Here is a 72,089-nt window from a genome sequence, read left to right as displayed (position 1 = left end):
GGATTCAACACGAAAGCCAACTTTAAGATTTCCATCATCCTGTGCTTATCTATTGTGTATGATGATACCCAAAATGAAGGATTTTGGAGGTCCCAGCAAACTGGGCCCTGGAAACCCAGTAACCCAATTCCTTGAACTATCTCTGCTTCCATAGGATGAAGTCAGCCTCCAACTAAGCTGTCTTTTGCTTTTACCTCTCCCACTCTGTCCTGTAGGAAGAATCCCAACACATCCCACACCCATTCACTCTACAACTTTAGAGGCCCAGCTCCAACGCAGACTGGTTATTTCCATGTAGAGAATAAAGCACATGGATTGATCAATTCATTATCACACCCGACTAAAGTGGATAAACATACACACACACACAAACACAAAGACACACTCACACACACACAGACACAGAGTCACACATCCTTCAGAATGTTTATTTTTCATTCCATACAATCCAAATTTACCCCCTCTTCCTGATTTTTGGTGACTCGATCTCCTTTTCCTTTAGTTCCTGTGCATAAGACCATGCTGAGTACTGCCATCCTGCATACTGTTGTAACTCTTTAGGAGTTCTGCTGTATTAGGTAAAATCTGATGCTCCATCATATTCAACTCAACAACTGGGAGTCCCCTAGAGAAACACAAACTCATGTTAAAAAGCATTTTCTCTGAGCCATACTTTGAAAGGTTTCAATTGTGGGGCCCGCTGAGAAAAGGATATCCCTTCCCCATTTGTGATCCCCTAAACTTCCTCCTACCACGTGTTACAAACTGTTCTGCGCAATCCCTGCCCCATTCCCAGTATTGTCTGTGAGGGGAGTCAGCTAACAAGATGCACTGTACCCTAAAAGCACACAGAAGTCTGATGGGGCAACAGCTTAAGGAAATCCATCAATCTAAACAGTCCTTTGTGGTTTGGGGCAAGGATGATCAGGACGCACATTCAGGGAGCCCAATCTTATGGGGTTGGTAGGATGACTGCCGAAGGGGTTCACAGCCATGGAATCAAGTGCCACAGACTGAACTGAATGATTTTCAGCTTTACTCCTCATTGATTCTGGAAATGGACGATTCTTCACTGGGCTTAAGACTCCACAGCTATGACCCGCTTTGCGTGCAGTCTCTAATGTGCCTTTTCAGCCCAATGCCATGAACGTCCTGGATTCTGTCACTCTCTGTCTTCCTCTCAAGGAATTTCTACATGTACCAAAGGAGCCTCAATTTCTACATTTCTGAAATGAGCACTCAGGCTCCCTGAATAAGCAGGTGCGTCAACCCCCTTATACTGGGCATCAAACAGCTCCAGTTCCAACTAACGGCTCACCTGACGTCTCTGTTCCCTCTTCAGGTGGCTTCATCCTCTTGTAGTATTGCAGGGGATTGCGCCACAGGTCCTTACATAGGATCTGTCAGGGGACTCAATCGGGAAAGGCCTCATCAGGGATCAGAAAGGTGACCCAAGCAGCTGGGAACACACGGGGTCATTTCTCATGTTTCCCAGTGAGGACTCACCTCAGCAATCTTGTTAGATCCTGCGAAGTTGTGGTCAGAGAACCAGTTGAAGAAGTTAAGGCTGCTGCTGTGGTGTCTGCGGCGATAGGCCTCCACTTCATAATACGGATACCACTCAATTGGAGTGGAATGAGAAGCCCTGTATTCTACAGAGACAGGAATTTTTGTGGGAAGGGGGCTGGATCACGTTGGCAATGATCCACCCGCCATCTTCCTTCCACTACCCATCCTGGGAGCCACCTGTCACCTGTGATGTTCACCAGATATTCCTTGGTAATCACTTCATTCTGGAAGTAGGGGTTACTCCGAAAGAACAACATGATCTTGCAGAGATGAACAGGATGCTTCTCTTCTTCCACCTGTCAGGACAAGGTGGAGAAAGCTTAAATACGTTTCGGGTAAGGTGCTCACACTTGCTTACAGGAATGAATTATTTCCCTTACCCTCCCCCGCTAAACCCTCTAGCCTCAGTCTACCCGGCCTCACCTCCAGGCTGACCATGTAGCTCAGCATGTCTTCATCTTCGTCAGTGATCAGGGCTGACATCTGGGGGTGGTTTGCAATCTGATTTAGGTCAAAGAGACTTTATACACGATGGAAGGGAAAGCGACGAGCAACAGGGAAGAAGGCCTAAGAGCGCCCAGAGGCTGGGGTAGGGGATTTCTCAGATCTGCTTCCATGTATGATCTCCTTTCACCTCCCCCTCCCCGTAAACTAAGGCCTCCTGTGTTCACAGAGGGTGTATGATTCTGAGGCTGACTGCACTGACATGGGGAGGCGCGATTCGCAGAGACTTGCTGGTGTCTGAGGAGTGGCAGAATCTGCTTAGAGCCGAAGACGCCCAGTCCCAGATTGGACTAGCAAGGGGCAGCAATCACACTCCCTTAAAAATAGCTTGCTTCACCGAAAAACCTCTTCTGGTCTGAACTCGCTTCTGCTCTTCAAAAAGATGCCCCAAACGTCTGCTGCTCGGCATCACCAAGGGTTTCTCTGCCGCTTGCAGGACAATAGTACCCACGCCTGCTGTGGCTTTCCGCAGCCACATTTGTCCGTGACAACTCCCCTTTGTTCCCCAAAGAGTCACATCGACGCTGAGCTGCCCATCGGTCACTTACACTTCCCCGAGAGCACCTCTCCACTAGAAAGGCCGAAGAAACACTGAGAAGGATACAACATGGCCCAGAAGCCAGGGACGCTCTGGATGACGGCGCCTCTGCGGTCTAGGTGGGGCTTGCGCCTCCGCTCCATCTTTTCCCGCTGCCGAGAAAAGGCCTTCCTGGCTTGGGCATTAACCGGCTCCAGCTCCACCTGAACGGCCAGCAGCTCCTCCAGTGCAGACTCTGGGGTCATGGGCCCAGGGCCAGGCTGTGCCTGCTGGGCCTCCTCCTGCCGCTCCACGAGGCCCTCCTCCTCCGCCACCACCTCCACCTCCGTCATTATGTCATCCAACAGCAGCACCGCCTCCTCCCCCAAAGCCGCCTGCTCACTCTCCACCCCGGCCGCCCCCTCCTGTACAGCCTCCATCCTGAAGGCGGTGCCCTCCTCGGCACTCGCACGCACCAAGGCCTGTGCTGCCCAACCCACGCCACAGGAACCCTGCCGCAGCCTCTATGGTACCCGGTAGCTCAGCGACCCCTCAGGGCGCATCCGCTGGGCTTCCAGGCGCCCCCTAAGGGACTGCGCGCGAAAGGCCGAGAGGCGGCACGCAGGCCGACTTCCTCCCGTCGTGGCCAATCAATGGGAGGGCGGTGGGCGTCTCCCTGGGCGGCACAGCCACTGGCGGGCCTGCATCTCCAGCCCCCCACCCCCCGCCTTCCCTGCCAAAGCCTCCACCGAGAAGCCCTCGGAGCTTGGGCGGGGTAGCTAGGCATCCAGGTACACGCAGACTGCGTGGCCTTTGGAATTGTGGGCATGGCAGCCCTGTGCCCTGACATCCTCAGGGTGGCAAGCCATGAACATCTCTATGTGTCACGAACACAGGAAACGTCTCTCTTCGTTAGGCAGGCCAGGTAGATGGTACGGAAGTAATACTGCAGATCCAGAGATAACTCTCTGGTTGCTGGGGCTAGGGCGGCAGGGGTGTCCTGGGGGAAGTGATCGGGGCGGGCACGTGGGAGGAAAGTCGCCTGCCTGTGCTGAGGTGGAATTGATCTGCTGTAGAGGCCAGAGCCCCGGCACACACTCTCACAGGTCGAGGCAAATAGAGGCTCCGAGTACCATGCTTCCTCCCTGAGGATGCTGTACTCCAAGGAGCATTCCAAAGGCCCTCTTGTCCTATGCCCTGGGCACACCAGAGGCCAGCCGCCAGGGTTGGCCATTGTCGGCCTGCGCGCACGCTGTTGTGCACTGCCTTGACGACCCAGAGGCTCCCGCACCCGCAGCAGCGGCTGCGGTGCCTGTTGGTGGGGCTCTGCAAGCCCAGGGCCGGGGCCTCTGGCTCCCGAGCTCCTGTGCGCAGTTGAGCCTGCTGGGGACCGGAGCCCTTTGGCCAGTGCGGGATCTGCGGGTCCAGCGGAGCTCCTCAGGAAACCTGGGTCCACATAGGTGTGGGACTAGGTTCTCAGCAGGGCGACGCCCGTGGGTCTTTCAGGGAGCGGGTCTGCTGGGGAGCGGGCCCCCAGAGCCTACGGGTGCGGGGCATGGGCTGGGCTGGGCTGCGCAGGCCCGGGGTCTGTGGGAGCACCCAGGAGAAAACCGTGTTGAAGCTGGAGGCAATGCTGGAGAGGACGGCTGGAGTACAGAGCAAGGAGGCAGCCTTGGAAGAGGAGGCGGTGCTGAAGGTGGAAGACATCATGGCTGAGGTGGAGGTGGTGGTTGAGCTGGAGCCCGACGTGGGGTGGCAGAAGGAGTGCCAGCGGGCACAGCCTGGCCCTGGACCGAGCACACCGGGGCCGTCAATGGACTCGCTGGAGGTCCTTCACTTGGAGCTGGGCTCCGTGAATGCCCCAGGCCACAGAGCATCTCCGCCTTGTGGGCCAGAGCCATATCCTTGCGGCTGCCGATTGGGGATGGCTGGCAGCAGGGGATAGTCATCGGGCTTCGGAGGGTATGGGGGCTGTTTGGGGGGAGGAGCCAGGTGGGAGGCCCGTGGGGTCAGCCAGGAGGCAGGGGATGGGGGACAGGGTGGGAGCCGAGGCCACGTTCCTGCAGCTGTGAGGGCAGCTTGCTTGTAGCAGCCCTGGGAGCACGTGGTAGGGAAGGGGAGCCAAGGCCAGCACTGACAAGGGAGAATCGCGGCGCCAAGGTCCCTTTGCGCACAGCCCAAATTCGAAGGACACGTTTCCCTGGGAACGTGCCTGGAGGACGGGGAATCTGTATGCCATTACCAGCCATTGAACCACCCCTGCTCTCGGTGCCTGTTTCCAGCAGGCTCACCCCAGAAACACAAGGTGCTTAAGACGGGTTCGCGGCGCATGGGGCTGCCGACCACCTCACGGCAGGAACCAGCTCCGCAGATACGCATTCTTCCACCTGCAGGTGCTGCACTCAAAGGGGTGTTGGCCCTGAGCCTATATAACTTCCTTTGGACCCACGCAATTCCCTTGGAGAGCGCCAGGCACGACCCTGCTGTCGCTTCTAAGTACAAGGCTTCCCTCAAGTGGACATGCCCACCCCTCAGGGAGACTAGGTTAAGAGGACACCACACACCCGGACATCAGCGGAGCATGTCCAGCACTCAGCACACAAAAGCCTCCTGCATCTCAGAAACCCAGAGAAGCAGCCGCCTCACACCACCCCCCGCCCCTCCCGTCCCTCAGCTGCAACCACCTGCCCACTTTTTCTGCCTCCCGTCTCTGGTCAGCCCAGGCCTTCTTGGCCGGGGTCCACCCACTCCAAAAACCAACACAGTTGTGGCGTTGCCTCCTCGCCAGACAGAGATAGAGGGCCAACAATGAAGGGTGACTGGCCAAATGTCTGGGAGATGGCGCTGTTCCACATTGTCTGTGTTCTTGCGAAATTGCAAGGCGTCACGAGGCTTGCCCACCCAACTCTCTGGAGAGTTCTTGCGCAGAGGTAGATTGTTTGGCACAGGAGATGTTGGCGTGGTTCAGATAGCATGCGGAAGTCCTGCTTTGCTACATGATGGATTTGCAGGTCAGGCTGGGGAGCCTGGGTCTGTGGGAGGAGTCCAGTGTCTGAGTCAGTTTGAGGTCCCCCTGGGGACCAGCGTTGTCTCAGTGGGAGAGCTGGGAAGGGAAACTCATGGTTCACTACAGCTAGTAGGCCATCTCAGCCCAGCTAGTTGACATGGTCCCATTGAATCCATCCTCTTGCTCCTTGATCCGGCTGGTGGAGGAACTCAACCATCCCGGTTACCGGTGGCAGGATGATTTCCTTTCATCCCAACCTTTATTTCCACTGTGAAATCATCATGAAGGAGCACTTTGTTGGCATCCTCAGTAAGGAATGCCTCCCAGCATGGTAGGGGAGCTGGTGTGTGGGAGGCTGGGACTGGCATGAACCTTCCTGACTCCTCTCCCTGCAGGCTACAGGGTGTCTCATTCCACTGCAGTCCAGCGGTTCTGGGATCACGAAGGTCAAGCCTCCATCTGCAGGCAGTACACCTCCTACCTGAGCTTATTCAGCTGTTTGGCTGAACATGACTGCCTGGGTTTTGGCAGGATTGCTGAGGTGGGCTTCGCGGTGAGGCATCATGGGAAAGGACCTAGCTGGTCATTCCTTGGTCTCTGGGGAATTGGCTTTAAACTGTCACCTGAACTGTCCTGGACCCACTTCTGCAGTCCCCTAGATCATCAGCCAGGGCCTGTGGCTCAATCTATTGCAGTTCTATCCCACGGAGAGAGGGTCAGCCTTAGAGGCGGAACAGAGAGGGGGCCAGGCGAGCAGCCTAGGGCTGGGAAGGACTGGGAACTGAGAGGCCGTTTGACCTGGATCTGGGCCCCACATGGAGAACCCAAGGATCCTGGAGGAGACTGCAGTGGGCAATCCCAGGCAATCCATGGGTTGGGGGAGAGAGACCCATCAGGGACATGTAACACCCACATTTCAGGATTGGGGCACCTTAAGCCACTATGATGCATATATGGCTAAAGTCAGCGGGTGACAAGCAGGGCTAAAGGGATAGCTGTCTCATCATCACTCGCCAGCTCCCTGCCCTGCGGTAAGACCTGCTGCCACCTGGGGCTCATTTTGAGATCAACCAGAGCCCCCGTTTTCTCCAGAAGGATGGCCACCTGAGGCCCACCTAGGTCTATGTCCTTTCACAGTGTTTCTCCCAGGCCACTCATGTTTTGTTTCCATGAACCCGGCTGCCGTGACATGTGTTATCCTCTCTGCCATCCTCACTCCCACTGCCCTGCCTTCCCACATATGTTTGTCCACCTCCCACGGAATCTGGAGGACCACACTGGGCTCCAGTGTGAGGCAACGTTTTATTTTCTTCACGTACATGTATTTTAGGGCTACCTCCCGGGCTGGGAATGTGAAGAGATTGCCAAATGGCTGGGGACCTTCAGTGTGTGTCCAGGGAGGGAACCTCGCTGGGAATAAAGGCCCACCTGAGTAATGGTGTGGACATCCAGTGCCAGTTGTCTTGATAAAGACCTGCTTTCTTACATCACCTACTATTAACATAAAAGTTAATTCCTTAGAATATTGAAAAAACAAATTTAAATATGAAGAAATATAATTAGTTCATAACTGTATGGAAAACACTGCCGACTGATCCATTTTCCATTACAATTCTTATGGGAGACTTGATGTTTTTAGCAAGTTTTAAGATGCATTTTTATTCTTCTACTCCTGCCAGTTTTTATGATCATTTTTGTAATACAAGGACATGGCCTCTGGAAAGTTTTGAGGGACTTTCAGCTTCTTTTAGGGTAGATAGTTGTAAATTTTGAATTGTTTCCCCCTGCAGTTCTTTTGAGGTTACTCTTTGTACTTTCTATGGGGGGTGTTAAATTTGTTTTCTTGTTTCGCCCTTGTGGAACTTTTGTTTTCAAGGAATTGTGTGTGTGTGTGTGTGTGGGTGTGGGTGTGTGTGTGGGTGTGTGTGTTAGATATGGGAGTTAGCTTGTTAGCATGTTTTCGAATACGGATTTTTTTTTATTTATCAATTTTTGGGATGTATGTGTGTGTGTGTGTGTGTGTGTTTGTTTTCAGTTGGAGTCTCACTGTGTCATCTAGGCTGCAGTGAAGGGGCAAACTCTCAGATCACTGCAACCTCTCCCTCCAACTTCAAAGGATTCCCGTGCCGGCTGGTGCTGTTTTTCCCCCACATGAGGAGAACATGCAGACAGTTATAAAAAATTCTGTGCCTGGGCAGGTATGAAAATAAAATTTCAATGAATGGTAAATTTCACAAATACAGTTTCACATTTGTATTTTGCATCATTTTGAAAATTTTAATTGCTGACATATGAAATTCTCTATTGACTTTCATGTTAAATGTACACATTTGAATGAATTTCCACAATGAAAACTAGCGAAGGCCAAGCGTTAGTTCAGGAAGTTGAAAGCAGTCGTTCTGTAAAATAAAAACATATTTATTGAAGATATATTTAGAGAGATTTTAGAAGGCTTCAGTCAATATTTTTGTTTCTGTTGCTCTGGTGTTTTATCATACAGGGACAAGACTGTAGCATCAGTAGCTATAGTTACAAGGCTACCAAAGACTCAGTGCTATAGAAATTATTATTGTGGAAATTGGCAGCTTGGCTGTCTGTTTGAGGAGACTAGAGGACTTAGGAGTTTCCACCCAAAGTACAAGGGCCTGGTTTAGTGGGTGGCCTTGTTTTGCTGAAGTAGATAAGATCCAGCAGAAGGGTGGATTCACTGTAGTAGCCAGGGTTTTGAGACTGGTAAAGCTTATTTGTCCCCTAGTGCCATTCCCAGATATTGGTCTGTGCATAAAGGCACTTCCTGGACTCGCTGACTCCTGTAAATTCAAATGTAGAACTTAGATTTAAATCCCTATTCCAACTTCTTAAACTTAGATCTAATAGGTGGGTAATAAAATATGATTCAGAAGAAAGGGAGAAGTCAGATAGCTATATAAGCAAATCATCCTGGTCAAATATCTTCAAAAATATTACTACAAAAAATTACTGAAAATTCAACCTTAAAAAGGTTATTATAATTGGAGAAACAGAAAAAGGTTGGAGTCATTTTAAACCCTGAGGTGTAAAGGTACTGTTATTAGATTCCAGGAATTATATACAATGAATAATTTGTTGGAAGAGCAGCATACTATCTCTTGAGTATGGCTAGAGATTCATAAGCCATGTAAGAAAACTCAGAGATTGAGAAGAAAATGTTTTCAGGGATTTTGTTCTGTTATGAAAGACTTTTAAAATGGATTCCTACTGATCAATGATTCACTTATATTTATCATTGAGGCATATGCTGTGTACCCTTTTATATAGAGATGAAGTTATAGTTTCTATCATGTAGATACAAAAACATGTGACTCTGTACCACATTTGCATCAGAGCCTTTGGCGTGATTAATGAAGCAAACAGTGGAACTGTCTATGTCAGGTTACAGGTGGGCACAGCTGGAAGCTTCTGTCACTTGCACTTTAACATTTCTGCATTCTCATCTGTCTCTCCTGGAAAGAAAATGGACTGTAACTATCCTAAGGGACATATGTTACATGAAGACACTAAGTATTCAGATAAGACCATGAGTTGTCTTATCAATGTCTTGTCATTACATTTATATGTATAACTTATACAAAAAATCCAGTTTATTTTATCACAATTACATATTACATCCCACATTTATGTATTTTATTATATTTCCAGTGCCTGTTTTGTTTTGTTTTATTTTGTTTTGAAATCTCGTTCCACTCTGTCACTCAGTCTGGAATGCAGTGGCCTGATCTCAGCTCACTGCAACCTCTGTCTCTTCGGTTGAAGGATTTTAAAAACTAGTAAAGAATTTTCAATTGAGTTAGCAGAAGTAAAAATAAAATTAAGTGGAAATAGAACAACAAAATTATAAACACTATTTCTCAGCAATGCATAGATTATCATACTAGGAATTGAAATGTACTTAGAACTTAATGATACCGCCAATATTAAAGATTAAATTTGTGAGTAGCAAGAAAAGTGATATTACAATAGGAGTTTACAGAAAAAGATTTCTCTAATAACTTGAAAATTAATGTACTAGATATTTCAATAAAGAATGAGAAAAGAAACAACAGAATCAATTCTGAAAAACTAAAGTGTGGGAATAATGATGTAGACAAAATTAGTAAAACATACAAAGCTAACCTTTGGTTGTTGGAGAAATATAATAAATGATGCAACCGTCAGTCAAGTTTAGAAAAAAAGGCAGAAAACATTGATAAAACTAAGAATTTAAAAGGTACACAACCATAGATACAGCATAGATTAAGAAGCTAATAAGGAAATATCCTTAACACCTTAACCTACAAATTTCAAAACTGAAATCAAATTGACAGATATTTATAATCTGTCTATATATATATAGACATATATATAGCTCTCTATATATATTTTCATATTTATATATAATTTTTATATTTGTATCTTACATTTATACATATATAAATATAAGCTATGTATATAGCTTCATAAAATTGATACAAGAAGACATATATAATCTGAATAGTCTCGTAAATGTTCAAGGAAATAAAGGATTGTTCCTAGAGATAAAACACTAGGCTCGGACTTTTTCCCCAGGCAGAGCATTTCAATATACATGAAGAATTCTATAGAATAAAAAAGGGAAAATCCTAAACTCATTGTGTGAGGCAAGCAGAACTTTGATGCCAACAAGACATAAACTGAGTGTAGAAAAAGATATGAAAATTAAGGCCATTCTCATTCATGAAGCAAATGGTAAAATCCCATATGTAACAAGATTTCTGTGGATTCTTTGAGGGTTAGAAGGAAATTTCCTTCTGCCAGATCCTGCTACTCTGGGACAACCCACACACAAATTTCTGTTTTGAGATTTTCTGTAATACCCATGCAATATGGAACAGGCTTGACAATCTGTGTGATAGCCAGCCTGTGGCCATGACTTCTCAGGGACACAAATTTCTTCTGTTTGCCTCCTTGTTCTGCTCAGCTCCAAGAGAACTTTGACCAAAGTTCCTTGAGCTTGGAAATAGGAATGGGTTTGCTTCTGTTTCACCCTCACTGTGAAGATACAGTCCGGTGGAATCCAGATCCACTGCGAGAGAGTCGGCTATTAAACTCTTTTCATGAGTAGTCCCTAGGCCTTGACTAGAGTCTTTCTTGAGATATGAGGCTAATAGTTCCTTCTTGGTCCACCACTTTTTGATATAATTAATGCTTCTTCTATTGGGAATTTTTAATTGTTTGGGAAGTGACATGGTTTGGTGTGTCTCCATTCAAATCTCAGCTTCAATTCTATCTCCCAGAATTCTCTCGTGTTGTGGGTGGGACCCAGGGGGGGGTAATTGAATCACGGGGGTTGGTCTTTCTCATGCTATTCTTGTGACAGTGAAGAAGTCTCACGAGATCTGATGGGTTTTTCAGGGGTTTCCGCTTTAAGTTCTCATTCTCTCTTGGCATTGCCATGTAAGAAGTGCCTTTATTCGTATACCATGATTCTGAGGCTTCCACAGCCATGTGGAACTGGAAGTCCAATTAAACCTCCTTTTATTCCCAGTTTCAGGTATGTCTTCTTCAGCAGCATGGAAATGAACTAAGACAGGAGGTTTGGTCCAAATAACCTTGGCTTCCATGATAGAAGATAGAAGTTGGTGAAATGTTTAATCTTTTCTGTGGCAAACTTTTGCAGTGGGTATTATTTTTCTAATTTTTTTTCTTGTTCTCTTCACCTTTGTTTGTCACAGGGTACTCTCGCTCTGTAGACCAGGAGGGAGTGCAGTGGCAGGATCTCAGCTCAACACATCCTCCGCCTCCCAGGCTCAGCCTCTGCAGTAGCTGGGATGACAAGCATGCATCACCACGCTCAGGTAATGTTTTGTATTTTTAGTAGAAGCCAGGCTTCACCATGTTGGCCAGGCTGCTCTCCTACTACAGATCTCAGGTGACCCGCCCGACTCAGCTTCCCAAAATCCAAAGTGCTGGGAATACAGGTGTGAGCCACCGAGCCCAGCCAACTCCAGTATTTTTTACCTAAGCCAGTGGATGAGTGGAGTTGCCTTTATTTTTTTTCTTTTTTCAGTCATGATCTCGCTGTGACATCCAGGATGGAATGCAGTAGTCTGATCTTGGCTTACTATACAATCTCTGCCACCCATATTCAGGCGGTTCTCCTACCTCAGCCTCCCAAGTAGTTGGGAGACCTAGTAGTTGCCACTAGGTCTGGCTAATTTTTGTATTTTTGGTAGAGACAGGTTTTTGCCATGTTGCCCATGCTGGTCTCGAACTCCTGACCTCAAGTGACCCACCAACCTCGGCCTCCCAAAATGTAGAAATTACAACAAGAGCCACGAAGCCTGGCCTGGAATTGTGGCTTTTTGACATAAGAAATCTGTGGAGGGAAAAGCTTGGTTTGTGGGAGCACCTGAGCTCAGTTTGGCTCAAAGTTCTGGGATACCTATTATTGAGTGGCAGTGATGGTATGTTGTTAATGTACAATATGTTCCTGTATATAGCATATGTCTATGCTCATCAGATATTTTCAGGTAAAAAAAGATAGTCATTCCAGTAGTTTGAGCCATTATAGCAATTCCCACCAGGGGATTTCACAGTCCAATTCCAGTTGTGGGCAACAGTGATTAACATAATGGTAATTAATGAGAAGAGATTTTGAGACGTCCAGCCACGCTGACATGTCAGTGCCTTGTTTGCAGTATTATGAAGAAAGAGTGCAGTGGACTAGATACTAAGAAAAACATTGAATTATTTTTCTTGCCTCTATAACATCAAAGGACAATTAGAGATATAGAAGCTATGGAACATTCCACAGCATGGCTTGACATTTCACTGAACTTTTATCCTTTTAACCATGTACAAAGTTTGTTACCTATGCAAAGGTAGGACTGCAAAAGGAAGACAGAGGTGGAGTCAGAGGTCACAATCCACAGCAAGGTGACATTCTTGTTGATCGCAGCTTGAAATCAAAATTAGAGCGAGAATTAACTTTCTGGTTGCCGTAAGAGAACAAGGAGAATGAAGCTACCAGCAGTTAACGGTATTGGATTAATTGAAATGAAGGTTGACAGATTGTTTTGGCTTTCCATCAAATTGAGTAAAGAAAAGGTAACCACTTATCTAATTTCACACATATACAATTGTGGATTAATTAAAAGATTACACAACCCATATATTATGGGTTTCTCATATAAGTGTATAGGTACATGGGCAGACTCACAGTGTGCCAATATGTGTCTATATCCAAGTATATACAAATCCAGTGACCGACAGTTAACAAGATAGAAATTCTCTTCCATTTCACCACTCCCTTTCCTAGAATTCTTTCATAAATATAATTTTTCATATATTTGAAGCCTACTCTCTGGAGGCATGTAAAGCATGCATGCAGTAAACCTGTGCGATCTCACAATGGTGGTGTCAGAGAAAACAGTAACACCGATGTTATAAAAGATTACTTGTGAGGAGAAAGTTATACTTCCCATTAGTACAAATACACAAGAATGATTTCATCCAAAGCTGAAATCAGTCAATATAATTTGTTTTTAATGTTTTATTTAAAATACTTAATTTCAATAGGATTACTAAAGGAAATTAACGGTATTCGTAATAAATAATGTTGATGTATTCCCTTTAATTGTTGATTATTTAAAATGTAAGTAAAATACTAAATGGCACTGTATAATGTAGTTTCATGAAGCATTCTTTGTGGTTTTCATAAAATTGATAGTCTCCATGGAATATTTTGAGACTGAGAAAATTCCATATATCATTTTATTGTACTTTCACTTTACTACTTGCTAGCATGTCATAACTGATGGAAATAAAACTATGTATATTTACACATATGCAAAGCATGGATTTTTGTTTATGTTTATGTCTTCTAGTGAGACAAAGTTACCAATAATTTTTTCTATATAGGAAAATTTTTACAAACCCAAAGTTCTAATCTGTCTTTTCTTTGAAGTTTCATATTTCAGTCTAGGTATGTAATGGAATTGGCTGGGATCATTCTTTGATTTCACTGTTATTTGTGAGTTTCTGATATGCTTTTAGGAATGTATAGAGTTTCAAGCTTGCTTTCTTCTTCTTCATCTACCTTTGGACCTGTATATGCGATGTCTGCAGTAATGTGCAGTGCTATCTGACATACGGCTGCTGAAAGATACAAGCATATATACAATTCTTTGTTTCAGTGAATCTTTAGGAACAGACAAGTAACCTGAGACATAATTATGGTATGAATGTAAGCAAGCAGTTTATCATAGAGGTACAATAAGGGTGAAAATAAATGTAAAAATACATGCCTCATCCAAAACATGAGGTAGTCCAAATGAAAAATGTAAGTTGGCGTAAAGAACACTTTAAAAGTTCTGATTCTTTCTGGTGAGAGCAAGGAGCTCAGAAACCATGAGAAAGTCCTTCAAAGCTGCATGTTGGATTTGCAGGTCAGGATGGAAAGCCTGGGTCTGGGGGAGGGTGCTACGGTCCTGGTCTGGTTGAGGTCCTTCTGGGGCTCAGGTGTGTCTCAGCGGGAAAGCTGGGAAGGGGAAACGCATGCTTCACCCCGGCTAGAATGCCACCTCAGCCCACCTAGATGAAATTGCCCCTTCACAGCCCTGTTTCTCCTTCTTGGACAGGCAGGTGGAGGAACTCGGCCACCCTGAATACAAGTGGTAGGAAGAAGTTTGCCTTTCATCACAACATTTACTTCGGAAACAAAGTGATGACTAAGGAGTATTGCATTGGCATCCTCCATGAGGAGTAGAGGGGGTAGTACCTCGGAAGCTGGGCCTGGCGTGAGCCTTCCTGACTCGTCTCCCTCCAGGATACAGGGCGACTGGCTCCACTGCAGTCCAGTGGTTCCAGGGTCATGCAAGTGAAAGCCCGAGTTTCCCGCAGGTCACTGCCTGAGCTTCTTCAGCTGGTTGTCTGACTGTGACGGCCCAGGTTACGGCACGATTGCTGAGGTGGGGCAGCTATGGGGCATCATCGCAAAGGACCTTCTTCGACATTCCTTGGCATCGGAGGAATTGGCTTTGAACCAGAACCTGACCTGTCACGGCCAATTTGCCCAGTCCACCAGATCATCAGCCAGGGCCTGTGGCTCTATATTCTGCAGCACTACCCAAGGGAGTTAGGCCCTCAGAGAGGGAACAGAGAAGAGGCTAGGGAAGCAGCCCAGGGCTGGGGGTTGAGAGGCCTGTGGGTCCTGGAGGTAGGACACACATAGAGAAGCCAAGGCTCAGGGAGGAGACTGCAGTAAGGAAACTCAGGCCATCATGGGCTGGTGGAGAAATGCCCATCAGGGAACTGTGGTACCCACATTTCACGATGGGGGAACCGTAATCTGCTTAATAGGCATAAGCAGCTAAGGTCAATGGGTGGGAAGCCAGGATCAAGAGATAGCTGCCTCATCATCCCTTGCTAGCTACTTCCCTGTCCTGAGGCTTGCTTCTACCTGGGGTTCAGTTTGGGCTCAACCAGGGATCTCTCACCCTCCACACAGATGCCCACCTGAGGCCTGTCTAGGTCTGCGTCCTCCCAGAATGACTCTCCCAGGCCTGCTAAGTACCGTTTGGATGACACCACGCTCCACTGACATGCTTGCTTCCCTCCGCCATCCTCATTCACCCACCAACTCCCCACCCCAAAAAAGGCAGGCCACCGCACAGGGAATCTGGAGGACCACACAGGGCTCACAGGGGAGGAAATGTGAAGAGACGGCAAAACAGAACAGGACATTCTGTGTGTTTCCAGAAGGCAATCTGCCTGGATATTAAGGCCCACCTCAGTATTGGTGAGGACACCCAGTGTCTCTTGGCCCTGAGCATGTGCACACAAACACGCACATTGTCTAAACGGCATTGACATCACTACTACCTGAGGCATCCTCAGATTCTATACAACCCCTGTAAAAATATCAATGACACAATCTTCTTAGAAAAACAATCTGGGAATCCCAAATTTGCTATGAAATGGCAGAAGATCCTGAAAACCCAGAGCAATCCAGTAAAAAGCACAAAGCTGGAGCCACCACACTACCTAACTTCATGATATACTACTACAAAACTTTTTGTACCAAAATACAATAGCACTGGCAGAAAAGCAGAGACTAGAGCTCAGGAAAAACAACAGGAGCCCAGAACTAAGTCACTGCATTTGCATCTCACCGCCTTTACCCAAAGAAGCAAGAACGCCCAATGCAAAATCAAGTATCTTCTATAAACTAGGTTGGGGAAATGTGAATAGCCACACAAAGGATTTTACAAGTGGATTATTTATCACCAAACTCCAGTGTCAGATCTGAAACGATAAAAATAGCAGAAGAGATCACAAGGAAGAAGCTCCATGGCGTCCGTGTGTGCAATGATGGTCTCAAAGTGACTGCCAGAACACAGTAAACACCATCAAAAACAGAGAATGGAATCATAGCAAACTAAAGTGCTTCACCACACCATAGAAAACTCAACATACAGAAGGGACATCCTACAGGATGGGAGCAATGATTGAATAGTCACAGTACAGAAGGAACTCCCAACAACTCAATAGCATGAAAACAAATGGGCGAAGGCTGCGAAGACTCATTTGTGAAACTGAGACATACAGTTGCCCAGAAGACACACTAAAAGGTCCTCAGTATCCCCAATCCATCACGAAAATGCAAATCAAAAACACAATGAGATTTCTTCTCACTTCAGTCAGAATGCATATTATCCGAAAGTCAAACAAAAAAGAAAGAAAAGAAAACCCTAATCTCTGGTGAGGATGCAGAGAAAACGAATTCCCTGCTCACTTTTGGGGAGAATGTAAATTAGTGCTGGCATTAAAGAAGCTTTATGGCTCTTATTTAAGTATAAACAGTCTTCAGAAATCTACAAGTAGAACCACCCACTATATGATCCAGCAAATCAGAATACCCGGGCACGCCCACTAGTACACAGATCAGTATGTTGAAGTGGTGCGTGCACCCATGCAATTATTGCTGCACTCATTACGTTTTTGCTGTAGCCAAAATACGGAAGCAATCTGAGTGTCCCTCCATTGATAAATGGATTAAAAAATGCAGCAAAAACACGTATGTGCAATGGAAATATGTTGAATATGGGAATCTGTTGAATGTGTGCATGCCATTCTGTTAAGTGACATAAGCCAGGTATCAGAAAGGAAAATAGCACGTGATCTCACTCTTATATGAAATCAAAAAAGCGGACTTCAGAGAAGTAAGACTCCAAAGACTGCGGTGAAGAGGGTGCACTGACGAGATGCTGGATGAAGAACTCATACTTCTAGTTATAAAGGAGGAATAGGTTAAAAATATTTTCTTCAGCATGCTCACTATAACTAGTGGTAACATATTCTTTCTCTAAAAATATTTGAATACAGTGCATGCCATGTTTGTTCACCACAAAAATGACAACTATGTGAGGACACACATATGTTGATTGGCTGGATGTATCCAATGCAGAATGTATATGACCTGTTGAACATCACGCCTTAAGTGGTAAATATGTATCATTTCATATGACATTTTTTAATTAAACCTACAATTTTTAAAATGCCTTAACAAAATAAATGCAAATAAAATATTGTATTATAAAGCAGTGCTTTTCTTTTCTAGCAAAGTCTTTTTCATGACACAGGAAAGAATGCAAGCCTTTTGGTAACTTGAGAAATAAATACATTTGTGTACATGTATATATATAATATATACATGTATATACGTATATAAATGTGCATATATACGTATATACATGTATATACGTATATATGTGCGTATATATGTATTTTTATATATGTGTATATATATATGAAAATCCCTATGAATGCTGATGATGAGTTGAAAGATAGAAATTCCAGGCACAGAGACTATAGTCCATGAATTGAAACCTTCAGTGCATGTTTCAAAACAAGACGTGAGGAGGAGGAAGAAAAAAGTAAAAAACACAAAGCCATGGCAGGTCCATGGGTTACACCTGTCATCCCAGCACTTTGGTAAGCTGAGGTGGGAGGATTGCCTGCACTCAGGAGTTCCAGATGAGCCTGGGGCAACATGGACCCACATTCAAAAAGTAAGTATTTAGTTAATTGATACATAGCTTGGAGGGGTGGCATGCATCTGTACTGCCAGGTGTGTGAGAGTCTGAGTTGAGAGGATCACATGGGTGTGTGGTGCCTGGGCTGCAGTGGGCTGAGATCGTGGGGCTGCTGTCCAACCTAGAAGACAGAGTAAGACCCATTCTCGGAAAACAAACAAAAAACAGTCACATTAGGTAAATTAAAACTATGTAGTGTGAGGAGAATCAAAATAAACGAAACATCATCAGAGCCTATGCGATCTGATGAAGGAAACCAGCTTTCACATAATAACAGCCCCAGCTGGGGAGAACAATGAGAAAGGGCAGAGAGAACACTGTAAATAATAACACGCCAAATTCCCCAAATGAGTTAAAAGACATAAAAGTACAAAGAGTGCTTCTTTTCAATTCAATGCCCTTGAATTCAGAATTAGAAAGTAAACCCAGATAGAGAATAGAAAGACAGACGATACAGATGGAGAGCGTGTGTTGGGGAAGTAAGGGAAGGATGAAAGGAGGGGTGTAGAGGAAGGAAAGGAAAAAAGGAAGGGAGAGAGACTGATAGATGTTCAAAGACACAGATACAAAGTCTACAATGGTTGTAGAGATAGGCATGTGCAAATTGCCGCAGGGAGTGTGGAAAAATATCGGAACCACGGAGACCTAGGTGGAGTCAGAGAAAATATACAAACTCGCACAGAGAAATAAACATACACAACCACAAACACACACGTGGTAGTTTAAACATGAAAAGACACCAAGTCCCTGTCGGTACAAATCACAGATGTGCTTCCGAGTTACTGAGGCACAATGCAAATTTGTCAGTGCCCTTAGCATCTGTGGCCCACGTGCACGGATATTCAGTGGAAGAAGTGTTACACAGCCTTTATAATTCAGCACGATCTGTGATAATACCAGAAGAAGGGATCTCATGTGAAATCACTAGACTGAATTGCACGTAGGATTCAAGGAAGAAGCCCAGTCTGCTGCATTCACTCGGTGGGGTGGCAATATGGCTGAGCCACCAACCCATGGCACGCCCATCCATTGTAGACAGTTCCTGGTTTGCTGCCTGCCTTGGAAAAAGCTCCTCCCCTACCACCACTTTAAAACAGGCTAGCTCCAAAACTAGTCCTGGCATCCATTTACGGTCATTTTCTTATCTATTTACCTCCTAGAAAAATCATTGCAAGACCCTTTCCTCAACATTTTCCTATGCATTAAATTTGGGGAAACGCATTTTAAGATGACCTCGTTATAGGCAAGTCCCCAGACGTTTCCTAATCTGAGTTGCGCAGAGTGCACACACCAATCTGTTGCCCCATTGCCACTATACGGATACCGTACTGGACCACAGTGTCTTTGACATGCACACAGTAGGATAGAGGGCAGCTTGAGGGGGCCAAAGAGTTCCGACTGTTTTCAGAATAATTTGCTTAGAAAACGTGTTTCTCCTGTGTTTGTGGGTCAGGGGGACGGTAGTCAGGGAGGACAAGACTCCCGCTCCACAGCTTCAGCTGTCTGCATAGGAGCAGGGACAAAACCGGGCGATAGATTTTCAAAGCTCAACTGCTTTGATACCGAGCAGAAGGGGTAGAATGCATACTGAAGGCCCCACAACAGATTCAGGAACTTTGACTGTCAAACCCTCTTCCCTGAAACAACATAGCTCTTCTCACAGAAGCTGTGCTGACCAGAGTCTATACGGGACAGGAATGTTAGCACTCTATTAGCGTGTGGTCAACATGGATGCTCATGTTGGAACTCTTTCATCTGGGAACAGGAAAGAAAGCTCTGCCTCCGACACTGAAATCCTCCTGCCCCATCCTTGACAGAGGCAACCCCTTGTCTTGTGCATAGACACAGGTGTTCCTGGGAAGCAGCCTCCCACTCGCGAATGAAAGCTGTATGTTTTGTCCTCCTGTGTGAGGCTTGCAACACATACTCTACAACTATATTCGCTTTACATTCTAAACCTTAGGCAAAGTATGCTGAAGAGGCCACAGAAAATTAAAGGGCCCTGGGCTCCAGAAACAATCTGCAGTGCCAATCACGAGGGAGAATATAGAGACTCACTAGACTTTGCAAGAGCACAAAATGCAATCGTAGTGTTGTTAGCTACATACGTTATGGGCTCCTCACCTAACATAGAATCTTGGAGAAAAGCTTAACCCAACTAAAGATGTAAACATCCACAAGAGTGTCCATATCCAGGGTCATCAAGTGACAAGAGAGTCCCTGGATGGATTCTCCAACAATCTTACATTCCACTAATCCACGCCCTTTCCCCTCACTTCTGTAAGTTTGTCTTTTCCCGTAGTCATCTATGCCAAAAGTGTATCCTGAATGCCTTCCCACATGCCTCTGTCACCTTTCCCACAGTCCCTCCATACACCTTACATGCCCATTTCTTCTCACGTTGATGTTTCAGAAGTCCTGAGAGGCTGATTGTCCCAGAAAAGGATTATGCATTCACCTTTAAAAGAACATGTGGATTCAACACGAAAGCCAACTTTAAGATTTCCATCATCCTGTGCTTATCTATTGTGTATGATGATACTCAAAATGAAGGATTTTGGAGGTCCCAGCAAACTGGGACCTGGAAACCCAGTAACCCCATTCCTTGAACTATCTCTGCTTCCATAGGATGAAGTCAGCCTTCAACTAAGCTGTCTTTTGCTTTTACCTCCCCCACTCTGTCCTGTAAGAAGAATCCCAACACATCCCACACCCATTCACTCTACAACTTTAGAGGCCCAGCTCCAACGCAGACTGGTAATTTCCATGAAGAGAATAAAGCACGTGGATGGATCAATTCATTAGCACACCCGAATAAAGTGGATAAACATACACACACACACAAACACAAAGACACACTCACACACACACACAGACACAGAGTCACACATCCTTGAGAATGTTTATTTTTCATTCCATACAATCCAAATTTACCCCCTCTTCCTGATTTCTGGTGACTCGATCTCTTTTTCCTTTAGTTCCTGTGCATAAGACCATGCTGAGTACTGCCGTCCTGCATACTGTTGTAACTTTTTAGGAGTTCTGCTGTATTAGGTAAAATCTGATGCTCCATCATATTCAACTCAACAACTGGGAGTCCCCTAGAGAAACACAAACTCACGTTAAAACGCATTTTCTCTGAGCCATACTTGGAAATGTTTCAATTGTGGGGCCCACTGAGAAAAGGATATCCCTTCCCCATTTGTGATCCCTTAAACTTCCTCCTACCACGTGTTACAAACTGTTCTGCGCAATCCCTGCCCCATTCCCAGTATTGTCTGTGAGGGGAGTCAGCTAACAAGATGCACTGTACCCTAAAAGCACACAGAAGTCTGATGGGGCAACAGCTTAAGGAAATCCATCAATCTAAACAGTCCTTTGTGGTTTGGGGCAAGGATGATCAGGACGCACATTCAGGGAGCCCAATCTTATGGGGTTGGTAGGATGACTGCCGGAGGGGTTCACAGCCATGGAATCAAGTGCCACAGACTGAACTGAATGATTTTCAGCTTTACTCCTCATTGATTCTGGAAATGGACGATTCTTCACTGGGCTTAAGACTCCACAGCTATCACCTGCTTTGCGTGAAGTCTCTAATGTGCCTTTTCAGCCCAATGCCATGAACGTCCTGGATTCTGTCACTCTCTGTCTTCCTCTCAAGGAATTTCTACATGTACCAAAGGAGCCTCAATTTCTACATTTCTGAAATGAGCACCCAGGCTCCCTGAATAGGCAGGTGCATCAACCCCCTTATACTAGGCATCAAACAGCTCCAGTCCCAACTAACGGCTCACCTGACGTCTCTGTTCCCTCTTCAGGTGGCTTCATCCTCTTGTAGTATTGCAGGGGATTGCGCCACAGGTCCTTACATAGGATCTGTCAGGGGACTCAATCGGGAAAGGCCTCATCAGGGCTCAGAAAGGTGACCCAAGCAGCTGGGAACACACGGGGTCATTTCTCATGTTTCCCAGTGAGGACTCACCTCAGCAATCTTGTTAGATCCTGCGAAGTTGTGGTCAGAGAACCAGTTGAAGAAGTTAAGGCTGCTGCTGTGGTGTCTGCGGTGATAGGCCTCCACTTCATAATACGGATACCACTCAATTGGAGTGGAATGAGAAGCCCTGTATTCTACAGAGACAGGAGTTTTTGTGGGAAGGGGGCTGGATCACGTCGGCAATGATCCACCCGCCATCTTCCTTCCACTACCCATCCTGGGAGCCACCTGTCACCTGTGATGTTCACCAGATATTCCTTGGTAGTCACTTCATTCTGGAAGTAGGGGTTACTCCGAAAGAACAACATGATCTTGCAGAGATGAACAGGATGCTTCTCCTCTTCCACCTGTCAGGACAAGGTGGAGAAAGCTTAAATACGTTTTCGGGTGAGGTGCTCACTCTTGCTTACAGCAATGAATTATTTCCCTTACCCTCCCCCGCTAAACCCTCTCGCCTCAGTCTTCCTGGCCTCACCTCCAGGCTGACCATGTAGCTCAGCATGTCTTCATCTTCGTCAGTGATCAGGGCTGACATCTGGGGGTGGTTTGCAATCTGATTTAGGTCAAAGAGACTTTATACACGATGGAAGGGAAAGCGACGAGCAACAGGGAAGAAGGCCTAAGAGCACCCAGAGGCTGGGGTAGGGGATTTCTCAGATCTGCTTCCATGTATGATCTCCTTTCACCTCCCCCTCCCCGTAAACTAAGGCCTCCTGTGTTCACAGAGGGTGTATGATTCTGAGGCTGACTGCACTGACATGGGGAGGCGCGATTTGCAGAGACTTGCTGGTGTCTGAGGAGTGGCAGAATCTGCTTAGAGCCGAAGACGCCCAGTCCCAGATCGGACTAGCGAGGGGCAGCAATCACACTCCCTTAAAAATAGCTTGCTTCACCGAAAAACCTCTTCTGGTCTGAACTCGCTTCTGCTCTTCAAAAAGATGCCCCAAACGTCTGCTGCTCGGCATCACCAAGGGTTTCTCTGCCGCTTGCAGGACAATAGTACCCACGCCTGCTGTGGCTTTCCGCAGCCACATTTGTCCGTGGCAACTCCCCTTTGTTCCCCAAAGAGTCACATCGACGCCGAGCTGCCCATCGGTCACTTACACTTCCCCGAGAGCACCTCTCCACTAGAAAGGCCGAAGAAACACTGAGAAGGATACAACATTGGCCCAGAAGCCAGGGACGCTCTGGATGACGGCGCCTCTGCGGTCTAGGTGGGGCTTGCGCCTCCGCTCCATCTTTTCCCGCTGCCGAGAAAAGGCCTTCCTGGCTTGGGCATTAACCGGCTCCAGCTCCACCTGAACGGCCAGCAGCTCCTCCAGTGCAGACTCTGGGGTCATGGGCCCAGGGCCAGGCTGTGCCCGCTGGGCCTCCTCCTGCCGCTCCACGAGGCCCTCCTCCTCCGCCACCACCTCCACCTCCACCTCCGCCATTATGTCATCCAACAGCAGCACCGCCTCCTCCCCCAAAGCCGCCTGCTCACTCTCCACCCCGGCCGCCCCCTCCTGTACAGCCTCCATCCTGAAGGCGGTGCCCTCCTCGGCACTCGCACGCACCAAGGCCTGTGCTGCCCAACCCACGCCACAGGAACCCTGCCGCAGCCTCTATGGCACCCGGTAGCTCAGCGAGCCCTCAGGGCGCATGCGCCGGGCTTCCAGGCGCCCCCTAAGGGACTGCGCGCGAAGGGCCGAGGGGCCGCACCCAGGCCGACTTCCTCCCGTCGTGGCCAATCAATGGGAGGGCGGTGGGCGTCTCCCTGGGCGGCACAGCCACTGGCGGGCCTGCATCTCCAGCCCCCCCACCCCCCGCCTTCCCTGCCCAAGCCTCCTCCGAGAAGCCCTTGGAGCTTGTGCCGGGTAGCTAGGCATCCAGGCACACGCGGGCTGCGTGGCCTTTGGAATTGTGGGCATGGCAGCCCTGTGCCCTGACATCCTCAGGGTGGCAAGCCATGAACATCTCTATGTGTCACGAACACAGGAAACGTCTCTCTTCGTTAGGCAGGCCAGGTAGATGGTACGGAAGTAATACTGCAGATCCAGAGAAAACTCTCTGGTTCCTGGGGCTAGGGCGGCAGGGGTGTCCTGGGGGAAGTGATCGGGGCGGGCACGTGGGAGGAAAGTCGCCTGCCTTATAAAAGATTAATTGTGAGGAGAAAGTTATGTTTCCCATTACTACAAATACACAAGTATGATTTCATCCAAAGCTGAAAGCAGTCAATATAATTTGTTTTTAATGTTTTATTTAAAATCCTTAATTTCAACAGGATTACTCAAGAAAAATAACGTTATTCGTATTAAATAATGTTGATGTATTCCCTTTAATTGTTGATTATTTCAAATGTACGTAAAATAGTAAATGGCACTGTACAATGTAGTTTCATGAAGCATTCTTTATAGTTTTCATAAAATTGACAGTCTCCATGGAATATTTTAAGACTGAGGAAGTTCCATATATCATTTTATTGTACTTTCACTTTATTACTTCTTGCATGTCATAACTGATGGATATAAAACTATGTATATTTACAAACATGAAAAACATGGATTTTTGTTTACGTTTTCTAGTGAGACAAAGTTACCAATACTTATACCTATTTAGGAAAATTTTTACAAACCCAAAGTTCTAATCTGTCTTTTCTTTGAAGTTTCATATTTCAGTCTAGGTATGTAATGGAATTGGCTGGGATCATTCTTTGATTTCACTGTTATTTGTGAGTTTCTGATATGCTTTTAGGAAAGTATAGAGTTTCAAGCTTGCTTTCTTCTTCTTCATCTACCTTTGGATGTGATCAGGGCGGGCACGTGGGAGGAAAGTCGCCTGCGTGTGCTGAGGTGGAATTGATCTGCTGTAGAGGCCAGAGCCCCGGCACACACTCTCACAGGTCGAGGCAAATAGAGGCTTCGAGTACCATGCTTCCTCTCTGAGGATGCTGTACTCCAAGGAGCATTCCAAAGGGCCTCTTGTCCTATGTCCCGGGCACACCAGAGGCCAGCCGCCAGGGTTGGCCATTGTCGGCCTGCGCGCACGCTGTTGTGCACTGCCTTGACGACCCAGAGTCTTCCGCACCCGCAGCAGCGGCTGCGGTGCCTGTTGGTGGGGCTCTGCAAGCCCAGGGCCGGGGCCTCTCGCTCCCGAGCTCCTGTGCGCAGTTGAGCCTGCTGGGGACCGGAGCCCTTTGGCCAGTGCGGGATCTGCGGGTCCAGCGGAGCTCCTCAGGAAACCTGGGTCCACATAGGTGTGGGACTAGGTTCTCAGCAGGGCGACGCCCGTGAGTCTTTCAGGGAGCGGGTCTGCTGGGGAGCGGGCCCCCAGAGCCTGTGGGTGCGGGGCATGGGCTGGGCTGGGCTGCACAGGCCCGGGGTCTGTGGGAGCACCCAGGAGAAAACCGTGTTGAAGCTGGAGGCAATGCTGGAGAGGACGGCCGGGGTACAGAGCAAGGAGGCGGCCTTGGAAGAGAAGGCGGTGCTGAAGGGGGAAAACATCATGGCTGAGGTGGAGGTGGTGGTTGAGGTGGAGCCCGACGTGGGGTGGCAGAAGGAGGGCCAGCGGGCACAGCCTGGCCCTGGACCGAGCACACCGGGGCCGTCAATGGACTCGCTGGAGGTCCTTCACTTGGAGCTGGGCTCCGTGAATGCCCCAGGCCACAGAGCATCGCCGCCTTGTGGGCCAGAGCAATATGCTTGCGGCTGCCGATTGGGGATGGCTGGCAACAGGGGATAGTCATCGGGCTTCGGGGCTATGGGGGCTGTTTGGGGGGAGGAGCCAGGTGGGAGGCGCGTGGGGGTCAGCCAGGAGGCAGGGGATGGGGGACAGCGTGGGAGCCGAAGCCACATTCCTGCAGCTGTGAGGGCAGCTCGCTTGTAGCAGCCCTGGGAGCACGTGGTAGGGAAGGGGAGCCAAGGCCAGCACTGACGAGGGAGAATCGCGGTGCCAAGGTCCCTTTGCGCACAGCCCAAATTTTAAGGACACGTTTCCCTGGGAACTTGCCTGGAGGACGAGGAATCTGTATGCCATTACCAGCCATTGAACCACCCCTGCTCTCGGTGCCTGTTTCCAGCAGGCTCACCCCAGAAACACAAGGTGCTTAAGAGGGGTTCGCGGCGCATGGGGCTGCCGACCTCCTCACGGCAGGAACCAGCTCCGCAGATACGCATTCTTCCACCTGCAGGCTCTGCACTCGAAGGTGTGTAGGCCCTGAGCCTATATAACTTCCTTTGGACCCACGCAATTCTCTTGGAGAGCGCCAGGCACAACCCTGCTGTCGCTTCTAAGTACAAGGCTTCCCTCAAGTGGACATGCCCACCCCTCAGGGAGACTAGGATAAGAGGACACCACACACCCGGACATCAGCGGAGCATGTCCAGCACTCAGCACACAAAAGCCTCCTGCATCTCAGAAACCCAGAGAAGCAGCCGCCTCACACCACCCCCCGTCCCTCCCGTCCCTCAGCTGCAACCACCTGCCCACTTTTTCTGCCTCCCGTCTCTAGTCAGCCCAGGCCTTCTTGTCCGGGTTCCACCCACTCCAAAAACCACCACAGTTGTGGCGTTGCCTCCTCGCCAGACAGAGATAGAGGGCCAACAATGAAGGGTGACTGGCCAAATGTCTGGGAGATGGCGCTGTTCCACATTGTCTGTGTTCTTGCGAAATTGCAAGGCGTCACGAGGCTTGCCCACCCAACCCTCTGGAGAGTTCTTGGGCAGAGGTAGATTGTTTGGCGCAGGAGATGTTGGCGTGGTTCAGAAAGCATGCGGAAGTCCTGCTTTGCTACATGATGGATTTGCAGGTCAGGCTGGGGAGCCTGGGTCTGTGGGAGGAGTCAAGTGTCTGAGTCAGTTTGAGGTCCCCCTGGGGACCAGCGTTGTCTCAGTGGGAGAGCTGGGAAGGGAAACTCATGGTTCACTACAGCTAATAGGCCATCTCAGCCCAGCTAGTTGACATGGTCCCATTGAATCCATCCTCTTGCTCCTTGATCCGGCAGGTGGAGGAACTCAGCCATCCCGTTTACCGGTGGCAGAATGATTTCCTTTCATCCCAACCTTTATTTCCACAGTGAAATCATCATGAAGGAGCACTTTGTTGGCATCCTCGGTAAGGAATGCCTCCCAGCATGGTAGGGGAGCTGGTGTGTGGGAGGGTGGGACTGGCATGAACCTTCCTGACTCCTCTCCCTGCAGGCTACAGGGTGTCTCATTCCACTGCAGTCCAGCGGTTCTGGGATCACGAAGCTCAAGCCTCCAGCTGCAGGCAGTACACCTCCTACCTGAGCTTATTCAGCTGTTTGGCTGAACATGACTGCCCGGGTTTTGGCAGGACTGCTGAGGTGGTGTTCAAGGTGAGGCATCATGGGAAAGGACCTAGCTGGTCATTCCTTGGTCTCTGGGGAATTGGCTTTAAACTGTCACCTGAACTGTCCTGGACCCACGTCTGCAGTCCCCTAGATCATCAGCCAGGGCCTATGGCTCAATCTATTGCAGTTCTATCCCATGGAGAGAGGGTCAGCCTTAGAGGCGGAACAGAGAGGAGGCCAGGCGAGCAGCCTAGGGCTGGGAAGGACTGGGAACTGAGAGGCCTTTTGACCTGGATCTGGGCCCCACATGGAGAACCCAAGGATCCTGGAGGAGACTGCAGTGAGCAATCCCAGGCAATCCATGGGTTGGGGGAGAGAGACCCATCAGGGACATGTAACACCCGCATTTCAGGATTGGGGCACCTTAAGCCACTATGATGCATATATGGCTAAAGTCAGCGGGTGACAAGCAGGGCTAAAGGGATAGCTGTCTCATCATCACTCGCCAGCTCCCTGCCCTGCGGTAAGACCTGCTGCCACCTGGGGCTCATTTTGAGATCAACCAGGGCTCCCGTTTTCTCCAGGAGGATGTCCACCTGAGGCCCACCTAGGTCTATGTCCTTTCGCAGTGTTTCTCCCAGGCCAGTCATGTTTTGTTTCCATGAACCCGGCTGCCGTGACATGTGTTATCCTCTCTGCCATCCTCACTCCCACTGCCCTGCCTTCCCATATAAGTTAGTCCACCTCCCACGGAATCTGGAGGACCACACTGGGCTCCAGTGTGAGGCAACGTTTTATTTTCTTCACGTACATGTATTTTAGGGCTACCTCCCAGGCTGGGAATGTGAAGAGATTGCCAAATGGCTGGGGACCTTCAGTGTGTGTCCAGGGAGGGAACCTCGCTGGGAATAAAGGCCCACCTGAGTAATGGTGTGGACATCCAGTGCCAGTTGTCTTGATAAAGACCTGCTTTCTTACATCACCTACTATTAACATAAAAGTTAATTCCTTAGAATATTGAAAAAACAAATTTAAATATGAAGAAATATAATTAGTTCATAATTGTATGGAAAACACTGCCGACTGATCCATTTTCCATTACAATTCTTATGGGAGACTTGATGTTTTTAGCAAGTTTTAAGATGCATTTTTATTCTTCTACTCCTGCCAGTTTTTATGATCATTTTTGTAATACAAGGACATGGCCTCTGGAAAGTTTTGAGGGACTTTCAGCTTCTTTTAGGGTAGATAGTTGTAAATTTTGAATTGTTTTCCCCTGGGGTTCTTTTCAGGTTACTCTTTGTACTTTCTATGGGGGGTGTTAAATTTGTTTTCTTGTTTCGCCCTTGTGGAACTTTCGTTTTAAAGGAATTGTGTGTGTGTGTGTGTGTGTGTGCGTGTGTTAGAAATGGGAGTTAGCCTGTTAGCATGTTTTCGAGTATGGATTTTTTTTTTTTTTATCAATTTTTTGGGTGTATGTGTGTGTGTGTGTCTGTTTGTTTGTTTTTTTTCAGTTGGAGTCTCACTGTGTCATCTAGGCTGCAGTGAAGGGGCAAACTCTCAGATCATTGCAACCTCTCCCTCCAGCTTCAAAGGATTCCCGTGCCGGCTGGTGCTGTTTTTCCCCCACATGAGGAGAACATGCAGACAGTTATAACAAATTCTGTGCCTGGGTAGGTAGGAAAACAAATTTCAATGAATGGTAAATTTCACAAATACAGTTTCACATTTGTATTTTGCATCATTTTGAAAATTTTAATTGCTGACATATGAAATTCTGTATTGACTTTCATGTTAAATGTACACTTTTCCATCAATTTCAACAATGAAAACTAGCGAAGGCGAAGCATTAGTTCAGGAAGTTGAAAGCAGTCGTTCTGTAAAAAAAAGAACATATTTATTGAAGATATATTTACAGAGATTTTAGAAGGCTTCAGTCAATATTTTTGTTTCTGTTGCTCTGGTGTTTTATCATACAGGGACCAGACTGTAGCATCAGTAGCTATAGTTACAAGGCTAGCAAAGACTCAGTGCTATAGAAATTATTATTGTGAAAATTGGCAGCCTGGTTGTCCGTTTGAGGAGACTAGAGGACTTAGGAGTTTCCGCCCAAAGTACAAGGGCCTGGTTTAGTGGGTGGCCTTCTTTTGCTGAAGTAGATAAGACCCAGGAGAAGGGTGGATTCACTGTAGTAGCCAGGGCTTTGAGACTGGTAAAGCTTATTTGTCCCCTAGTGCCATTCCCAGATATTGGTCTGTGCATAAAGGCACTTCCTGGACTCACTGACTCCTGTAAATTCAAATGTAGAATTTAGATGTAAATCCCTATTTCAACTTCTTAAACTGAGATCTAATAAGTGGGTAATAAAATATGTATTCAGAGGAAAGGGAGACGTCAGACAGGTATATAACCAAATCATCCTGGTCAAATACCTTCAAAAATATTACTGCAAAAAATTAGTGAAAATTAAACCTTAAAAAAGTTATTTTAATTGGAGAAACAGAAAAAAGTTGGAGTCATTTTAAACCCCGAGGTGTAAAAGTACTGTTATTAGATTACAGGAATTATGTACAATGAATAATTTGTTGGAAGAGCAGCATACTATGTCTTGAGTGTGGATAGAGGTTCATAAGCCATGTAAGAAAACTCAGAGATTGAGAAGAAAATGTTTTCAGGGATTTTTTTCTGTTGTGAAAGACTTTTAAAATGGTTTCCTACTGATCAATGATTCACTTATATTTATCATCGAGGCATATGCTGTATACCCTTTTATATAGGGATGAAGTTATAGTTTCTATCATGTAGATACAAAAACATGTGACTCTGTACCACATTTGCATCAGAGCCTTTGGCGTGATTAATGAAGCAAACAGTGAAACTGTCTATGTCAGGATACAGGTGGGCACAGCTGGAAGCTTCCGGCACTTGCACTTTAACATTTCTGCATTCTCATCTGTCTCTCCTGGAAAGAAAATGGTCGATAACTATCCTAAAGGACGTATGTTACATGAAGACACTAAGTATTGAGATAAGACCATGAGTTGTCTTATCACTGTCTTGTCATTACATTTATATGTATAATTTATACAAAAAATCCAGTTTATTTTATCACGATTACATATTACATCCCACATTTATGTATTTTATTATCTTTCCAGTGACTGTTTTGTTTTGTTTTGTTTTGTTTTGTTTTGAAATCTCGTTCCACTCTGTCACTGCCTGCAGCTGGAGGCTTGACCTTCCTGATCCCACAACCACTAGACTGCAGTGGAATGAGACATCCCGTATCCTGCAAAGAGAGGAGTCAGGAAGGTTCATGCCAGACCTACCCTCCCACACACCAGCTCCCCTACCATGCTGGGAGGCGCTCCTTACCGAGGATGCCAAGGCAGTACTCCCGAATGATCACTTCATTGTGGAAGTAAAGACTGTGATAAAAGGAAAACTTCATCCTGCCGCCGGTTCCCGGAAGAGTTGCTTTCCTCCCCTTACCTGGCCAAGAAGGAGAAAGAGGACGTACTCAAAGCAGCATTTCATGTAGCTGGGGTGAGGTGACCTGTTAGCTGGGGTGAAGCGTGTGTTTCTCCTTCCCAACTCTCTCATTGAGACACCCCCGGGTCCCAGGTGTACCTCAACCTGACCCAGACACCAGACCCCTCCCGAAGACTCAGGCTCCTTAGCCTGACCTGCAAATCCATCACGTACGTAGCTTAGCAGGACTTCATCATCATTTGTGATCCCGGCCAACATCTGGGTGTGCCGCACAAGCTGCCTCTGGTCAAGGAGCCGCCAGATGATTGGGTGGGCGTGCAAGGAAACACCCTGCAACTTTGCAAGAGCACGGAGAGTGTGGGGCAGGGCACCTTCCCTTCCAGGCCCTCTGTCTCTGTCTGGCGTGGAGGGCACCATCAGAGCTGTGGTGGTCTTGGTGGTGGGTGGAGGCAGGCCCAGACAACCTGCTCTGACCAGGGACTGGCACTGAAGAAGTGGGCAGGGGGTTGGGGGCGGGGTGTTGTTGTGTGAGGCGACTACTTGCTCGGCGTTTCTGAGCTGCAGGAGGCCCTCCTGTGCTGGGTGCTAGACAGGCTCTGCTGCTGTCTGAGTGTGTGGTCTCTCCTTCTCCTGGTCTCCCTGAGGGGTGCACGTGTCCACCCCAGGCAACCGCTGTGGGTAGAAGTAGCTACGGGGCTGTGCCTGGCTCTCCCCATGGAGCTCGAGTGGTTTCAAGGGAGCTTATATATACTCAGGGCCTAAACATCTTTGGGTGCAGTGCTGGCACAGGGAAGAAATTGTGTCTGGGGAGACAGTGCCTGCCTTGCATAGGACAGCAGCCCCGTGCACAGTGACATCGAGTCTTGAGCACCTTGTGTTTCTGGGGTAAGCTTGCTGGACACAGGCAAGGGGAGCAGGGAAGTTCCATGGCTGGCATGGGCATGCAGACTCCCCTTCCTCCAGGGACTTTCCCAGTGAATCGTATCCTTCAACTTTCTGCTGTTATGATGGGTCCTTGGCGCTGCTGTTCTCCCTGGTGAGTGCTGTGCTTGGCTTCCTGTCCCTACCACATGCCCTCAGGGCACATGCAATTCAGCTGCCCTCCTATGTGCATGAGCCTGTTCTCGGTTCCCCTTGTTGTCCCCCATGCCCTGAATCCTGGCTGACCGCCAGTGCCTACCACCTTGTTTCCCCCCACCTCCGCTCCCGGGAGCTCGGCGCCCATCCCCTGCTGCCAACCATCCCGAATTGGAAGCTGCAAGGATATGGCTCTGGCCCAGAAGCCGGGGATGCCCTGTGGCCTGGGACATTCACGTAGCGGAGCTCCAAGTGAAGGACGTCCAGCGAGTCTCTTGCTGGCCGGGGCGTACTGGGGCCAGGGCCAGGCTGTGCCTGCAGGTCCTCCTGCTGTGGCTCCACATTGGCCTCCTCCTTGGCCACCACCTCCATCTCTGCAATGATGTCATCCCCCACTAGCATGCCTCTTCCCCCAGGGTTGTCTTCCTGCTCTGTGCACAGACCATCCTCTCCTGCACAGCCTCCAGCCTTAACATGGTGCCCTCCTTGAGGCTCCAACAGAGCAAAGCCTGTGCCTCCCACCCCCCACCCCCTCCCCCGGCACCCCTCGACTCTGGGGGCAACTCCAGGAGAGGCCTGCGGGCCTTGCCCTGCTGAGAACCACATCTTACACCTATGTGGAACAGGGTTCCTGGGGAGCCCCACAGGGCCCTTAGCCTGTCACTCTCACACTGCGGCTCAGATACCCAGCAGGGTTAGCTGCGCACAGCAGCCCTGGAGTCGGATGCCAAGGCCCTGGCTTCCAGAGCCCCGCTAGCAGGCACCACGGCCACCACTGCACTTGTGAGAGCCTCTGCACCAGCAAAGCAGTGCACACGGATCACTGCATTGGCGACCATGGCGGTAGGCCTCCCGTGTGCCCAGGACACAGGATGAGAAGTCCTTTGGAATGCCCCTGTGAGTACAGCATCCTCAGGGAGGAACCATGGAACTCGGAGTATGTATTTGCCTAGACCTGACAGAATCCTTGCAGGGTTTCAGCTTCTGGTGCAGAGGAATTCCACCTCAGCAACGTACCAGTCAACTTTAGTCCCACGCACCCGCCCTGCCCCAATCCCCCCAAGCCACCGCCGCTGCCCTCGCCCCAGCGGGCAGCGCTTGTCCCTCTCTCTCCCCTCTGGATCTGCAATATTCGGTACCATCAGCCTAGCCTGCCTAATGAAGTGAGATGTTTCATGTGTTCCCTGTGGGTTAATTAATGTCTTGCCACACTCAGGATGCCAGTTAGGGTGTAGGTCTTCCATGCCCACAATTGCAAAGGGCTCACAGTTCGCGTGTGCCTTATTCCACCGCCGCCCGCCACATGGCACAAGCGTGGTCTCGGAAGAGTTACCGCGAGATGATGGAGCTGCAGGCCAGCTGGGGCGGAGGGGCCTCAGGACACGCCCACAGCCTTCGCAGGAACTGGCTGACGCCCACCGCCTTCGCAATGATTGGCCGCTGGAGGTAGGCGGGATTTCCGGGCACGGCTTCTGGCGTCCTTCCCTCTCGGGGTAGCTGCCGCTGTCCTTCCCGCAGTTGGCCCTGTGGTGTTCCGAAGCCGGTTCCGTACGGCCTGAGGGCCAGGCGAACCTCAGGCTCTTTGTCCTACTAAAAAGCGCAGGTATTTTCTGTTTCTCTGGACAGCTGCGGCTCTTGGCAAGAATAGAAAGCAAAGGTTTGGGATTTTGTCTACAAAAGGGGATGGGTTTTCTATGTGTGGTTGTTGAATTACGGGAGGAGTCAGTGGGGGAAAGAACTCCTCAGTGCTATTAAGAGACTCACTTTCGTTAAACTCATTGATTTTTGCTGAGGATTCTACCTTTAAGTGCCTAATATGTCCGACTAGTTGTGGGAGATGGTGCTAAGCCGCCATTTGTTTTCATGTGCACTTTTTATTAAAGCGGGTTTTCTCTGTGAATGTGGTCATAATTCAGAATACAGGCAATACACTTAACCACTGCGATTAAAAAGTCACACTTTTAGTTAGCACATGTCGCGTGTCTGATTTGCTTGGAAGAAATTATCAAATTTTGACATAAATTGTGTTACTTTAGTGTATGTAGAAATATGGGGCCACAAATAATCTGAGTTTCAGTTTGCCTCTGTAAAGCCTGTGATTGTCTCCTTCGTTGTATGACAGTATTTGAAAGATGTTTCATGTATCTTTGGCACCGTAAATAATTTAAACCGAATAAGTGGGTGTAACCGAGATAAATGGAGTTAGATAGCCGAAAACTGGAACAAAATAGATGCGCTTAAGTTATTCTGTTAACCTGGCACACTGCCTTACTCCTGTAATCCTAGCATTTTGGGAAGTGGAGGTCGGAGGATGGCTTGAAGTCAGGAGTTTGAGACCAGCCTGGGTAACGTAATGGACTCTTTCATTGCTATTTTCGCATCAGGGACTGGTTTAGTAGAAGTCAGTTTTTCCTCAGACAAGGGTTGCGCAGGGGAAGAAGGCGGCGAGGTGGACACGTTTGGGAGTGGGGGCTGGCGGCAGGGCTCCGAGGGGCACGTGGTGGGGCGGGTCTTCCGGTAGGAGCAATGTGACAGAGGCCAGGTGGGGCAGTGAGGCTGTCACGGGGACAGGGAGGGCCAGCGAGGGAGTAGGGAGGATGGTTTCCGGATAAAAGTGTACCACCTCAGGTCATCCTCAGGCGTTACATTCTCCACAGACAGGTATTACATGTCATCCTCCGGCATCACATTCAGGCCACAGATAGGTACGGGTTGAAGGCTAGGGTTTGGGGATCTTTGACCTATTGTATATTTCAAATCACTAAAAGATGGTAAAATATTTAAAATATTCTCCTCCTAGAACATTTTAAGTAGCTCGATTTAATCTCTTATCCAAATATCATGCTGAGTGTGGTGAGTCACCCTTGAAATCCCATCACTTTGGTAGTCCCAAGCCGGCAGAACACTTGAGCCGAAGATTTGGAGACTAGCTTGGGCACTATGGGGAAACCCTTGTCTATTTTTAAAAATACAAAAAATTGCCCAGCTGTGGTAGAAAGCGCCTGTAGTACTAGCTACTTGGGAAGCTGAGATGTAGGAAGATCAGTTGAGGCTGGGTGGAAGAGCCTGCGGTGAGCAGTTCACTTTGGCAACAGGAGACATACATCTCAAGAAAGAAAATATGCAAAACATCACACTGTACCTCATAAATAGATTCTTTTCAAATAAAATTATTTAAATGGGGACATTCTTCATATTGCAACTGAGGAAAATTACAATAGCTTTTCTTATCTAATTTTTAGAAGTGAGATTTTGTCAGGTACATACTAAAATGCAGCATTTGTCCATGAAGTTAGTGCCCCTCTGCTCTGAGTGTTACAAATTTTACATATATAAAGTAAGAAATAATAAAAAGATGTCAGCCTCAGGAAGGGAATTTTACTTGGGTTTTCAGCACAGTACGTAATAAAATTTTCTCTTTTTAGCTTATTTATATCTAAATATAGATAATTTTTTACCATTTACAGCACAATGGTAGAAGCAGATCATCCTGGCAAGCTTTTCATTGGTGGCCTCAATAGAGAAACCAATGAGAAGATGCTTAAAGCAGTATTTGGGAAACATGGTCCCATATCAGAAGGTAACTCTTCAAACCGTGTCTCTGTGTGTGTGTGTGTGTGTGTGTGTGTGTGTATTTTCACATGTATATTTCAATATGTATGTTTAAAATATGTATGTTATATATATATATGTTTTGAAAAAATATATTTTTTCAAAGTTCATTGTATACCTACGTTAAAATGCCTTATGCATTTTAAACTCTTATTTTGTAGTATCCGTTTGATATTTGGAAAATTCTCATAGTAGTAGGTTAAGGTTCTGTGGAAAGGATAACCTACTACTTAGAAAGGAAAATGAGGGAAAGTAAATGTGCTGTGGAGTTCCGAAACAAACTGGAATAAACTAGACTGACTGTAGGGGTGACTGAGTACTGAGAACCATAATAGTGATGTGAAATGCAATTATTTTTTAGTTTGATGTAACCTTTAGATGGTGAGTACCTTGATGAGTCCATTATATGAATGTAAAATGTTTTCATATATTTTAGTTCTTTTGATAAAGGATCGAACCAGCAAATCCAGAGGCTTTGCATTTATTACTTTTGAGAACCCTGCAGATGCTAAGAATGCTGCCAAAGATATGAATGGAAAGGTAAGAGTCCCTTATTACTAATATTCTAACTCTGTTCTTCAATTAACAATATTTCTAGGTCTTTTTAATATTACTAAACTTTTGAAGATAGTAGAATGACATATGAAGCCATCCTCTTTTTTGTGCCATATACGTGCAAGTGTAGTTGGAAGGGTATTGGAATTAACATTCTATAAATTAATATTTGGTAACCTTTTTCTATCTTTGTATTTCGATATGAGTGCAAATAGATTTTAAAAGGTTTTGAAGAGCTTTAAAACTTAAAAAGGAACCCTCATGTAAATGAAAGTAATAAGTCAATATTTATTAAATGCTATTAATAACAGATGCACAAGAAGGAAAGACTCTTTCCTTCTTGAAGAATGTATTTTATGAAAATATATTCTTGCAAAAGTGTATTTAAATAAGACCCTTACATTTACGGAAAGGTTAAGTAGTTGAAAATAGAAAATAATATGAGAACATTGAAGTCAGATAACAGAAGAAGTAACTGGCATTCTTGGCTCCGTGCTTGCTTTTTCTCCTAAGGACATTTCTTTCCTGTCACCAGAGTAATTTATGTAACATGAATAGCTAATTACTCATTTCCCCAGTGTGTTTGAGGACTTGTTTTGATTGAACCAATGGTCTCTTGTCCTGTTGAGTCTTAAATCTAGAGATTGTGTGTTTACTTAAGCTTTAAACTTCTATGTAATTATATTAATTATTGAATTCCTTTACATTGTAGTCAAGAGCATTCCATTCTGTGCTCTTTAGTGTTTTTTGCTTTATAGCATTATCCCAATCATGCCGGGCATGGTGGCTCATGCATGTAATCCCAACACTTTGGGTGGCCAAGGCGGGCAGATCACAAGGTCAGGAGAAAGAAACCATAATGGCCAACATGGTGAAACCCTGTCACTACTAAAATACAAAAAAAAAAAAAAAAGAAATTAGCTGCATCTGGTTGTGTGTGCCTGTAGTTCCGGCTAGTCAGTAAGCTGAGGCAGGGGAATCGGTTAAACCCAAGGAGGCAGAGGTTGCAGTGAGCCGAGACCACGCCGATGCACTCCAGCCTGGCAACAGAGCAAGAATCCGTCTCAAAAAAACAAAAAATAAATAAAATAAATAAATAACATTATCCCAATCTGTTTTTAGGTCCTGTTAGTCTTCACGCTATTCCCAAAGTGCTTTTTTAGACTTCTTGAGAATTATCCTTCCCTGTGTATGGCTCATAAATAAAATTTATGCTTCAAAAACCACTTAGATTTCATATTTTCTTCCTCATTGCGTATTGTAGGTATTTTCTACTCGCTGTACTATGTATTAATCTATTGATCGTGAAATTGTATATAGTGCATATTTAAGTCTTGCTAGTTGCTTTTCTTTCTGTTACATCTAGCACACTTCCTGTCACATAGCAGAAAGTACATTTTTATTCACCCTTATAAATTAGTATTTCAAGCTGTGGTAGAAACCGAGAGTTGCTTTTGGTTCATGGCTTTGTGGTAGGTATGGAGATAATTTTGACTTCTGTATAGGAATCTATGATAATTTCTTTTTTCCCTCTAGTTTTCAAGCAAAAGGGCAGATAATTTGTGTAAAGTTTTTGTTCGTTTGTTTGTTTTTTAAGATGGAGACTCGCTGCGTGCCCTAGGCTGGATTGCAGTGGGGCCATCTTGGCTTACTGCAACCTTCGCCTCCCGGGTTCAAGCGATTCTCCTGCCTCAGCCTCCCAGTACCAGGGGCTACAGAGGCGTGCCACCACGCCCAGCTAATTTTGTACTTTGAGTAGGGATGGGGTTTCACCCTGTTAGCCAGGATGAGCTGTATCTCTTCACCTCATGATCCACCTGCCTCGGCCTCCCAAAGTATTGGGATTACAGGTGTGAGCCACCGCGCCCAGCCAACGTTATTTCTAAATTACTTCATCTCACATGTTTTATTGTGTTAAAATAACTATGAATGTTGTATGCACATTAATGTTAAGATGGCCAATAAAGGAGGTTCTTCGAGTTTTCAGGGGGAATTAACAGTTAAGGAATTTTGGCTGACTTCAGAACACTGGGAAGGAAGCAGCCGTGGGCAAATCTGGGGAAAATATTTTGAGCCCAGAAATAACAAAAGAAGTTTCAAGGTAGGAACAACGGGCGATGTGGCTGCAAGGGGTCTTGTTCAGGGATTTAAGTCCTTCCTCCAAATAACAAAAGCCATGTAATTTTAAAATCGCATTATTAGCTGAACTGTTTTCAAAAATTGCTGTGGCCTGTAGAAAAGATTACAGTGAAAAATGTTATTATGAAATTAATTAGGATAGTTAAGCATTTCTGAGAAATTACCTGAAGTACTATATTAAGATTCGTTTTTTAGGGGCACGTCTAAGGCAAGGTAAGAAATGAGTAAGGCAAGAAAACTTAATGAGATCAAACAAGGATCACATTTACAGAAACATTTTTAGAGTCAATATAGAATTGTAAATCATATGGGGACATTTTACGTAAGTGTTAGCAAATCCAACAAGAAACAACTCATAATGAGTAATGTGACTAATCACTCTGAAAAAGTAAGCTCATTTTTTTTTAAATGACACAAGTTTCGTTGGGACATTGCAACTTTCAAATCAGTGATGTGACTACAAAGATGAAGTGGATTATATATTGTAAAAAACAGATGTGCCACATTCTTCCATAGAATGTGTGATGGGTCAATCTTTTTTTTTATGTTTGAGTTTTTTTTTTTAATAATGGAGAAGTTTTCAAGGAATTTGAAAAATAGAATTTGTGTTTGATCCCTTAATGGAAGGCATGTGCTCAGTAACTGTCTCAAATTTGGCATTGCGAAAGATGTGTTCATTTTAGGAGAAAAAAAAGTTTCCTTTTGAGAGAAAATACCTCGAATTGAACTACAGTTGATGTAAAAATGTTTGTAAAATGTGCATACGTTAAATGTGCCAGTGTTATTGATAGTACCCTTAATACTTCTAGTCTTTGGATGGAAAAGCAATAAAAGTAGAACAAGCCAAGAAACCATCTTTTCAAAGTGATGGTAGGCGGAGACCACCAGCTTCTTCGAGAAACAGAAGCCCTTCAGGAAGTCTGAGATCTGCAAGAGGAAGCAGTGGAGGAACAAGAGGGTGGCTTCCCTCACATGAAGGACACCTGGGTAATGTTTTAAAATATAAAGATGGAACCATAGGACTGAAAGAAAATAAGTTTGACGATATCGAAATTTCTCAATTTTTTTATTTCCTGTATGAAGAGAAAATTAGCTTATTGATAATAAGCAAACTTATTTCTAAGTACTAAAGGCGTATTAGAAGAATGATTGAACTAATATCTAACATTTGTTTTAAAATTATAGTAAGTTTGCATTGAAGTAACACACATTTGAAACTGGGTTGTGTTTGTGAATGCTGATTGCCTGTACTCAACCGGTTTTCTGCAGAACCCATTTATATTCATTATACTTTAGAGTTTTCTACTTTAGGGCCCAGAACTTCGTGTCAGTTGTATTATCAAAGTACGATGTAATATTTAAAATTTTCCAACAGGAAAAAGTAACTGAATACTGAAGATTGATTTTGCAGTATTTGTTTTCTTGTGTCTACATGTGGAAACATCTATGCAAATGTATTGCTTTGTAATTTTGATACAGAGAGTTTGTACATTGGCCTGCCATAAAGCATTTTCAATTGAAGAAATGTAGAACTTTAATTTCTGAAAAGAGTGTGTGACTCTGGAAAGTTCTAAAAACCACGGCTTCACAGATATGTATGAATCTTTCTTTGCTGGAGGCTGAGTCACTGAAAATGATATTTATGAGTGATTTACTTAATAGAAATGAGGGGTCCATCTTTACATCCAAAAGAAAAACAAACCATATATTTAAAAAAAAAGGAAAAAAAAAACTGTTGGATGGGCTGGGCGAGGTGGCTCACGCCTGTCACCTCAGCACCTGGGGAGTACAGGGCAGGTGGACCACGAGGTCAGGATTTCCAGACCAGCCTGGCCAACATGGTGAAACCCTGTCTCTCCTAAAGATACAAAAAAATTTGCCTGGGCGTGGTGGCGTGCACCTGTAATCCCAGCTACTCAGGAGGCTGAGGCAGGAGAATCACGGGAACCTGGGAGGCAAAAGCTGCAGTGAGCCAAGGTTATGCCATGGCACTCCAGCCTGCGTGATAGGGCAAGAGTGCATCTGAATAAATAAATAAATAAACCTGTTGGTTAAGTTGTATTATCTATTAACCAACCTTCAAAACTCTAACAATTAACTTGGAGTTTTAATAACCAGACGTGTAATTAATTGGAGATTGTTTTCAAGTTGAAATTGCAGTGTTTGCTCCAGTTTAAGATGCATAGCTTCATGGCTATTTTGTCTCCACTGATCTTGAGGGTGAGGTTCAATTATACTCTGCCACGGACGAGAATGTATATATAAATTCTAACCTGTAACACCACCTGGCAATTGGCATATATCTACATTTTTGTAGATGTAAAAAAATATGTTTATATTACCGAATATGCAATTCTTAAAGACTGTTAAAATTCAGCATAGTCTCATCTGAAAATTAGTGTCTCATAAGGGAATTTTAAGAATTCTATATTGTGTTAACAAATTTTAGAGACAATGTATTTTCCTGATATGTGACTTCTTGGTATTGGAAATATTTGAGTTTCTTTGAATGGAAATTAGTTTATCTTTATGATGTGCTTTGAAAATTTTTCCTCATTACAGAAGGATATAAACAGTCAGTTATCATTTTTCTTTTAATATTTTTATGCCTATTATATTTAGATATTTTAGTGATAGGTTTCTGCCCTGTTCACGCCCCATTTTCCCACATCTCTCCCTCATACCGATATATTATGATACTTGAGTTTCTTTCTAGATTTTCTAAATGAACTTTTATTGCTTGAAGTGTACTAATACCATGTAGGAATGCTAATTTTATTAGTTTAGACAAAATGTGAATTTGTTATAAAATGTAGAAAATATTTGTAAACAACTAAAACTTAGCCATTTAAGAAACAGTGATGTTAGTTAACTAAAAAGATTTTGTTTGAAATTCAGAAGATGGTGGATACACTCCTGATCTCAAGATGAGTTATTCTAGGGGACTCACTCCAGTTAAAAGAGGTCCATCTTCAAGAAGTGGAGGGCCTCCTCCGAAAAAATCTGCTCCTTCTGCTGTGGCAAGAAGCAGTAGTTGGATGGGAAGCCAAGGTAAATGCTACCTGACAGAAAGACCGTAGTTTTTGTATGACTGAAAATGAGCCGTTTTACCTGAATGCTTAGCTTTAAGTTCATTGAACAAAAGGGAAGTGACACATACGTGAGCATAATTGCTGATTGATAGCTTTTATTATAGTTTCTATCTCACTAGGTACCTTTCAGATTTATGTTGAAGAAATACTTGAGCTTCTCATTGCAGATCAAAGAAGTGATTAGAGTGAGGCCAACATTCCTTTTAATCCTGTGTTGGCTAGAAAATTCCCCTTAATTTTTCTAAAAGTTCCTAGCAGTATTCTTTGACGGTAGGCTTCTTGATGTAATTAATTCTTCCATTTCCTAAGTCCCCTGGTGTCCCATTCTAAAAATTGCTTGTTCGGTGACTTTGCCGGGTTGGAGTCTTGCTCTTACTACGTGAGAGTGCACTATGTGAGATGACGGCTTACCATAGCCTCAAATTTGTGAGATGACGGCTTACTATAGCCTCAAATTCCTGGGCTCAAGCAATTCTGCTGTTTCAGCCTCCCGAGTTTCTGCAACTACAGGCATGCAGCAGCACACCTAGCTACATTTTTTTCCTATGTTTTTGTAGAGAGAGGATCTGACTACATTGTCAAAACTGATGTTAAAGCCTGGGGCTCAAGCGGTCCAGCTGCCTCAGCCTTCCACACTCACTCACAGTGTGAGCCGCTAAGCCTGGCCATCCAGCTTCTGAGACCTCAGTAATGCGTATGTGCAAGGCATACTCACTGCTTGCATGAAGATTCAAAAGAACTACAAGAGCATTTAGCAGACAAGGAGTCGTTGGGCTTAAATATGATTTAAAAATAAATTTAAGGCTCGAGAGGTAGACACGTAGGAGTCCAAAATTCTTAAATTAAGTGGATATCACAGAAATGCAGAGTTGTGAAATATAGGTGTATGTAAATCAGTAATTGAGATTGTACCGGGATGTTTAAACATTAACACAAGGTCCTTAGTGTAAGATTTGAAATTATTTGAGGAGAGAATTTAGAACTAAGCAACATGAGGTGAGCAGTAGGGTTGAATGCAAGTAATACTTTTGAGAATTGTAAGACTGCAGACTGAGCAGAAGAAAATAAGACAATAAATAAAAGTTCTTAGCAAGGAAGTTTAAGCAGAGCAAATTAAAATTCTTTCTTAGTCCTCCATCCACATATGGAGGAAGTTAAAAACTGCCATTTTCAATTTTACATTTCATACATAGAGTATCGGTGAAAGGAGGTATTTATTGGCTTCAGGATACCCAAGCCAACACATTTCCATTGGAAAATTAGCCAGTGAAGGTATCATATGTGAAACACTGACCTCTAAGGAATAGCAAGTGAAGAATATATTAAAGGAGAAACTTTCTATTTTGAAATAGCAACAATGTTGTAATGACCCCTTGCATAGCATTGCTTTCTTTGCAGTAAAAGCAAATCCTGACCATCATTAGAAAATCTTCACTAATACATTTAAATTTGTCAACATTTAAGATAGAGCCAACCAGTTAGAGATAAAGAACTTTTATGTAAACATTTAGCATAGAGTCATTTAAAGGTAGCTGTATTTATGTGTGTGTGAGATGGACTGAATGATATTGGAAAATCTACCTTCTTTGGCTGAGAAAGGACAATGTATGTAAACTTTAAAATCAGTGAAGAGTTTGATGGTTTTACGTGTTTTCCCTGTGTCACTCACAGTCATCAGTAATTTACATGAAAAGGAAAATAAGAACTAAGTAGTTATTAACCATTACAAATGAACTTTTACCTAAGCATTAATGTTTGCCTTCAGCTTCATTAGAAGAACTGGCCTTGTGGAAGCCATGGGATTATCCAAAGCCATGAGAAATATTCACAGTGTCATGTCTGTCTAGTAATTTAGGAAACAAAGAATGGAGTCATAGAAGAAATAATTTAAAAAAGTTGTTTGAGAGAAGAGAAAATAGCGTTTCAGATTTGGTGTTCTTTACGTAATGTTCCATCATTTGAATGTTAAAGGTCCCATGTCACAAAGAAGAGAGAATTATGGAGTTCCTCCACGCAGAGGGACAATATCTTCCTGGAGAAATGATCGCATGTCACCAAGATATGATGGTTATGCAACTAACGATGGGTAAAGGAAAAATTAAAAAACACAGTTGATTTTTTTTTTCTGTGGTGATGAAATTCACATAACAAAATTAAATATTATAAGGTGAACAGTTAAGTGGTGTTTAATACGTTCTGTGCCAGGCAACAACTACCTCCATCGACTTCCAGAACATTTTCATTACTCCAAATTAAAACTCCAACTACCAGTTAAGCAGTCCCTCCCAGTTTCTCCTTTTCCTCAGCTGCTAGATAACACCAGTCAGTGTTCTGCCTCTGAACTTAACCTGTTGTGGGTATTTAATGTTAATGTGCTCAAACACTACATGACTTTTTGTATTTGTCTCCTCTCCTTTTGCATGATGTCCTGAAGGTTCATTTACATCATAGCACTTCACTCCTTCCACAAGCTATTAACCCATTATTTTATCTGGGTTGTTTCCACCCGAGTATTTCTACGCACCGATATTTGTTTGAGTATGCCTATTCGGTTCTGGGTGTATATGAGTGGAATTGCATGGTCCTATGATAATGATGTTTGTTTTCTTGAGGAACCACCACATTTCTCCATAGTAGCTGCATCATGTTCCGTTCCAACCTAGCATTGTATCAGCATTCCAATTGATCTACATCCTCTCAAACACTTGTTATTTCCTGCTGTTTGAAGTTTATTGCCATTCCAATGTGTGTTTGAAATATGATATCCCATTTTGGATTTGAAATGCATTTTCTGCACCCATTAACTCATCATGCACTTGTGTCCTAGAACTTAAAGTATAATAAAACAAAAATAAATGCATTTTCTGCATCACTGAATATGAGTATCTGTCCCATGTGCTTTTTGGGCATTTGCCGATTTTATTTGGGGAAAAACTGTTTAGAAGTTTGGCCTTTTAATTTTGTTTAAGTTGTAAGTTAGTCATGTATTGGATACTAGAAGTTGAAAATTTAAAATTTGTTGCTTAAACTTATGCACACAGAAATCATCCAAGTTGCCAAGAAACGAGGGATTATGCTCCACCATCTAGAGGCTATGCATACCGTGATAATGGTCATTCTAATCGGGATGAACATTCCTCTAGAGGATATAGGTACTGTACCTTTTTCTGGATTTGTCAAATAGATTTCTTAAATTGTTCATTCCAACTAACGTTCTATCAGGGCTCCAATTTATCTACATCCTCTCAAACACTTGTTATTTCCTGCTTTGGAAAATTTATTGCCCTTCCAGTGTGTGTGTGTGAAATATGATATCCCATTCTGGATTTGAAATGCATTTTCTGCACCCATTAATTCATCATGCACATGTACCCTAGAACTTAAAGTATAATAAAAAAAAATGCATTTTCTGAATCACTGAATATGAGTATCTGTCCCATGTGCATCTTGGGCATTTGCCCATTTTATTTGGAGAAATATCTATTTAGATGTTTGGCCTTTTAATTTTGTTTAAGTTGTAAGTTAGTCATATATCGGATACTAGAAGTTGAAAATTTAAAATTTGTTGCTTAAACTTATGCATACAGAAATCATCGAAGTTCCCGAGAAACTAGGGATTATGCTCCACCATCTAGAGGCCATGCATACCGTGACTGTGGTCATTCTCGTCGGCATGAAACTTATTCCAGAGGATATAGGTACTGTACCTTTTTCTGGATTTGTCAAATAGATTTCTCAAATTGTTTGTTCCAACTAACATTGTATCAGGGCTCCAATTTACCTACATCCTCTCAAACACTTGTTATTTCCTGCTTTTGAAAATGTATTGCCATTCATCTGTGTGTGTGAAATATGATATCTCATTTTGGATTTGAAATGCATTTTCTGCACCTATTAACCCATCATGCACATGTACCCTAGAACTTAAAGTATAATAAAAAAAAAGAAATGCATTTTCTGAATCACTGAATATGAGTATCTGTCCCATGTGCTTTTTGGGCATTTGCCCATTTTATTTGGAGAAATATCTGTTTAGATGTTTGGCCTTTTAATTTTGTTTAAGTTGTAAGTTAGTCATATATCAGATACTAGAAGTAGAAAATTTAAATTTGTTCCTTAAACTTATGCATACAGAAATCATCGAAGTTCCCGAGAAACTAGGGATTATCCTCCACCATCTAGAGGCCATGCTTACCATGATTATGGTCATTCTCGTCGGCATGAAAGTTATTCTAGAGCATATAGGTACTGTACCTTTTCTGGATTTGTCAAATAGATTTCTTAAATTGTTCATTCCAACTAACATTGTATCAGGGCTCCAATTTATCTACATCCTCTCAAACACTTTTTATTTCCTGCTTTTGAAAATTTATTGCCATTCATCTGTGTGTGTGAAATATGATATCTCATTTTGGATTTGAAATGCATTTTCTGCACCCATTAACTCATCATGCACATGTATCCTAGAACTTAAAGTATAATAAAACAAAAAGAAATGCATTTTCTGAATCACTGAATATGAGTATCTGTCCCTTGTGCTTTTTGGCCATTTGCCTATTTTATTTGGAGAAATATCTATTTAGATGTTTGGCCTTTTAATTTAAAGTTGTAAGTTAGTCATGTGTTCGATACTAGAAGATGAAAAGTTAAAATTTGTTGCTTAAACTTATGCACAGAGAAATCATCCAAGTTCCCGAGAAACTAGGGATTATGCTCCACCATCTAGAGGCTAGGCATACTGAGACTATGGTCATTCTATGCAGGATGCACATTCCTCTAGAGGATATAGATACTGTAACTTTTTCTGGATTTATCAAATAGATTTCTTATATTGTTCATTCCAAATAACATTGTGTCAGGGCTCCAATTTATCTACATCCTCTCAAACACTTGTTATTTCCTGCTTTTGAAAATTTATTGCCCTTCCAGTGTGTGTGTGTGAAGTGTGGAAGCTCCTTTTTTATTTGAAATGCATTTCCTGCATCATTGATTATCAGTATCTGTTTCATGTGCTTTTTGGGCATTTGGGCATTTTGGGCATTTGGGATCTGTGGGTATTTTATTTAGATGGTTGGCAATTTAACTGTGTTTAAGTTGTAATGTAGTTCTATTTTGGATACTACAATTTGACAATTTAACATTCCTTGCTTAAACTTGTGCACGCAGAAATAGTCCAAGTTCCCGAGAAACCAGGGATTATACTCCACCACCTAGAGACTATGCATACCGTGATTATGGTCATTCTAGTTGGGATGAACATTCCTCTAGAGGATATAGGTACTGTCATGTTATCTGGATTTATCAAATGGATTTCTTAAATTGTTCATTCGGAAATTGAAAAGACTTTTTTTTTTTCAATTTAGTTATCACGATGGCTACGGTGAGGCCCTTGGTAGAGATCATTCTGAACATCTACGTGGAAGTTCTTATAGAGATGCATTTCAGGGATACGGTAAGGGTCCAGGATGGATTTGTAAATTACAGAATTTTATTTAATAGACCGGATTGTTATTTTAATGAAATTCTAAGGAAAATTGTAAAGGACATATGCAACATGTTTAAATATTGAGTATTCTTTTTTTTTTTGATCATCCCAGAAACATATTTATTCATTTTCATCATTGTGCACAAATAATAAAATAAACAGTGCTTATCTGGTACTCATTATCAGTATAAAGCCTAGGGAATGATATGAAGGTGAGAACTTCAGTTAACGTTAAGAAAATGTGACGGAGCATTTACTTTAGAATTAAGTTTGTTAAGCTGCAAAATACTACTCTTACACTTCTCTTAAATAAAACCTTCTGACTATTGAAGACTTGATTAATATCCTGTCAACAAAGGCGGAGGAAAGCAGATATTTCCAAATAGTACTTTAACTAATTCATGCTTTAATGATAGCAGTAAAAATGTTTAAATGTAGTCCCACATATTATTTTATCAACCCTGCAGGGACCTCTCATGATGCACCACCTGCACGAGGGCCTCGGATGTCTTATGGTGGAAGCACCTGCCATGCATATAGTAATACACGAGATAGATATGGCAGAAGTTGGGAGAGTTACTCAAGGAGCTGTGGTGATTTTCATTATTGTGATCGTGAGCATGTTTGCAGAAAAGACCAAAGGAATCCGCCTTCTCTGGGTAGGGTGCCCCCTGATCCTCGTGAAGCATATGGTAGCTCAAGTTATGTGGCATCTATAGTAGATGGTGGGGAGAGTCGATCTGAAAAAGGAGACTCGAGCAGATATTAAAGCAAGCATTCAAAATAATAGTTATTGCATACCAAGCCTTGTTTGCAAATCAAAAATTGAAATGTTATTTCTGCATCGTTACCTGCATATTACTGACAGAAACATGTTGGTTTTGTGGAGAGAGGTAGATACTGACTTCCTCCATGAATTTTTTGAGGTATTCAAAGGAAAAGGAATTGTTTTCAAAGTAATTTCATACTTGTTGATGCTATTTGGAAAGTGTTTAGATGTAATATCTACCTTAAAATTTTCACAATAAAATTTTACATGTACTGCAAGATGCCTGGTGTTATTGGTTAGCCGCACATGCTTAAAGCAAATTCAATAGGAGAGTAAATTGTGTAGTTTGTTGTACGTTTTCCTTTGTTTCTTTGAACACAGATGCAAAATTAGGGATGTGTTATGTCGCCCTTGCAAGCTGCTCAAGTTTTCTAATTAGGCTGTTTCTCTTTAAAAACTAACAAGGTTAAAATGTTGGAGAAGTCTTCAGAAAGACTACAAAACTGTCTGCCTCACCATAAAATGTTTATTTTTTAGAGGAATAGTACAGGTCAAAGGAAATAATTAGATGTATTGATACTAAAGTTTAAGACATCCAGAACATTCTGTGTGAAGCATTCTGTGACTGAAGAGGATAACGGTAATGAAAACTTTTTTTTTTCACGTAAATCAGAAGTGAACCAGCTAAGTTTCTCAGGTGCATACCATAATGAATTTAAATGTTCGTAGTTTAAATAGTGGAAAGTAAGTGTTTTGTCTTGTGAGGTACCCACGGTAATTTTTTCTTGAATATTTTGCCAATGGATGTTGTAAATAATGGTGTAGTAATATGTTCTTACAGATAGGAATAATCTAGAGTGGTTGGGATAGTATCACATTTTTTTGAGATGAAGTGTAGCTTTGTCGCCGAAGCTGGGGTGCAGTGGCTCTGTCTTGGCTTATGGCAACCGCTGCCTTCTGGGTCCAAGCTATTCTCCTGCCTCAGCATCCTGAGTAACTGGTATTAGATATGTGTGCAGCACAGCTGGGCCAATTTTCGTATTTTTAGTGCAGACAGCGTTTCACCTTGTTTGCCAGGCTGTTCTTAAAATCCTGATCCAACCTCCTCAGACTCCCGAAGTGCTAAGATCATAGGCATGTGCCTCCACTGTCAGCCTATCGTATTTAATTGATAATATGAATGGAAACACTTTAAACCTCATACTTAGAGGAAAGTGAAGTGTATAAAACATAAACAACAGCATAAAGTTTCCGACGGGATTGCTTAAAGTTTTAAGACATCATTGAATGATAAAAATATTTAGACCGAAATAACTAAATGAATTAATTTTCCTGATTATACAAACTAAAGAAATGAAATACATCAAGTTCCAGAAGTTTTGCAGTCCATAATTCTTACAATTGACAGACTAATCTGCAAGGAGGAAGTATGTTCTTGAAAAATTTTGACACAATCATCAATTTTTATAGGGTAAGTTTACAAATAATTTTAAAGGGAGAAGTTACCAACTTTGATTTTCAGGTGAGTTATTCGTGTTATGAAGTGTTTTCATTCACCTGTAGCATTGTGAGGATGAAGTGAAAAGATAAATCCCCCGAGTCTTGTGTATCTTACTGTCCATGTGTGATGGCTCAGGTCTCTAATTCTAACACTTGGGGAGGCCGAGGCTTGCAGAGCACTTTAGGACAGGAGTTGAAGACCAGGCTGGCCAACACCATGAAACCCCATCTCTACCAAAAATACAAAAATTAGCCGGGCATGGTGGTGCCTGCCTGTAGTACGTTGCAGTTAATTGGGAGGCTCAGGCAGGACAATGGTTTGAACTTGGGAGCCTGATGCTGCAGTGAGCCGATATTGCACCATGCACTCTAGCCTGGGTGACAGAGTGCGACTCCAACACAAAAATAATTATATCAATCAACAAATATATCAATAATAAATAGGGTATCCTTCAGTTCAAGCAGTTATCGATTCTTTTTTCTTTTTTAGAGACAAGGTCTCACACTGTTGTCCAGCCTAGACTGCAGTGGCACCATCATAGCTCACTGCAGCCTTGAACACGGGGTTCAAATGTGCAAGCCTTCCATTTCAGCCTCCCAAGTAGCTGGAATTACAGACACACACCAACCACCATGCCCAGCTTTTGTGTTTGTGTGTGTGTTGTAGGGACAATGTTTTGGATATGTTGTTCAGGCTGGTCTCAAATTCCCAGACCGAAATGATCCTCCTTTCCTGGCTTCCCAAAGTGTTGTGATTATAGCAGTGAGCCACTGAATCTGGCATATCTTTTCTTATTATGAGCGACATTCCACCTCACTGAGTCTGGCGTATCTTTTCTTGGTATCAGCGACATTTCACCTTTGCTCTTTTAATTATTTTGAGATGTACAATAAATCATTATTAAGTGTAGTCATCCTGTGCCACTGAACACTAGATATGATTCCTTCTAAGCAAGTATAATTTAACCCACCCCCATCCCCTCTTTGATCCCTCCCTTACCAGTTCACATTACTTGTATCAAAATATCACATGTATGCCAAAAGTATTTACAACTGTTAGGTACAAATTTTCATTCCCTTCCTCCTTCCCTCCCTTCCTTTCTTCCTTCCTGTCTTTCTTTCTTTTTGTCTCTGTATCTTTCTCTCTCACTGATTTATTTTTTTTTTTTCAGACAGAATCCTGCCCTGTCACCTAGGCTGGAGTGCAGTGGCGTGATCTCAGCTCACTGCTCCCTCCTTATCACGGGTTCAAGCAATTGTCCAGTCACACCCTCCTAAGCAGCTGCGACTGCAATCATATGACACCAATCCTGGCAAATTCTTTGTATTTTCAGTAGAGACCAGGTTTCACAATATTTGCTCAGGCTGGTCTTGAATTCCTTTCCTTTAGTGATCCACCCACATCAGCCTCTCAAAATGCTGGGATCCAGGCATGAGCCACAGTGCCCACCCAGCTGTATGCATTTCTCTCTCCCGTGATCTCTCCTATTTTATTATTTTATTCTCTTTTTATTTCTGAGACAGCGTCTCGCTCTGTTGCCCAGGCTGGAGCACAGTGGTGTGATCTCACTTTACTGCAAACTCCATCACCAGGGTTCAATGGATTCTCCTGCATCAGCCTTCCAAGTAGCTGGGATAACATCCATGGGCCACCAAGCTTGGCTAGCTTTGGTATGATACTAGATGTGGCATCTTGTCATGTCTAATTGCGTATCTGTTTTAAAGCTGGATTGATCAGCAATATTGACTTCCTGGAATGTTTTATGTTTACAAAACAATTATAGTACTACTATTTAGCCTCCTCAGATAAAATATGGTAACACACAAAACATATACACACAGACAAAGACACAGTCAGTGATCAAAAAAATCAGGGTAGGCCACGACCTAAATGAAAGGTGAGCTGCTGCAGTTGCCTAGAATTAAACCAGACCAGAGTCGACCCATACCAGTCTGAGAGATGTGAACAGAGGCTTTCAAACAACTCTATCAGATACATGTTAGATTATTCTCCAGCCATAGCGAAGGGACATTAAAGATCTGTTGCGCTTAGAAGAGTCTGGATGATTTGACTTTTCCAGGGTATTAGCATTCATGATGTTTGCCTTTACAGCTCTCTGCAATGAAGTCAGTAGACAACTCAGTTTTTCTAGGAGTCTAAAGTGCTTTTCAGAATTATCTAAAACTTAGTGGCTTAAAACCATAATTAGAATTTCCTAACGGTCAGTCTCTGCAATCGCCCTCAGTCTCTCAGCCAAATGAATGTGGTTCAGGGGCACTCAGGAGGATGCAATCTAGTGATGGCCAAAGATGGGGACATTGGCGGGTGTCTTCTCATCTCCCTGGTGCCATGGCTAGCGTGACTCAAATAGCAGGGGCTGGACTGCTGAGATGCTCAGACACCTTGTTCTGTTTCTTTGAGTCTCTCCATTGGATGTCCCTTCTGCATAGTGTTATCAGGGTGTTAGACTGCGTGATGTACTGGTCGGGGGCTCCTAAGGGGTTTGTCCCCATGAGAGCAGGAGACTTAGGCAGAGCCGTGTCACCGTCTCTAAACTAGACCAGAGGTGGTCCAGTATCCAGAAACTGCGTGCAGTGTTTTCTATACATTAGAAGCAAGTACTGTGTTCAGCTCCATCAGGAATATTTTCAAATGGGTTTGAGAAGAATTTCAAAGTGTGTTTTAGACCACTACAGTGACCATGCCTAATAATTACTTATTTTTACAAGTGATGGTTAGGTTTTTTCCCAAAATAATAGCAGATACAGACTTTTAAACTTGAAATCTATGTAGCATAGCTCTGAACATTTGGCTATAAGTTGAAATAACTCTTGAGCAAAACTTGATTTTGAAATGAGAGTTGTAAATAAAATACATGAGATAAAGTTGCTTATAAAGAAATCAGCCTTAAAAATGTCAATAGGTCTAATGTGCCACTATTTTACTATTTCTATGGATATTACTTGGATAAGAGGACAAGGACTCAGGGGTGTGCTGCTCTATCTCTTTACCTTGAAACTGCAGCTGGGGCACCAGGAGTAGCAGTTCCAGCTAACACCATGTGGTGAGGACAAGGAGTCCATTCAGGTAAAGGAGGGTGTGAGCATATTGTGATCTGGAAGAGAGGTACACCTGGTATGGTAATGAGGAACAAGTTCCCTGGCACACAATGAAATCCCCCATGCCCAGCTGTGGCAGAGTGAATCCCTCAGCTGGTGCTGGGCTTCCAGGTATGTTCTGAAAGCAGCTGCCTGCGCTTAGAAGGATCCACTCATTCCCTTGTCATGTGGGAGGGTGAGGCTTGTGGCCCCCGCTCTGTCTGTTCCCGCTCTTTGCCTTCCCATTATTCCACTGCTGGGTAAGGTGGCAGGACCGCGGAATGTAGAAGGGCCCTGGGTTGTTGACAGTGCCTGTGGGTGGCCATGTACTAGGAGGAGAGTCCCCACTGAGCCTCCCGCAAGCTTGGAGGCGGGGAAGGAACAGTCCTGGGGCACTGGCTGTTCCAGAGTCCAGGCGTCTGTCCCAGAGAAGGCCAGGGGGAGGTTGTAAGCCTGTGGATCTGCAATCTAGGTGGAAGACCTGTATCTGCCATGGCTGACATCATCAGGGCAAGACACCCACTGGGTGGAGAGCTGGGCTTATGCATTTTACCCTTGTCCTGAAGAGACCCTGCATGCCTGGTTCTCCTGGGAACAGTGATCCTAGGGACCCCCCAGTCTGGGTCCACTCATGACCATAAGCTTAGGATCTTGTGTGCCTTGCTTCCTGTCTGCCCAGGTGAGGCATCCTGGAGAGGGTGCATGGGGCAAAGCTGGTGTGCACACACCCGGCACTGGAACGGGGTGTCACCGGCCAGTTAGGTCGCTGCTCAGCAGGCCCTCTCCTGAGCTCCCACCTGGCTAAGTGGTAAGTGTCCCATCTACCTGAACCCACAGCCCAGGTTTCTCTTCCACCTACCGACCCATGACCTCTTGGGGAGAATGCCAGCCTCCCTGGAGACTCCGGTCCTGCCAGACCCACATGCTGTCCTCTCTCATGGGCCGGAGACTCTGGTGCACAGGGATTCCCGAATAGCGAATCCCAAAGCCCTGCAGGTTTCACTGATTCTTACCTGAATGCCCCGGCCGAACACACAGGTAAACACAGGCAGCTACTAGGTTTTATATCCCTCTGGGTGTCATTTCAGGTTTATGACATCTCCTCTAGGTAGCTCGTGCCAGCCACCCTTTTCCTCTTCCCTCTGCCATTTGTGAGAACCATGAGGACTCTTTGCTTCTCCCTAGCATGCAGACTTCACGGGTCCTGAAGTTGGATTGCCAAACCCAGCGGCACCCTGCTTGCCAGCTTAAGAGCTGAGTTTGAGGCACACCTGTGGGCAGGAGTGTCGGCCCTCCCAAAACCAAGGTACACAAAGCCACACAGGCACAGGTGTGCACATGCGTTCATCAGCTTAGACACACAGGCTGGACACGCAAACTGGAACGTGCCCATACCCACACTGGTACGAGGGAAACTGGGTGTCTACACCAATACTCAGGTGAGGCTTACTGCTCAGCCACGTACCCTCCCTGGACACACACAGAAGATCCCCTGCCATTTAATTGATCATCTGCAGTAGGATTTATTTTTACTTTTATACTTTTTTAACTTACCAAAGTATGTTGCATTCTTTTCCCCATCATGAAAAAGACTTTGATACAAGTAAAGAGGAAAAGCACTTTTTATAATGAAATCTTTTATCTGCATCTATATTATTAAGGCATTTAAAAAACTTTATGTCTATTTTTTAATGTCATAGGAAATGTCTTGAGAGCCGGGGAAGCATGAATGAGGATGGCAGCGGGCATAAAGCATGTCAGGGGAGCCTGGGGTCATTGAAACAAAACATGACACGGCTGGGATAGCCATTCTAGAAGTACGTAGACCTAGGCATGCCCTGCGTGCACTCTAGTTGAGCCCAAACTGAGCCCCAGGTAGTAGCAGGCCTCAAGGCATAGAAGGGAGCCAGAGAAGGATGATGAGACAGCTATCCCTTGAGCCTTGCTTCTCACCCATTGACCTTTGCCACTTCTGCCTCTTAGGCACTTCAGGTTCCCCAACTCTGAAATATGAGTGTTACAGTTCCCTGATGGGCCTTTCTGCCCCAGTCCAGGGATGGCCTGGGATTTCTCACTGCAGGCTCCTCCCTGAGCCTTGAGTTCTTCATGTGTGTCACAGCTGCAGGACCCACAGGCCTTTGAGCGCCCAGCTGTGGGCTGCTTACCTGGCCTCCTCTCTGTTCCCTCTCTGAGGACCTAATCCTTAGGTAGTGCTGCAGGGGATTGAGTCGGAAGCCCTGACTGATGATCTGGAGGAGTGGGGAAAGTGGTCTGTGAAAGGTCAGGTCATAGTTCAAAGCCAGTTCCCAAGATGCCAAGGAAAGACCAGCAAGGTCCTTTCCCATGACGCCCCACAGCGGCCCCTGCCTCAGCAGTCCTGGCTGACCCTGAGTGGTCACAGTCAGCCAACTAGCTGAGGAAGCTCAGGTAGGCTGTGTCCTTACTGAAGGTGGGGCTTCTTCTGATGACTCTAGAACCACTGGACTACACTAGAGCCAGAAGCCCTGCATCCAGGAACAAGAGTCAGAAAGGCTCATGCCAGGCCTAGCGTCCCACACTCCACCCTCTCTACCACACCAGGAGGCACTCCTTACCAAGGATGCGAACACGATATTCCTTAATGATCACTTTATTGTGGAAATAAAGGTAGTGACGAAAGGAAGACTTCATCCTGCTGCCGGTACCCCGGATGGCTGAGTTCCTCCACCTGCCATGCCAAGAAGAAGAGGACAGACTCAAAGGATCCATTTCATCTATCTGGGCTGAGGGCCTGCTGGCTGGGGTGCAGCATGTGTTGCCCCTTCCCAGCTCTACCACTCAGAACCCCTGTGCCCCAGGAAGACCTCAACCTGAACAGGACCCTGGACCCGTCCCGCAGACCCCGGCTCCTCAGCCTGAGCTTCAAATCCATCCTGTAGCTTACTTAGCAGGACTTCCTCATGGTTTCTGAACTCTGCCGACATGTAGGTGTGCTGCACAATCTGCCTCTGGTCAAGGAACCTCCAGATGACTGGGTGGGCATGCCAGGAAACACCCCACAACTTTGCAAGAGCTGGGAGAGTGTTTGGCAGGGCTATCCCAAAACCTTTGACCTGGTACCCTGCATTGGTGGTCCTGTCTCTGTCCAGTGTTGGGGGCATGGTAGTGGTTGTGGTGGTCTTGTGGGAGGGTGGAGGGAGGCCCAGAAAGCTCCTGCCAACAAGGAGCGGGTGGCACAAGTAGGCAGGGGATTGGGTGTGGGGTGCTGTTGTGTGAGGCGGCTGTATCTTCAGAGTTGCTGAGCTGCACATGGTCATTGTGTGCTGGATGCTGGACAGGCTCTGCTGAGGGTGTCCGGGTGTGCAGTCCCCTCTTCTCCTGCTCTTCCTGAGGGGTGGGCGTGTTCACTTGAGGGAGCTGCTGTGGACAGAGGGGACTGCAGGGCTGTGCCTGTCGCTCCCCATGGGGCTCCCATGTGTGTAATGGAGGTCTTTGTGCAACGGAGGTTGTATATGCTCAGGGCCTACAGCTCTTTGGGTGCAGTGCAGGCAGAAGGAAGAAAGCCTATCTGGGGAGTTTGTGCCTGCCTTGCAGAGGACCGCAGCCCAGTGCACCGTGAACCCGAGTCTTAAGCACCTTGTGTTTCTGGGGTAAGGCTGCTGGCCACAGACATGGGCAGCCAGGGTGGTTTCTATGGCTGGCGTGGGCTTGCAGACTCCCCTTCCTCCAAGGACTTTCTCATGGAAACATGCCCTTCAAGTTTCTGCTGTGAGTGAAGGGTCCATGGGACTGCTATTCTCCCTTGTGAGTGCTGAGCTTGGCTCCCAGTCCCTACCATGTGCTCTCAGGGCACCCCCAAGCAAGCTGCCCTCCTATCTGCAGGACCCTGGCCTCAGCTCCCTTCGCTATCCCCCATCCCCTGCCTCCTGGTTGTCCCCGTGTGCCCCTAGCTTGGCTCCCCTGCTCCCCACCCCAAGAAGCCAGATGCCCACCCCCTGCTGCCAGTCATTCCGAATGGGCAGCTGCAAAGATGTGCCTCTGGCCCAGAAGCTGGAGATGCCCTGGCTGATGGCCCCTGTGCTATCCAGGCCGGGAAGGCACCTCTGCCAAAGCTTACATCTCAGCTGTGGGCAGGCCATGTGGACTGGTTATTCATGGAACTCTGCTTCAAGTGAAGGGCCTCCAGCGAGTCTGTGGCTGGCTGGGGTGTGCTGGAGCCAGGGCCAGGCTGTCTGCTGGTCCTCCACCAGGCTCCATGTCAGGCTTCTCCTCAACCACCACCTGGACCATGCCATGATGTTGTCCACCACCAGCACCTTCTCCTCCCCCAAGAGTGCCTTCGAACTCTGCGCCCTGGCTGCCCTCTCCTGCAGAGCCTCCAATTTGAATGGGGTGCCTCCTTTGGAGGTCCCACTGACCATGACCTGCACTGTCCACTCACTGTCCACTCCAGGTCCAGATAAGTATATCCTTATAGTATACTTAAAAAAACCCTTAAAAGCATTCCCATTTCTCCGCATCCTCTCCAACATCTGTTGTTTTCTGACTTTTTAATGATTGCCATTCTAACTGACATGAGATGGTATCTCTTTGTGGTTGCAAGGTCATGGATGAAGCTGAAAACCATCATACTAAGCACACTATCACAAGGACAGAAAACCAAGCACCGCATGTTCTCACTCATAAGTAGGAGTTGAACAATAAGAACACAGGGACACAGGGTGGGGAACACCACACATGGGGCGGTCGGTGGGATGCGGGGCTGGGGAGGGATAGCATCGGGAGAAATGCCTAATGTAAATGATAAGTTGATGTGTGCAGCAAACCAACATGGCACATGTACCCCTATGTAACAAACCTGTACATTGTGAATATGTACCCTAGAACTTAAAGTATAATTTAAAAAAAAGAAAAAAAACTGAAAAGGAAAAATAGCTCTACAAACCAAAATACCAAATAGAAAATTAGTTGTGGCCTAGAATCTAACTTGCATTAAGATATCACAAACATTCAGCAGATAGTTTCTAAATGCCACAGTAAGCCTGGCAGTCTGCAAGAAGCTCAGAAAAACATGGTCCTTCTGAGAGTGCAGTTGTTACAGGCACAGAGATAAATGAGGAATAATAAGTGTGATAACTGCTGTAATAGGCAAATACAGGAAATAGAAACCACATTTTCCTCATTTATGAAACACAAGTTTAAAAACCCTTTTGAAGTTCAAATGAGAATATTTGCTGTTACTGTATAAACTGTTAAGTAGCTATACAAATGTTTTTTTTTTTTTTTTCTCACAGTGATTTATATCGTGTGTATTACATGGTTAGTGTAGCATTCTCATAAAGGAAACCTTGAAATGTGTCCGCTGCTCAGTTTTTGTTTTTCAACTGTTTCAGTCATTGTTATTTATCATATTTTCCCAGGGGATTTTGAATTTTAAAGAAAATATGTAAAAACTGAAAAGAGAAGGACAATGAAATTGCAAGAGTACAGTCATAATAATTTCCTTGATTAATTCAATTGTTTATAGAGCAAGATTAGATTATATTTCTCCCAAAAGATTCTTGGAGAAATTCTAAGATGATGCACTCATTGTTAGAAATTGCCAAATTGTTGCTTAAGTTAGACTTAACACTTTTTAAGCCTGAAGATACAGTAATAGTTATGTATTTAAACAGGGAAAATAGGATTTTTAGTGCTACTTTCTCTCACCTGGAATAATTATAACTTTTAAATTGGTCTTTATGTCAATTTAAATTTTTCATTATTCTACCTCTTGTTTTGGATAAGCCATGTATTTTTAAATTTATTTTCATCCTTTTTGTACTTCTCTGAGAAACTGCAGACTTAAATTCATATCACAAGTATGTTTCAGTTTTACTTGTCTCTTCCTAAGGGTTCCCAAAAATAAAGAATTCCACTTATGCTTGTATCTTTCAGCAACCTTATTTCAGAAAACGGTGCATATTACTGCAGAAATCACATGGACAGGTCCAAAGCGGGGAGGAGGAGGATGAGGAGGAAGAGGAGGAGGAGGAGGTGAAGAAGAAGAAGAAGAGGAAGAAGAAGTAGAAGAAGAAGGAGGAGGAGGAGGAAGAGGAGGAGGAGGAAGTGGCAAGCTTTTAAGTCTATACATTAGTATCACTGTGTCAGAAACTCAGTAGTCACAGTGAAATAAAAACAACGATCACAGTCAATTCCATCTCATACCTAGACTGAAATATGAAACTTCTAAAGAAAAGGAAGTTAAGAACTTTGGGCATGTCAAAATGTTCCTATACAGATAAAATTATTGGTGACTTTTTCTCACTAGAAAACAAAATTCCATGCTTTGTATATGTGTAAATAAAAATATTTTTATTTCCATCAGTTATGATGTGCAAGCAAGTAACAAAGTGAAAGTACACTAATAAAATGATATAAGGAAATTTCTCTGTGCCAAAAAAATTCCATTGAGGCCATTAATTTTACAAAAACCATAGAGAATGCATTGTGAAACTACACTATACAATACTTTTTAGTATTTTACTTACATTTTAAATAATCAACAAAGGAAAGGAAATTCTTAATCATTATTTATTACCAATAACATTATTCTACTTGAATAATCCTTTTGAGATTAAGTATTTTAAATAAAACTTTAAAAACAAATTGTATTGACTGATACCAGCTTTCAATGAAATAGCACTTCTGTATTTGTAGTCATGTGAAGTATAAATTTCTTCTCACAGTGGATCTTTTATAACACCAGTTTTATCGATTTCTCTGATACAAACCCTGTGATAGCTCATGGCTTTACTGTAACCATACATTACATGACTCCAGAGAGTAGCCTTCAAATAGATGGAAAAATTATATTTGTGACAAAATTCTAAGAAAGGGAATGGTAAAATGGGAGAATAATTTCTAAATTTCTAACTGTTCATCAGTGGATTTGGATATATTTAGATACAGACAAATATTAGCACACTGCAAGTTTGCACATGTGTATATAAATTTATATGAGATACCCATAATGTATGGGTTGTGTAATCTTTTAATCCTCAATTTTACATGTGGGAAATTTGGTAAGAGTTTATCTTTATCAAATAATCAATTTGAAGTACTATACTCAATTTGATGTAAAACCAACAAAATCTCTGTCAACATTCACTTTAATTGATCCAATAATGTTAACTGATGATAACTTCATTCTCTTTGTCCCCTCTTGGCAGCCTGAAAGTTGATTCTCACTCTAATTCATCACTCAAGGTGCCATCCACAAGACACTTACTTTGCTGTGGATTGTGACTTCTCACGCCAACACTTTTTTCCTGTAACAGTCCTACCTTTGTATATTTAAAGAATTTATACATGGCTAAAAAAAAAAAAAAAAAAGTGCTGTGAAATGTCAGGCCATGCTGTGAAATTTTCCATTGTTTCTATATCTCCGTTTGAGCTTTCATGTTATAGAGAACAAGAAAAACAATTCAGTATGTTTCTTAGGATCCAGTCCAATGCACCCTTTCTTATTAATACCAAACCGTCTATTCAAGGCACTGACATCTAAAGACAGCTAGATATATCAAAATCTCTTCTCATAAAAAACCTTTATATTAATCACTGTTGCCTAGATCTGGACTCTGACTGTGAAATCCTCCAGTGGAAATTGCTGTAATGGCTCACACTATGGGAATGACTATTTTTCCGCATAATTATTGTTGTCAACTTAGTGAAGAATATCACATTAGATGGTAGCTCTTAGATACATAAACCCTAGTGATTAATTTTTAATGTCCAGCATTTATGATATTGCACAAGTAAAAATCTTTGATAAATGATTAGCTGAGCAATGACTTAAATAACAGCAGTTCAAACATTAATTTACTTACTAGAAGTGCCATACATCATTAACTCCTGGTGAAAACAAAGTTGGGAAATTTCAAGTGCTGAATTGTTTACTAAATTATGTATTTCATGGTATTTTATAAAAACTATCCTTGCCGTGTATGATGCCTCACCTGCAAGGATGAAACTTTAGCATATATATATATATATATATATATATATATATATATATATAATGTCTTTGGTTCTTAATATCTCTCTACATTTGCCTTCAAAACCTCAACACAAAAACACCCATGTACTTGACATGTACTTGACTTTCAGCTGACTTGACTACCAGTTATTAGGGTTTAAGTAAACAAAGATTTCAAAATTTGTTGACCAAATATGAGAAATCACACTCTCACCATAAGAAATAATTCTTCTTAAGTGCCACTGCAAATGCAAAATTGAAAGAAGAAATGAAGTCTAACATATTCCAATATTCTAAAATCTAAAATTTCCTCTTTGAGATCTGGTGGTTCATGCCTGGAATCACAGCTCTTTGGGAGGCTGAGAAGGGAGAATTGCTTCAAACCCAGAGTTGGAGACTAGCACAGGCAACATAGCAAGACCAATCTCTACAAAGGTAACTAATTAATTAATTAATTAAATTGGGCATGATGGCACACACCTGTTTTTCTATTTACTCCGGAGTTCAAAGTTCCAGTGAGCTGTGATTGCACACTGCATTTCAGCCTGGGCCATGGGGCAAGACTTTGTTTCTACAAAATAATTCAATATAACAAAACAAAGTCAAACAAAATAAAAACACTTTCAGGTGTTCTTTGGAAGTTTGTATAATTGTTCCAAAGCATAGACGTTGTTTAAAGTTGAGCAGTTCATGAGGAATGGGCAGTGAACATTGTTTGTATTGTTTTCCAAAAATTAGGATAATTATATTAGAATATTATATGTTAATATCTAATAACCTTTGGTACAATAAGTATTGACAAATGACAAGCTATTGTGTTTATAGATATTTCCTTCAAAATAGTCATAGTTTAATTGGAGAATAAAGAGAACACAGATAATTGCAATGTACTCTGACAAGTGTTAAAATAGACACAATTTAGTAACTTGGAGAGGAATGAAGTTCTTAACGGGGTTTGCAGCGGTTTGGGGAACATTCTTAGGGCAGGAACAATTGACTGGATCAGTAAGGATTCGAATTTGTATGAAGAATGTTTGGGAGAAAAACATTGTAGAAAAAAAGAAACATTCTTTTTGTCAATGAAAGAAGTACTAACAATGCATATGATGCCATCTGACCAATTCTTAGACCATGCTAGCTCACTAAATATTTCTTGAATGAATCCATGAAAGGAAGCTATTGGGAAAACGATTCTGGAAGGGATTTTCAAAATCCTATAAAGGAAAGTTAAATACCCTGGACTTTACAATTTTGCCTGCTTTTCTTTATGTTCTTATTATGTCTACTACCTCATAAGCTCTGTTTTATTTTTTGGTCTTTTCACAAATATCATGCATGAATTGTTCCTGATATTACTTCTCTCTTAATCTCTTCATACTATATTTGTCTCTGATACTCCTTTGTTTGAGGTCCTGGGTTTGTATGCCCACAGATAACATCACTCACCTCTCCCTGGCACTATTCTGTTATAGAGAGGCCTGGCCCCTGAGAAGCACGGTTCCTAGGCTCACATAAAATTGACTTTCTATTTTAGTTCAGTTAATGGGTGACACTGCAGAGATTAGAGAACAAGATGAGAGAAGCCAGTTTGTTTCCCTTTCCTTCTCAGTAAGAGATATGTTTCCACGGTGATTCCACGGCCTACAGGACATGCTCTCTGTGTTTCCATCTTCTATGCAGTGATCCTAATCCTAGACTGGTTCTTCTAATGCCGTCTTCTCCAATTGTCTTCCCTAAAGGATTTGGGTACTACTTTTGGAGTTTTAAATTTAAAAACTATTGATATGGAAGGGGGGCAGGGAAGTGTCTGGTAGAGGAGGGTGTGGTTCTTGGCTAGGAATCCACCCTCAGGACTATGCTCACTGACCTAGGATAAACTAAATTAACACCATGTAACATATGCCCAATGGGGATTCAGGAGCTGTAAAAATTCACCCCTGGATGCTGCCTGGGGTCGGAGACCCAAAACCTGTCCTCATTTCTTGCCCAGTAATGGGGGATAAGGAACATTTTCCTGTTTCAATATGAATCTGTTTCCAGTGCAGTATGTTTTCTGCAATACTGCAGTGTTACTTCATTGTATATATTTAACTAAATAAGTTACAAAGTGTAACTAATATGAGAAGAAAATAAATGGTGGAGAATAAGGAAGAAAAATGAAACATTGTGTTTAACAATGAATGTAAACAATTATAAGTATGATTAATCAATATGTCAGACCAGCCAGGCAGGTGCTTAACGTCATGAGGGGGCACTACTTCATCATCTTGGGATTTCATTCTGGGACAGAGAGTGTGAGCAGCAATAAGGTCCGATAGGGAAAAGGATACAATCTGGTGAGGTGTGGATTGTGTCCCACACCTGCACCTGAAAAAAAGGTGAAGACAGATGACACAGAAGTTGCTTCCACCTGCATCCCCACATTCCGTTGATTGCACAAGCAGCCCACACCACGGCCCCGTGTTCAAGTGGGAATTCTCCAACCTGCCATTAACATATGGAGTGCAAACTGGGGCTTTGCACTTTGAGGGTTTTCATACCCAGGGCCAAATGGGAGTGGGATGGATTGATGTGGGTGGGATGTGGCCTCCACACTTGCCTCTTCATTTTCTGACTTTGTGTTCCTCATCGAATTAGGGTTTCCTTGGTCTGGTTCACCATCTTCCACACAAAACATTTCCCGGTTCAAGAAGGATGACCCTCGTGGGAATTCATTGCATGAGTGTTTCCTTCTTAACACTCATGTTTTAGATGGCTGGACAGCTTCGATAGTTTTAAAATGTAAATTCCCACACAGCACCAACAGGGAAACTACTGATCTCCCACTTCTATTGTAGGGTGGCATGATTCCTTTAGGATGAGAAGTAGGCAACAGTGTCTAACTGTTGCTTGGTTATCTAGGCTCTGTTTCATTTCATGTGCACATCCTTTCTCATTGTTGCAGGGCTCCTTTGTTGGGCTGTTGCTGGATAGGACTGCCTCTTGCCACAGATCTTTTGGCTTCCAGTGATTTCAGAGAGGAAACGAGACTTCAGATAGACTGGCTGAACTCCAGGTTGTGGGTCCTGGTTGCGTTTTGGGGGCTGAGGATGTTTGCACTTTGCAGAAGGATTTTTGGTGCTCTGACAAGAATCATTGAACATTGCTTGGACTCCAGCACAAGGCAGCCCATTCTCATAGGTGAGCATTGATTTTTCTTTGCTTTCCTGGGGTGTCCACATTGCCCATCAATAGCATTACTGGACACCTTTTTCAGGCTTGCCATCACCACAGACGGCCTCTTAGACACTGTCACAAGCTCATCTGCCCACAAGCGAGGCCAGATCAAGGTGAGAGAACACTGCTCAACCTTGCATTTGCCTATGTCGTGGTTCCTGCCTTTCCCAGATAGGCCCTGTGAGGCCAAGGATGAAGGGAGGCAGTGAGGTAAAGTGACGAGCCATTTTTATTCTCTGAGGTCTCAGGTGTGATTCCATCACGTAAAGAACCCTCAACTACTCACCAGACTCTATTCCAATCCCCGTCGGACCTGATTCTTGCACACAGACTCTTTCAGGAATGGAGACAGAAGAGCCATCTCCAGCCACCACCTCACAGTCTTGAAATACCTCCTTCTCCACGGAGACCTGACCAGCGAGATGACCCAGAGGGTCAATAAGGTCAAGACTTTTAGGGTCCCACAGTAGGTTATTGCAGACAGCCTTTTTCTCAATACCAGTCTAGCTCTGCCTGTACCACTTTTGTCTGCTTAGGCAGGCTGACAGTTTTGACAGACAGGCACCCAAGCCTGCCTCATGAATGCGCCTGTGATAGCCTCAAAGCACCAGACCTGAGCAGGGAGCTATTGCTAGCTTCACAGTGAATGCCACCATTGCCTAGTGACAAGTCCTTGTGGCTTGACGGAGAAGGAGAACTCCCTAGAGGTGTGTTGGTGGTGGAATCTTGCCTGTCTTGTCTCAGAGATCCACAGGACAGTCCCATGAATCTAGGAGTGGGTAGATGTGAGTCAGCCTGAAGAAACATCAAGCAGAGCCCCAGGAATGAACTTCAAAATCCCTAAGGATCCATAAGGATCTACAGGATGCCTCAGGCCTAATTAGACATTGTAAGGGTAAGTATTTTTGAAACTTATCCCACAGTGATTACTAGATACAGCCTGCCTGTGTACCCTGGGGTTGCTCTCTCCTAGGTGTGGCTTCCTGAAGAACCACTCAGCCTCAGAAGCTGCTGGGCTGTGTTTCTGTTGGAGTGTTGCTAGTGTTGGATGTCTGCTTGCATGTGTGGCTTTGTGTATTTGTGGGTGTATGTGTGGGTGTGCATGTCTGTAAGTGGAGTCTGCTTATAGTAGTGTGGCTAACACATTGCAGAGCTTCTTTTTTTTTTTTTTTAGTAACTCAACATTCTGGTCACCTGTGTGTCTGTGGCTCTGCTTGGACTGTGGGTCTCTGTGTTCTTTATTTTTCCGTGGATCATGAATCCGCAGTGAATTGGGAGTCTGGCTGAGACCCACCAGAGTCCAAATTACCTCCCCCTGCAAAAAAGAAAAAAAAAGAAAAAAAAAAGTTACTCTTCTGGAAAGAAGAGGGGCACGTCATACCCAGGAAGTGTGACATCTCCCAGTGTTTCATTGTCCCGTGGCCAACCCAGGGAGGGACACTAGCAGTCTTGTCCACAGGACCCCTTGAATTTACCTCCAATTCGGTTCCCAGCCAAGCACGTGCTTAATGTCATTAGGGGACACTCCTCCATTGTCTTGGGATTTCATTCTGAAACAGAGAGTGTGAGCAGCCATAAGTTCACATAGGGGTGAGCATACAATCTGGTGAGGGGTGGATGGGGTCCTGCAAATTCACCTGCAAAAAAGGTGAAGACAGAGAGTGCTTCCAAATGCATCCCTGCATTCCCTTAATTGCGCCAGCAGTCTGCACCATGGCCCTGTGTTCACCTGGGACTACTCCAACGTGCAGGGAACATTTGGTGTGCAAACTGGGGCCTTCCTGGCAAACTCCTGATTTGAGGGCTTTGATTCCCGTAGCCAAATGGGAGTGGGATGTATTGATGCTGGGTGGGATGTGGCCTCCATACTGGCCTCTTCCTTTCCTGTCTTCCATGTTCCCTGTTGGCCTAGGGTTTCCTTGGTCTGGCTAAGATCTTACACACTAAATGTTTCCCCATTCATGGAGAATGACCCTCATTGGAATTCTTTGCATGTTTCCTTCTAAACACTGTCACATTTTAATGACTGGGCTCCTTTGATACATTTAAAACCATAAATCAGCATTACAGATACCATAAAGGAAACTCTTTTTCTCCCACTTCTGTTGGAGGGCTGCATGATTCCTGTAGGATGAGAAGCAGGCAGGCATGCCTGGCTTTTGTTTGGTAATCTAAGCTGTGTTTCATTGTGTCTGCATGTCCTTTCTCATTGTGGAGGAAGTATTTCATTGGACTGTGGCTGGATGCAACTGCCTCTCTCCACAGATCTCTTGGCTGCCAGGGATTTCAGGGAGCAAAAGGGAAGTCGGTTAGGCTGGCTGCACTCCAGGGTGTGGGTCCTGGTCTCTTTGTGGGGACTGAATTTGTTTGCACTTTGCAAGAGGCTTTGGGTCCTCTGACAGGAATCTTTGATCACTGCTTGGACTCCAGCACAAGTCAGCTCCTTCTGTCAGGTGAGTTTTGATTTCTTTGCTGTCATGGTGGGTCCACACTGACTTTCAACAACACTACTGGACACCATTTTCAGGCTTGCAACGGCAAGAAATGGTCTCTGAGACACTGTTTCAACCTCATCTGCACCTGTGAGTGCCCACTTTGAGGTGTGAGAACACTGCTCCACCTTGGACTTTCCTTTGCCATGGTCCCTGCCTTTCCCAGAGAGCCCTTGCAAGGTTCAGAGTGAAGGGAGGATATGAGGTAAAGGGCGTGGCCAACTTTCGCTGACAATGCCTCTGTGGTCTCAGGTATGATTCTGTCAGCCAAAGACCCCTGAACAACTCACCAGACTGTATTCCAAACCCCATAGGAACCAATCCTTGCACACAGCCTCTTTTGGGAATGGAGTCAGAAGAGCAGCATCCAGCGATCACCTCACAGTCTTGAAACTCCTCCAGCTGGACCAGGCCACAAAAATGGCCCGACGGAGCCCTAAGGTTGAGACTTACAGGGTCCCGCAGTGCGTTATCGCAGAAAGCCTTTCTCCAGATACCAGGCTGGCTCTGCCTGTAGCATTTTCCTCTGCTTAGGAAGGCTCACAGATCTGATATTTGGGCGCCTGTGCCTGCCTTGCGAATGCACGTGCGCTCTTCTCAGGCTACCAGGCCTAAGCTGTCAGCTCTGTCTGGCATCACAATGAATGCCACCATTGCATAGCAGCAAGTCCCTGTGGCTTGGTGGAGAAGGAGACCTCCATGGAGGTGCATAGGTGGTGGATTCTGGCTGTTTTCTCTGTGGGATCACAGGATAGTCCCATGATCCTAGGAGAGGGCAGACGTGAGCCAACCTGAAGAAAAGTCAAGCAAAGCCCCAGGAATAAACAGTGAAATTTCTAAGGATCCAAGTGTATCTGCAGGATGCGTCAGGCCTGCCTAGACGTTGTAGGAGTGAGTCCTTTAGAAACTTGCTCCAATGTGATTTCGAGGAACAGACCACCTGTGTACCCCGTGGTTGCTCTCTCTGTGGTGGGGCTTTCTGCAGAACCATGCAGCCTCAGAAGCTGTGTGGCTGTGTGATTCTGTGGGATTGTTGTGAGTGTCGGATGTCTGCTTGGTCCACCAAAATGCTTCAGCACCTGTATATTACGTGAACTACTATAGATCTGTCTTGCAGGAAGACCTAGGAAGGGAGGATGAGAGTGAGAACTCCCACTAATAAGTGAGATTCTCAAAGCGGGGAATAAGGAGGGAGATCACCTCTCTTATTGTCCATACCTTAAAAAGAAGAAAAAGGAATCAAAAACTAAAGAAAGGCAGAGATGAATTCAATTGCCAGGCAGAACATGCACGGCACTCCAGGACTGGCAGTTAAAAATCAACCCCTCACCTAACCGCTTGTGTTATCTATAGATTCCAGACACTGTATGAGGAAACATCATGAAACCGTCTGTTTTGTTCTCTTCTATCCTGATTACCCATACATGCAGCCCCAGCCACATACCCCATGCTTGCTCAATCAATGACGACCCCTTCCCAGGGACCCTCTTAGAGTTGTAAGCCTTTAAAAATGGCAGAAATCTCTCTCTGGGGAAATTGGTTTTTGAGACAGTCAGCTGATGCTCCCAGCCGAATAAAGTCACTTCTTTCTTTAAGCCAGTGTCTGAAGGGTTTTGTCCATGGCTTGTGCTGCTACAATGGGAGTACTCCAATGTACAAGGAACATTTGGAGACTTGGATTGCCAATTGGGGCCATCCTGGCAAACCCCCATATGAGAGCTTTCATACCAGAAGCCAAATGGGAGTGAGAGAGATTGATACGATATAGGATGTAACCTCCACACTTGCCTCTTCCTATTCTGACTTACCTGTTCCTCATCAGCCTAGGGTTTCCTGGGTCTGGCTCAATGTCTTCCTTACTAAACACTTCCCTCTTCATGGAAGGTGACTCTCAAAGAATCCATTGCATGAGTGTTTCCTTCTAAACAGTGTCATGTTTTAATGACTGGGCATCTGTGATAATTTTAAAACCATAAGTTCCTGCTACAGCCACCAACAAGGAGACCCTTGCTCTCCAGCTTTTACAAGAGGGCTGCATGATTCCTGTAGGTGGAGAAGTAGGCAGCCATTTCTGGCTTTTGCCTGGTAATCTAGACTCTGTTTCATTCCATCTCCATGTCCTTCCTCATTGTGGAAAGCGTCTTTCACTGGGCTTTTGCTGAGTTGGGCTGCCTCTCACCACAGATTTATTGGTCTCCAGGGATTTCAGGAAGGACAAGGGACTTTGTGTAGGCTGGCTGCAACCCAGGTTGTGGGTATTGGTCTCCTTATGGGGGCTGAGGTTGTTTGCACTTTGCAGGAGGCTTTTGGGTTCTCTGACAGAAATCATTGAACATTGCTAGGACTCCAGAACAAGGCAGCTTGTTTCACTCCTTTCTCTGTGGGAAAGAGAGTTTCTGGGATGCCAGATGAGTTCTTCTCCCCTGTGTGAGACACCCATGGGAGCCATGGGTGGCCTCTGAGGAGAAAAGTCTCCTTATTGCCTTCATGTCTTTATGCTCAAGAGCATAACAGCTCAGCGGCATGCTACAGGTTGCTCAGGGAAATAACACTCCCTTGAAGCAGTGGTGTATAATCAAACATCTTGTCTTCTACTGAAACCCACTCCCACCCATTTCAGTCCTGAAAAGTTATTTTTATTATTTCTATTATAATTTTTTGAGATGGAGTCTCCCTCTGTCACCCAGGCTGGAGTGCAGTGGTGTGATCTTGGCTCACCACAAGCTCCACTTCCCATGTTCACACCATTCTCCTGCCTCAGCATTCCGAGTAGCTGGGACTACAGGCACCCACCGCTGCACCTTGCTAATTGTTTGTATTTTTAGCAGAGACAGGTTTTCACCGTGGTCTTGATCTCCTGATCTCATGATCTGCCCGCCTCTGCTTCCCAAAGTGCTGGGATTACAGGCATGAGCCACTGCTCCTGGCTGTTAAAAATCTTACATAGTTTAGACACATGCCTTTGCAAGAGGAAATTCACAGAAACCACCACTGCTATACATCTTATTGAACGACTTACGAGTTCTGCTTCACTGATTAATCATTTTCCTCATCCCTTCCTACCCCTCCCATCTGACCTAAGAACAAAGAGCTTGTAAACCAATAAATTGGGTGGAGGTTGAGAGCTCGGGTCCGTGAGCAAGCCTCCAATTCTCTGGTCCCCTGGACCTGCTTTTTAAACTCTCAATCTTCCTCTTTCTAATTCCATGGTCTCCGCTGGACACGGGGTACCTGCCCAGTGGTGTGGGGCTTGTTTCCTCAACATCTGGTGCCCAACACGGTGCTCCCTATATCTCTACAAATCATCCAGTGAGGGAACACCAGAGCATAGAAAGTGCAGGATGACTGACAAAGGATGTCCGAGTACCTTTTCCCTTCACACTCTACAGGTAAGTGGGGCACTCAGAGAATTCCAGGGCAACCTCAGGAAAATATGGGTCAGGCTGGAAACAAGTTTGTTAATTACTTAAGCCTGGTGCAGCAGTTATTGAGCCATAGAGGAGTAATTATGAGTACCAAAAATCTCATATCTTTTTTCCATCTCATAGAAAAGTATTCTCCTTGGTTCCTGGAATACAGAACCATGAATGTAAAAGACTGGGACAAGATCGGACCAGACTTAAAAGGAGCACAACAAGAGGGCCACGATACTCCCTTCTCCACTTGGTCTGTGTGGTCAGCAATTAAAACAGCACTGGAGCCCTTCCACACTGAGAAGGAGGAGGAGAAGTTTCAGGGTGACATAAAAAAGTTTAATAATCAGGAGTCTGATAATCAGCACAGTCAACCATCACAGTCTAGTTTAAAAAAGGGGGAGAAATGGGAAGGTGTGTAGGCTAACCTCCAAAAACGTATGAAAGAAACAGTTCCCCCTACTGCCCCTTTAGAAGAAGGTGCAGAACAGCCACCTCCACCTCAGCCTTATGAATTTTTGGAAAGGGAGACTGAGACACGGCTTGCCACTCCCATTGTTTCACGGCCTACCATTGACTATGGTAAAGGGAAGCTTCAACAGCCCAACAGCCAATTACGGTGAGGGAATGATCTAGGCTTGTCCACCTGTTAATTATGGGAGAGAAATGCTGTGAGCCAGTCCAAATACAAATTATGGTGCAGGGGCAATTCAGGCATCCATTTGACAGGCACAAGAAATGGGGGATTTGGATGCTTGGCAGTTTCTGGTAATTATTTCTCCAGCTGAGGAGCCCAGAGAACATGCTCGGGCCTGCTGGGAGCCATTTCCTTTTAAAATATTAAAAAGACTTTAAGCAAGCAATTGGACAATATGGGCCAAATTTTTCTTAGGTTCATTCTTCATTATAATTTGTGGCTTATAACAGGCCCTTAATACCTGTGGATTGGGAGTCATTAGCTCCATCCACCCTGTCTCCCTCTCAATTTCTCCAATTTAAAACCTGGTGGACAGATGAAGCAACAAGTCAGGCAGGGAGAAATGCTCAGGCCCAACCTCCTATTAATATCACATCTGATCAATTGCTTGGAATTGGACAGGCATGGGGTACTGTAAATCAACAGATGGTAATGGGTGATGAGTCTGTTGATCAGCTCAGAACTATACGCTGAAGATACCAGGAAAAAAATTCATGACCCTGTTACTATTTATCCTTCTTTTAACTCAGTTTGACAGGGTCCAAGGGAGATTTATCCAGATTTTATCACCCCATTTGCAAGAAGCTGCTCAAAAGACTATTTCAAATTCTTGTGCCAGGAAAGTGATCATTCAGCTGCTTGCTTATGAAACTGTGAATAGAGAATGTCAGGCAGAAATTAGATCTATTAAGGTAAAGGCAGATCTAAATGAGGAAAAAACTGTAAGTGAATATATTACAGCCTGTGATGGCAGTGAGGAGCCCTCATATGAGGCCAGCCTCCTTTCTCAGGCAATGGCTGGACTAAGGGTAACAAAAAACACATGAGTGTTCCCTGGATCTTGATATAATTGGGGACAGATAGGACATGCAAAAAGAGAGTGTACAAAGAGCCAAAAAAGGCAAAACTCAGGACCAGGCCCTGATTCAAAACAGGGCATTCCCAATTCAGGGTGGGTCATCCCTGACCCCAAACAGAGGATTCCCAGCCCAGTCTATCCCTGCACAAATGCAGAGCAATTGTCCCCCTCCACAGATAAAAGTGGGGCAGTAAATACATGCTGTACAAAAGCTGTATTCCTCATTCCTGGGGAGACTCCCAGGAAGATCCCAACGGGAGTTTACGGCCCATTGCCAAAGGACATGGTGGGACTTATACTTGGAAGGTCCAGCTTAAAATTAAAGGGAATTCAAGTACATACTGGGGTAGTGGGCTCTGATTGCCAGGGAGAAATTCAAATTGTTATCTCCTCCACTGTTCCCTGGAGTGCTAATCCAGGTGACAGAATAGCTCATCTGTTGTTTTTACCATATGTTAAGATAGGAGAAAGCTCAGAAAAAAAGGAGGATGTAGAAGCACAAATTCAGCAGGCAAGGCTGCCTATTGGGTAAATCAAGTCTCTGACAATAGTCCTATTTGTAGGTCACTATTAAAGGAAAACAATTTGAGGCTCTGGTCGATACAGGAGCAGATGTGTCAATCATAGCGTTTATCAATGGCCCCAAAACTGGCCCAAACAAAAGGCCCCAGTGGGTCTTGTTGGGATTGAGGATTTGGTTGTATCTCACCAGAAGAGAATCAACTTCTTGTCTGGGTACCCACAAGACATCTTAAGCTGTGCCAGGAGCCAGAATTCGAGGAAGAGGAAAAGACCTCAGAAAGTCCCTACACCCCCAGTTCATCAGATGGCTCAGATGAACATCTCTGTTGAGCAGATGGAAACCAGTAAAACTTACCAAGCAACTCCACCGACCTGGGGGCAGATGAAGAGACTAGCTCACACTGAAGAAGAGAACCTGCGGTCTCAGCACAAGCTGCTGACCACCAGTAATCTAATGGTAGCTATGATGGTGGTAATCTCCTTGGTGGTGAGTCTCCCTGCAGTGGGGCAGATCAAAATTACACTTATTGGACCTACATTGCATTCCCACCACTGATTAGGCCTGTTACAAGTTTAGATGCCCCAGTGGAGGTTATGTTAATGATAGTGTCTGGATGCCTGGACCAATAGATAACCAAGGTCCTACTCATCCAGAGGAGGAAGGAATGTTAATGAATGTTTCCATTGGTTATCACTTTCCTCCCATCTGCCTGGGGCCAGCAGCAGGATGTTTAAATTATGATAAACAACATTGGATGGTTTATGTCCCTGAACATAATGGATGAAAGACCTCTATTCATGTAATCAGTGGAAGAACATTTCAGTCTTTGGACACTATTAAATACCTTGAGCATGGCTATGTTATGACACATCATCAGATTAATAAACTTAAACCTAATAAGAAGTCCTGCACCAGGCAGGCCACTAAATGGTCTGAAAATCTAGAGGTGCTAACCTGGGAAGATTGTATTGCAAACAGCGCTGCAGCATTGCAAAATAATTCCATTGGAATCGTCACTGATTGGGCCCCTAGGGGTCACTTTGCCGTAAATTGTACCGGACACAGCAAAGATTTTGGAGAGGCTCCTTTGCAAACGACTT

The 72,089-nt window shown here is 44.6% G+C and overlaps 1 protein-coding gene and 2 pseudogenes across 6 annotated transcripts; 1 reads left to right on the top strand and 2 right to left on the bottom strand.

The window, feature by feature from the left end:
- Nucleotides 1-602: 602 nt before the first annotated feature.
- LOC129395628 (testis-specific Y-encoded protein 2-like) lies at nt 603-3,153 on the bottom strand (annotated as a pseudogene).
- Nucleotides 3,154-20,767: 17,614 nt separating this feature from the next.
- Nucleotides 20,768-23,326, bottom strand: LOC129395718 (testis-specific Y-encoded protein 4-like; annotated as a pseudogene).
- A 9,681-nt stretch (nt 23,327-33,007) lies between these two features.
- LOC129395525 (RNA-binding motif protein, Y chromosome, family 1 member F/J) lies at nt 33,008-47,470 on the top strand. Of its 6 annotated transcripts, none has more exons than XM_055106964.2 (13): nt 33,011-33,145; nt 33,829-33,887; nt 35,010-35,122; nt 35,591-35,694; nt 38,658-38,835; nt 40,750-40,899; nt 42,912-43,026; nt 43,982-44,092; nt 44,528-44,638; nt 45,075-45,185; nt 46,107-46,217; nt 46,304-46,392; nt 46,893-47,470. In XM_055106964.2, exons 3-13 carry the CDS (start codon nt 35,014-35,016, stop codon nt 47,192-47,194), a joined length of 1,491 nt encoding a protein of 496 aa, XP_054962939.1. In that variant the 5' UTR covers nt 33,011-33,145; nt 33,829-33,887; nt 35,010-35,013; the 3' UTR covers nt 47,195-47,470. The 6 variants fall into 6 exon arrangements, with proteins under 6 accessions (XP_054962937.1, XP_063458076.1, XP_054962940.1 ...); XM_055106963.2 differs by having other exon boundaries at nt 33,057-33,145; nt 40,747-40,899; nt 46,893-47,469; XM_055106962.2 differs by lacking the exon at nt 33,829-33,887 and having other exon boundaries at nt 33,008-33,145; nt 40,747-40,899.
- Nucleotides 47,471-72,089: the final 24,619 nt, after the last annotated feature.

Source organism: Pan paniscus, chromosome Y (genome assembly GCF_029289425.2).
Source record: "Pan paniscus chromosome Y, NHGRI_mPanPan1-v2.0_pri, whole genome shotgun sequence".
NCBI classification, from domain to species: domain Eukaryota; kingdom Metazoa; phylum Chordata; class Mammalia; order Primates; family Hominidae; genus Pan; species Pan paniscus.
Note: the sequence above shows the minus strand (reverse complement) of the source record. Positions and strands in the feature narration are given on the sequence as shown.

Bases quoted from the DNA above. Each gene is read 5' to 3' on its own strand.
- LOC129395525 (XM_055106962.2), top strand. From the start codon at position 35,014: ATGGTAGAAGCAGATCATCCTGGCAAGCTTTTCATTGGTGGCCTCAAT. The intron at 35,123-35,590 runs GTAACTCTTCAA...CATATATTTTAG, and splicing joins ACATGGTCCCATATCAGAAG to TTCTTTTGATAAAGGATCGA. The intron at 45,186-46,106 runs GTACTGTACCTT...TTGTGCACGCAG, and splicing joins AGTTATTCTAGAGCATATAG to AAATAGTCCAAGTTCCCGAG.